The following is a 51379-nucleotide window of genomic DNA, read 5'->3' on the forward strand; positions in this document are numbered from 1 at the left end:
CCAGCAGTCTGGCAGTACCAGCAAGCCCAGGCCAGGACGAGCCCACAGAGCAGGACAAAAGCACAGCCCCTGCAGCTCCGCAAGGGCCTGATGCCCGTGCTGGTGGGGGCAAAAGGGAGGTCAGCGGGGCTGGTGCACCAGCCTCCCCAGGCAAGGGCGGTGCGCGAGGGACCCCACGATGCCCCCGGGCAGGGCAGGGCCCAAACCAGCAGCCTTTGGGCATCATCTGCCATGTGCAAGGACAGCCTCTGTGCGAGCACCCTGACAACACCTCGCAGTATCTCGCAGTGCTCTCCATCAAAACAGAGCCGCTGGAGGAGCTCGCGAGGAGCAGCCTGGCGCGCACCGGGCACACCTTGGCCCAGCTGCGAGAAGCCTGTTTCCAGAGGAAGAAGCTGAGCCTGCAGGAGAGCGAGGGCGAGGAGGCCAAGGGGAAACATTTCTCCCTGACAGCGTCAGGATCCCTCAACGTCAAACGCAAGGAGGTGAGTGCCAAGGATGGGCTGGGCCAGGTGGTAACCCTGCCTGCACTGGGGCCAGCCGCTGCGCCCCACTGCAGCAGCCTGACTGTCCCAGTGGGAGCAGGGCCCCGGGAGGCCTTTCGTGGTGGGAAAAGCAGCGCCCTTCACAAATGTGCCTCTCTCCTTTTAGCTGCTCACCAGAAATTCTTTCTATAACTTGTGGAAACCAGAGCTAACGCGAGTGGAGCTCCTGAAGGATGCCAGGTGCAAGTGGGAGGTGCTGGAGCGGCTGTATGCCCATGCCCCCAGGAGGGAGCGGGAGGTGGGAGCCAGGAAGAGAGTGCTGGGAGCAGCGCAGGAAGAGCAAGGGGACTGGAGCACTGAGGAAGAGGAGGAGGACACTGATGAAGAGCTTCTGCAAAGGGAGGAGCTGGAGGAAAACACGTCCTTGCGCGAGATCTGGGTCAGACCTAGCCTCAGGAGCCTCTTAGACAAGGAAACGTGCCCCCAGAAGGTGCCTTGCTCGCCCAGCGTCAAGGCCGGAGACACTGCCAGGGAGGCAGCCGGTGACATGGAGAACATGCCTCTGGAGCCAGCAGTGCTTGGAGGAGCCGAAGCAGGGGCATGTGCTTTGGGGGATGGCTTTCAGGAGGCAGGGGACAGCGTGTCTCTGGCGCCATCAGAGAGACCAGAAACAAAGCCAGAGGCCTGGCCTGCAGCCGGAGACCCTCAGGAGGCAGAGGAAAAAGTGCCTGCCTCTGCAGCAGAAGCTGTGCCAGAGGCCCGTCTCTTGGCTGGAGGCCCTTGCGAGGAGCGCATCAGCCTGCCTCTCAAAGCACCACTGCCCGAGGGAAGAAAAGCAGTGGCTTCTGCCTTGTGTGGAGGCCCTCCTCCCCAGGTGAGCAAGGAGCACATCATTGGTCTCCACCATCAAAGGGGTCTGCTGTGTGAGCTGTGTCTGGGGTGTGCAGGGTGGGGGCAGAGAGCTGCCCCGTCCTGTGGGACCCCCCTGCCCATGGTGCCAAGCTGTCACCCTCAGGCCTTTGCCCTCTGCGATATCTGCCATGGGGGAGCTGCCTGGTGCTCTCCGTTTCCAAGTGCCCAAGGCCCAGGGCTGAGGTCCCCTCCAACGCCTGCACTGCGTTCAGCCCTGGGGCCTGGATGCAGAGCGAGGAGGGAAGGGGTGACCCCAGCAGCAGCCCCCTCCCACACCCAGCGAGCCAGCCCCCTTCTGCCACCCACCTGGCCACCTCTGTTCCCCCCTGCCTGTCGCAGCCCCCAGCCCAGCCCTGCTGCTATGGCCCCACAACAAGCCTTGTCCCGTCTCTGTGGCACCTGCAGGTCCCTTCCCTTGGGACTCACAGCTGTTGGCAGCATCCCACAACCCCAAACCCTTTCCCCTGTCCATCCTGGCGCACCAGTGTCCTGAGCATCACCAGCTGATGGCACGTGGTGTGTGGGCTTGCTCTCCCCATGCAGGTTGCGTCTGAGCCCAAAGAGGAGGAGTAGTCCTCCTCTTCCTTCAGGCACACGCCAGAGGTGGACCCAGGTATGTATCCAAGTCAAGAGCCCTTCTGGGCACGGCGGGCCCGTCCCAGGACAGCGAGCGGCACCGGGGCCGGCAGCAGTAAGCGCTCGGGGGCTGGCCGTGCCGAGGCCATGACCACTCGGGAAAGGCCTTGGTGGTGGCGACAGGCAGGTCCTGCACCCGCGCAGCCCCTCGCCCACGCCTCTCCTTCCCCCACAGGCATCACCACCCTCCCGGATGCCGCAGCGCCCAGGCGACAGCCCTCGCTGCTCAGGACGGTGCTTTGGGCTCTGCGCAGAGCTTTCTGCTGCAGCTGTGCCACGGGGCAGCGAGAGGACCGGCACCAGGAGGCCAGTGCCAGGCAGGTGCCCTGAGATGGGGGCTGGCACAGAGCAAAGAGGCAGAGCGGCGGAGACTGTCCCGGCTGCTACAGAAATGCTGCCCCATCGTGTCCTGTAGCACCCCTGTGCCCACACCAACCGTAGTCAGTGACAGCCATTTTCTTCTTCAAATAAAACCCTCGGGAGCTTTTTTTTCCCCCTTTGTTACTTGTTGTCAGGCAAATCTCCATAGCAAGACTAGTGCAGGCAATGCCACTGAAGCCAGGCAGGTCTGGAGAGAAAGCCGTTGAAGCAGTCACAGAGTCAGAGAGCAGCTGGGGTGGGAAGGGGCTTCTGGAGGTCTCGGCTCCAAGGTCCTGCTGCAGCTGGAGGCGGCCAGCGGGGGTTTCCCAGGGCCTGGCAGGGTCGAGCTCTGACTGTCCCTGTTGCACCACCCTCAGGCTTCACAGGCTCTTGGCCCTCTCTCAGGGGAATTTTCCCTGCTGCCACTTGTGTCGTGGCCCCTCGTCCTGTCCCCAGGCACCTCGGGAAGGGTCTGGCTCCGTCCTCTCCCCACCCTCCCCTTCGGCAGCTGCAGGCAGCAGCGAGATCCCCCTGCGCCTTCTCTTGTCCCGCCTGAACAGACCCAGCGCCCTTGGTCTCTCCTCAGACGTCCTGTGCTCCAGCTCCCGACCAGCTTGGGGGTGTCCGCTGGGCTTGTGCCAGTGTGTCCATGTCTGTCTGGGAGTGGGGAGCCCTAACTGGACCCTGTGCCCAGACGTGGTCTCTCCCGTGCTGACCCCAGGGCAGGAATGCCTTCCCTCGCCCTGCTGGCTGCACTCTGCCAACACAGCCGGGGTTTTCAGCTGTCACAGCCACACACAGGTGAAGTCTCATTGGAGCTGAGCACAGCTGTGGCACAGGGGCCATCAGCACACACAGTCAGCCCAGTTGCTTTGGCAAGCAGAGCCCAGGACCAGGCCACAGAGCCTGACAAAACCTCACACCCTATCACTGACACTGCAGACGAGGGCATCTCGTGCAAAGCAGATCCCAGCATGATGTTGCCAGGGATGAAACCCACCCCAAGAGGCACGTGCCCAAGGCAGCAGCACTTGCTGAGGAGCTCTCCAGGCGCCAGGGAGCAGGACCTGCTAGTGACCGCCCCGCAGCAGTGCCCGGCATCCCTGGGGGCCCTAGTGCTGCTGGCGGGGCCGTTGCCCAGCTGCCCTGGGCATGGGGGCCGGGCTGGGGCCCCAGGCAGGGAAGAGCTCAGGACAGCCATGTTTGAGCATCGTCCCCCACATTGGAAGCCAGCCTCTGCAGATAAACCCCAGTCTCGTCTCAGAGCATCTGGGAGTCCCCTCGGGAAATGCAGAGTCTCTGGAGGAGCTCAGCAACAGCTGGATGGTCCGCACAGGGCTGAGCTTCCTCCAGCTCCCAAAAGCCCCTTTTCTGGGGAAGGGGGCAGCCCAAGAGAGAGCAGGCTGAGGGACGTGAGAGCAAGAGGAAACATTTCTCTCTTGCCACAACTGGGTGACCCACTGCCAAACCAAAGGAGGTGAGGGTGACGGACGGTGTGGGGCAGGGTGGGTGAGGAAAGGGTGGCATCTCCCAGCACTGGTTTCAGGGGCCCCTTTTCCTTTTGACCTCCTCTGTGCCTGGGGCCAGCTGCTCCGCCACGCTGGGACAGCCCCAATGTCACACATGTCCCAGTGCCCAGCACCCACTGCTGCAGGGTCCCCAGGAGGCGTTTCCCAGTCAGGTTGCGTGGTTCCCCAGCACCCGACTCCTGGGGCTGCTGAATCCTCCCAGCCCAGCTCTGCTCAGCACTGCCCAGCTCCTGGGACAATGGGTCCCATTGCAGAGACTGGGGCAACACCTCGAATGGGGACAGGCCAGCTTGGGAGGGTTGGTGAAAGTCGACTACAGAAACACTTGCGGTAGCTGAGCCCAGAGCAGGGAGACACTGAAATACCGTGGGAGCATGTCAGCTGCCCAAAACCAATGGCCCCAAACACGGCACGCAGCTGCTGGGGATTCCCATGGTGGACATGGACCCCAAAGGACATGCAAAGCCACAGGCACCTGCTTCAGTATGGGCACAAGCACCTTGGCAAATGGTCATTCTCACACCCAGGCCATCATTGCATTCCCCATGTTGTTTTGGGCCTGAGTCTGCCTGGAAATGGGGATAATGCAGGAGTGCCAAGAGGAAAAGGGACAATGTCGACAATGTTGACTGCTAAAGCCCGCACACATGCTTGCAAGTCTTCTTGGTGCCCGGTGGCCATCCTAGGCCCCAGGGAGAGGCAGAGCAGTGGTACTGGCAGCCTGTGTGGCCAACGTGAGGCCTGGACTCCTGCCCCAGCACCCAACTCACTGACTACTGCCCTCCCTCCTGTGGCACCAGGCTGGAGGCAGGTGGCCCCAGCCAGCTCTGAAAAAAACCCTCCCTTCACACCTCTCCCTCTCACATGTCAGGTCTTCAGCAGAAACTCATTCCCTGACTTGCAGAAACTTGATATCACACGCCTGGAGCTCTTTGAGGACATGAACACCAAAGAGCACCTGCTGGAGCAGCTGATGGCCCATGTTCTCAAGAGGGAGCCAAAGCAGGGAGCAGGAAGGAGAGTCTGAGAAGGGATGCACAGCGAGGAACTGGACGAGACCAATGAGGAAGCACAGGAGGAAGAAGTTTTAAAAGTGGAGACCTCCTGCATTTATTGGAGCCAACAAGAGGTTGTCGCAAGCAAGGAGGAAGAGTTGGGAGCTGCTGCCAAGACCCCCCTGCCCCGCTCGCCCCCCAGCACTGCCAGAGCAGCTGCCAGAGAGGCAGCCAGTGACCCCAGCAGCATGCCTCTCGCCCCACCAGCAACCCTGGGAGCCAGCCCAGAGGCTTCTGCCTTGGCTGGAGGCCCTTGGCACAGGTGACCTGGGAGTGAGCAGTCAGCACTGACCACTAAACAGAGCCGGATGCATAAGCCTGGGGTTGTGCGCAGTGGGTGTGGAGAGCTGACCCCTCCCACAGGCCACCAACCCCACTGGCCTGCTGTGCCAAGCTGTCACCCTCAGCCCTTTGTCCCCTGCATTGTCTCCCATGGGGGAGATGCCCAGGCCTCTCCCTTTCAGCCTGCCTGAGGTGATCATACCCTGTGCACAAGGCCTGATGGCCCCTCCACCCCCTGCCCTGGCATCTGCCCTGCGCATGGGTGCAGAGTGAGGAGGGAAGGGGCAGCCCCACACAAGACACATCACACCACCAGCCAGCTGGCCATGCACCCAGCTGGCTCCATTTACCTGTCATGGCCTCCAGCCCAGCCCTGCTGCAATGGCCACACAATGAATGTTGTCCCATTGGGGTGCCAGCTGCAGGTCCCCTCCCCTGGATGCAGGTGCCAGACAGGGGCCCTGAGGTTGGGGCTGCACCTCTAGGTGCACAGCACAAAGAGGGAGAGCAAGAGAGATGCAAGTGATCATGCTGAAGGCATTCAGCTCACATCAGAGTCCATCATGCCTCCTGCTCTGAATAAAAGTTGCTGAAACTTTTCCCCCCAGCAATCCTTGTTGTTCCTCAGGTGAATCGTGATGGAAATCCTAATGTTTACAAAATGGCAATGAAGGCAGGCAGAGCAGGATAGAAAACCAGTCCCCTCTTTCATAGGCTCACAGGGTGGCTTAGGTGGGAAGGGACTTCTGGTCTTTTCTGGTCCCACCTCCTGCTCAGAGTGGAGCTGATTAGCTCAGGTGTCTCTGGGCCTTCTCATGGTGTCAAGGTTTGACTGTCTCCAAGGAGGGATTCCCCCACAACACAGGGTGCCTGTTCCACAGTAATAATGGCTGGGAAGTTGTGTCTTCTCTTGGGTGGGAATTTCTCTTGCTGCAGCTGGTGCTGCTGCCTCTTGTTTTCTCCCTGGGCACCTCTGGGAAGAGGCTGGCTCCATCCCAACAGCCTCCCTTTAGGCAGCTGCAGACAGCACTAAGAGCCCTCTGCACCTTCTCTTCTCCTGGCTGAACTGACTCGTGCCCTTGGCCTCTCCTCGTGTGTCCTTTGCTCCAGCCCTGACCTGTTTGGGGGCCTCCACTGGACTGGCTCCAGTGTGTCCCTGTGTGGTACTGGGGATCCCCAGAATGGGCCCAGTGCCCAACAGAGGGCAGCAACCTTCGCTGCATATGGCTTCACAGGAGACAGAAGGGCTGGCCTTTTATCTCCAGTTCCCCCACAACCCTCCTATGTGATGCTTTTCCATGTAGACTGGGAACCTCTCACAAAATCATCAATAAACCATTTAAAGTATAGTAGCCAAGATCTAAACATAAGCTCGCAGTTAGGGCACCTTATTCTCGTGCCCAAGTTATCTGCGCAGTCTCGCAGCAGGCAGAAGTGGCAATAATGCAGGTATGGAGATGTTGGTGCAATGTCTGATAAAGCTCACAAAAGTTCCTCAACATAAATACCTTCCCTCCATCTTTAATACAAGAGTAATGTTCATCGTGTAAAAGGAGAAAATTGGTCTTGGGTTATTGGCAATAGTTACTTGGATTAAAAATCCCCCAGCCTTTTTTTTTTTCCCCTTGGACATGATGGAGATGTGTATAGTAATGTGTAACAGCTCCTCAGACAACGGAGTTTTGCTCAGCACCACTGTCCTGTTTGTGGACCACCAACAAAACAGTGGTCCTTGCCCTTGCTCTTTAGATTGACTAAACAGTGCTACTTTCTGTGGATGGTTCTAAAATGGAGGCTAGATCATATGGCCCTGCCTGTCCAACCCCAGCCCCTTTTACAATAGAGGCTGGCAGATAATAAGTCTGATCAAAAATTAAAAAAAAAACAAAAAAACAATCTGCCTTTGACTCTGGGGGATCACTGACCCAAACACTTATAAAATCTCTGTGTTCATTTGGCTTAGATTAATAGTGAGGAAATAGAAAAATATGTGCCAAAGGTGGTCCTTCATGCTGCAATCCCAAAGGCTAAGCCTGTAGTCTCCTCTGGGTCCTCTGAGGGTCACAAGGTCATGGAGAAGCGAGTCCTCAACATCAAGATCAAGTAGCTGCAGCACCTCCAAGGCCTGCACTGTTAAAGGACGCTGAATCCAATGGATTTTTCAGTCCAGGGGATTCCTGCTTCCTGGTTCTCTGGAAGGGAGAGTGCTGCGGTTCTCTCTTCCCTCGTCCTGCCAGCAGCGAGGCTGGGCATGTACTTCCAAGAGGCATACACACACTCTGCACGGACACGGTCGACCACCAAAACATCAGCTCAGGCAGGGGCACAGTACCTTTACAGGCACCACACAGACACGAGCAGCGCTCATAAACACGAACGATACAAACGGCCTTGTCCTGTCCTTGCTCACCAGCTAATCAGGCTCAAAGCTTGCAGGAGACCTCACATGCATCCTCGCCCAGGTGTCTCTGGTAGCTGGCTGCCTTGACGTCTGCAAGCCTTCCACACGTGCATACATGCTCACACAGAAAGTAGCTAGGAACAGGATTTAATATGATGATAGGATAGACCGCAGTGACCAGGCACACAGCTTGGCCAGACAAGTGTACTTGCCAGTGGCTTGCTTGCACATGACTGGCCCCTTTTATTCCTTCTCCTTCCGTTTTCCCATGCTTTTGCATCCATGATCCAGCTTGATCCCTCCCCTTCTCCAGCTTTATTTGCTTTGAAATAAACAGCCCATCTCTAAATATATATTTTTTCTCATTGGTCCCAGATTAACCACATGTATACTCCAATTTAAGCTTTCTGATAACTGTTAGCTAGGTAACCTCTGGATCATATGGTGCTTCTGATACCTTTGCCTCAGTACTGCTGGGGTTGCAGGTCTACTTCCCAAAGGATCCCTAATACAATTATGTGTGAAGCTCCTCCTTTCCTCACAGAACTCTCCCTTAAGCACTGCTGAAATCCAGCCATCCCTCACAGTGCTGTCTGCTACTCGGCAGAGTCTCATTCTGTTACCTGCAATGTCCAGTGATTTCTCATGCTCACTAGTTTCTCACGTCCTGTTCAGTCAGCTCAACCTCAAGCCAGAGCCTAGTCATCTGCCTGCATACCCTAACCCCATGTTGCCGGTGGAGCTGTGAGCCTGGGTAGGAAGGTCCAGGGCCACCACATCCTTCACTGTGGTGCAGAAGGACCCAGCCCAGAGCAGCCCAGACAACCGAGCTGCCCAAGAGCACCCAAGTGCTCTGCTGGGCTGAGCTTTGGTCACCTGACATGCCATAGCTTCCCTGGGGTCCCATCTGAGGAGATGGGCTGTAGAGATGCACTGGACCTGGTTTTCCTATAAAGAATTCACTCTTGTAGAATTCCCTTTGGAAATGGGACTCGCACACACAAAATTTTAAAAAGCTGCTAAAGGCAATTCTGAAAGGCCCTAACAAAATGAAATGCTGATCAGATAAAACTATAAAAGGAGTAATGCATTCCTTTGTGGAATGCAAAAAAAAAAGAGAAAAGCCATCTCTGTGTGTTGATTATTTCTCTAAAATATGTTTCCCTTTATCCATACTGCATGCTTCTGCCCTTTACTTTGCTGTGTAAAGACATGGATGGAGACAGAAGTGTAAAATAAGGAGGGGAATATATAATTTCACAGATGGACAGCTAGAAAATAGTGTGGTAGGGGCACACATAGTTTATTTGAAATAATTCTTGATCATGAAAAAGAAGAGAGAAAATCCCTAATTATCCAAGAAGAAATATCCTTTTTCTTTTTCCTTCTGAAGAATACATCCTAGAGTCATCAGTGGAGATAAAACAGGGTTTTAAACAGTGGACATGCTCACTGTGTTACAAACATATGAATTTTTAAGAAATCTCTCTGCAAAGTGAATCAACAAAGCTATCATCTGCATGCTATCACTGGCAAATCAGTGAGGCTGTCTTCATCACAGTAATGAAAGTGAGGAATGTTTCATGGATTTGAATCCAATGCATTTGAGCCTGTTGCAATATGCAAGCTTAATTTTCGTGCTTGGCATCTTCTGTTATGCAGGGAGAGAAGGTGTTTTGAGCTTTTCTCAACTGCTCTTGGACACTGTCCCCAGAGTTTTCAGCTACATTTCCTGAGATCACTTATGAAAACTTCCTTGTGCCAGCATGCACTGGCAGTCTGTGTCCTAGTCCTAAGAAGTGCATGTGTTCAACATTTTATTAATGTCTTTTTGATTCTGTCTATAATAACCCCCTGTAACCAAGACTCACAATTCACATTCCTTCCTTTCAGCACTACAATCCCAGGAGAAAATAAATCTCCTGAGGCACCTGTATTTAGTAGCTGTGATGTGTGTGTGCGATGTAATATATGGCAAATAATTAGAATTGCTCTCCTGAGAAGCATCATGACTGGGAGAAAAGTCAAACCTTTGCACGGCCAATGGCTTCGTTCAGGGCCAGCTTCACAGTCTGGTTTCTGAGACTGTAGATGAAGGGGTTTAAGAATGGGTACAGGACAGTGTTCAGCAAAGCCACAGTTGTGTTGGTCTCCAAGGTAACATCTTCGGAGGGCCGTGCATAGAGAACAATGCAACTTCCATACGCAATGGCTAAGTTGGTGAGATGGGAAGAACATGTAGCAAAAGCTTTCTTCCTCCCGGATGCTGCTGGCATGTGCAGAATACAGTGGAAGATGCACATGTAGGACACCAGGACTAAACATAAGGACCCCAACACAGCAAACGATATGAAAATGGAGTCTACTTTCCAAAGCAGGCTGGCATCAGAGCAGGACAGTTTGAATAAGGGGGAGTTGTCAAAAAAAAAGTGGTGGATCTTGTTGGGGCCACAGAAAGTCAGCTCTGAGAGCAGGACCAGGTGGTAGCTGAAGAGTGTGAAGCCTGTGACCCAAGCAGCAACAACCAGGTGGGTGCAGAGCTGCCGCTTCATGACAGCAGCATAATGCAAAGGTTGGCAGATGGCAACGTAGCGGTCAAAGGACATGACAACAAGGAGAACCAACTCTGTAAAACCCAGGGCAAAATAGAAATAGGATTGGGCAAAGCAGCTGCTTAATGAGATTGTTCTCTTACCAGAGCTCAGAACCACCAACAATTTGATAGTTGTGGAAGATGTAAACCAGATTTCCAGGAATGCCAGATTGCTGATGAAAAAGTACATGGGGGTTTGCAGGCGGTGATCCACACACACGAGGAAAATGATCATTGTGTTCCCCATCACTGTTGTCAGGTATATGAGTTGGAGGAGCCGGGAGAGGAACAGCTGTAGTCTTTGATCAAGCCCTGAGAAACCCTCGAGGATGAACTCAGCAACTACAGTTTCATTTCCTGGTCCCATGCCCAATTTCAGTCCATCCTGCTGGCAGGGGAGCATGAAGAAGCAAGTGGGAGAATTTCACAGCCCTTCCTTCTTTGCATCCTTGCTTGCTTCCTATGTAACACAGACAGAGATATTCCCCTCAGCCATTCATCGCACCCTGATTTCTCTGTTTCACATTTCAGTTAGTTAGAGTCCTCAGAGATTTTATTGTCTTCTTTCTACCTTTTCCAACCACTCACAAAGGATTCTTTCTCAAGCGCACAGTATTTTAAAGAGGTTATGAACTATTTCATGCCATACCTGGGAAATTCCTAGTTCACTTCGACCTATTGCAAATATCCATCACATCTCTGTTTCAAAAGCCAAACTAATGTTCCCAGCAAAAATCCTTGCCATATTTTCTGCAGATGCCAGACCATCCATTTAGATATGCATTTGGAAAGTTATTCCTTCTGTTTTTCAGTACTTGCCTTTTTTGACTCTGAACATCTGGGAGGATGTTGATTTCAAAGCAAGCCAACACCCAGTATCTCTTTTGCAATCCCCTGATTTCTTCCACAGTTTCTTCCTCTCTGTTTCTCCAGAAAAGGAGTTCAGTTATTGGAAATGTCTGCATCAGACAGTCTCATCTGACATCATTGTGCACTGAAATAGCATTATTGCCAAACCGTTGCCAATTTCCATTTTTATTAAATGTCCTGACCTAAACGCCTTGCTTTACCCTTGGTGAAGGGAGGGAGTCTTCTCATCTTAAAGAACTTAAAGGCTGTCCTTTGGATTATTTGAAATAGGAAGGGTCTGGAACAAATAAAGTACTAAGCAGGGTTATAATTTAGATGCCTCAAAGTTGGACACTTCTGTTTGAGCAAGTTAGCTGACTCCCATCCTGTCAGTGCAGAGAGAAGAGTGTCTGGAGGAGACTGGTAACACTTCTTTCATCTGCCAATTATAGTCTGGGAGGACCCAGCCCCTAGAGCTCTCTGTCTTCATTGACTCTACAGGGAGGCAAGGGAAAACGAGTGCAGACTCCAGCTGCTCACAGACACCTCCCATGAAGTAGATGAAAGTCAGTAGTCGGCCTCAAATCTCTTAATTAACTTAGTAGGTCATTTCTTGTTTAATCCAAAAACATATCTAACAGAGGGAAGTTCAAGGAAAACATAGGCTATAAATACTGACATTTTTCCCTCCACTTTTGCATTTGGTTTTAGACATATAAAGAAATGGACCAGGTGACACCAACAATAGAGTGCCTCAAAAATGCAAGGGCAGAGAGAAGGCGATGATGCATTTGAAGCAGTGAAACAGAGGTTCTCCACAGACTCTGTTCTCCCCACAGACCCCATTTCAGAACAGGTAGTTCTTATACAGGGAGTAAAATGGGAAGCTCAGTAGTGGGCAATACTCCATGACTGCATTGGCATTTTAACTTGGGGCTCAGGTTAGTCGAGATCCCAAATGCCCTGTCTTGCTCTCTGCCTCTAGTCTGGCACAGGGGAACCTCTGGCCTGGCTTCCTCTGGAAGATTTGCTGAAATCAAACCTCTGGCTGTAATTATCTGAGCAAAAGCTCAAGGCCAGTCACCTCCAGCAATATCACTGGAGCCTCAGTGAATCAGAGGTGACAGTCCCAGCTTCCCATTTTCTGGGGAAGTTCTAACACTGTCTTCTTCGGCTGTGTCTTCTTAGTCTGCTAGATGGCACCTCAAATCATTCCTCTCCTGAATGTGCTTTCTTGGAGGAACCTGCAAAGCTGCTGATAGCTTACAGCAAAGCAGCTTCTCTGCTCCCCATGGAGGTAACCCTCTGTTGAACCCCTTTCTCAGGCTTTGGTTCAAAGGATTTGCTGTATTCAGGCCCCACATAGCCAAAACTGGAGCTACCATATGTGATAGTGACTATGGCAGCGTGAGACATGGCAGGTGAAGAAGGCTTCGTGTGGCCTTCCCAGAGGGTATTCTTGGGCTAGTGCATCTAGTGCAGGCATAAGACACAGCGGTCTGTGTGAAGGAGCTCAGCCACACAGTGGAGGAGGGAACAAAGCTCGTGTTTCAGGATAGCTGGTGCCCATGCAGGCTGCTCTCATCAAAGGGATGAGACACAGAAGAAAGAATCTCTTTCCTGGGGACAGAGGGTACCTTGGTATAGAAGATGGTGTGGCTGAGCATGGATAGAGGTGCTAGCAGTCTGGGTAAAGAGGGGCACGGAGCACAAGCAGGGGTTCATAAAGATGTGATAGGTTGCAAACGGCCTTGCAGCAACTGAAAGACATCAGAACAAGGAGGCTGACCCCAGCTGTGCCCAGGAAGATGGGGAGGAAGGTCTGGGAGTGGCAAGCAGCTGTGGGACGGTCTTAATCTCCAAGAGGAGGCTGGCAAACATTTTAGAGGCAAAGGGAACCCAATATCTAAGAAGGAGAAGCTGCTGGGGAAGAGACACACTAGGGCTGTGTCTGAGCCAAATGATGGATATCATGATCATATTCCCCGTGGCAGTGCGCAGATCAATCACGCGCAGCAGTGTGAAGAAGAGGATTTGCATTTCATGAGTGACTGAAAAGACCTTCAGGAAGAATTTCCTCACTATGGTATGGTTGGAAAGATCCATTTCAGAACCTGGTCAGTTGAAGGTGTGACAAGAGTAACTGATGTCATGTGTGGTGAAATTCATCTTGTCACCTTCATCAACTTTCCCTTCCCTTTTCCTAGTCCTACTAGTCCTTTCTTGAGGTGGGAGATCTGCACAAGGGATTCTGATTCTCTCTTTGTTTATATCACATGCCATGAAATAAAATGTTGATTCATCCCACCTATCTTTACACACAGTAAACACCTCTCCTGCCTCACTTGCTTGCAGAGGTAGTCTGGGCTGCTAGCTAAGAACTGGTAGTTGTGGCAAAAGCTATGGAAATCGAGTTGCATGTATGAAATTCAAGTTTCTCTTAGAGTTATAATTGTGGCATGGGTGGGTAACAGGCTATCAGGCCTGTGCCAGTGTGCACATTCAGAGCACTCAAGTCATTAATCCTCTGGGTGGTCCAGGAACTCCTCCAGCTAGTAATCTGCACAGATGAGATGATGGACAGGTTTGAGAGTGGGGATGGACTTGAAACTCAGAGGTCGACTGAACTCCTAGCACCTTCCAAACTAAGTGTTGGACTGACTGGTGCAGGGCCTCTCCAAGTGGATATTTCCAACAGTTCGAGAGATTTCCAGAGGCAGATCCTGCTGTGCCTGGACCAATCCCTGTGCTTAACTGTGGTGATCACCACCACAGGAGGGGTATGTGCCTGTTTCAGAGATCCCTGCAGCAGCTCCAGCTGCACAACTGCTTAAATTGTAATTATTTAGGACCCTTGAAGACTGACAGCAGAAACTGCTCCTGCAAATGTGGATATGGACATGTAGAACAGTCTTTTGCGCATTATTAGGAGAGTTAGGAGATGCTTTGGCATGTGGCTGAAGGTGATCAGTAGCAATGGATCATGCATATGCTGGAGAGGTCACGCAGGACCACAGGCCAGCTGGATTATCGAAATTCCCCAGAAGAACAGTTCAGGGAGACTTACCTGATCCAGTGGAAGCCAGTGTTGGAAGGACCCTGCTGAAGGAGACTGCCGCCACCACCTGGACAGTGACCAACCCTCATGTTCAAGAGATTTGATGCCCCCTGTGAGTGTCACCCTATGCCAAGACCCCATTAATTTAGGGGCTCAGGGCTTGGGGGATCTTTTTGAATAAGCACTGCGCCTGTGTTGAAGTTTGTGCAACAAGGGAAATGCATCAAGATGAAACAGCCAGCCCTCACAGGCCACAGGTAGACTGCAGAGAGATTCTGCATGCCCCCAGAAAGGAGGACACTCCCCTATTGCCTTGGATTAGCCCTTGCAATCCTTGGTCAGTACGAAAAATAAAAAAAAAAAAAAGAGATCTACTACTGGTCTGCATGCAACAAGATTCATTTCACCTAACATTTCACCATTAAAAATTGCGTTCCTTAAATTAAGTAAACGAAGGTCTGTTAGACATCAAACTGGAAGAGGGCAGTACTCTTCTATTAGTAGCTGAAGGAGGAGCCTAGACGATTAGTTTAGACTTAGACTACTCAATTGCAGATACGGAGTTCAGATGACTGAAAGATCTCCCTTCACCTCCTTTAAAAGTTAGAAACTCGAAATGTAACCAACCTAAGCCATTGCAGCAACGCTCACAAAAACAACAAATAGCTGATTAACAACATGAATTACTGTATCTTTACAGGGTTTTTTTTCCCCTTGGAGAAAGGAAAATACAGTAAAATTGACTCCACTGAAAAAGTACAACATTTCACTAGAAATTTTGATTTTTTTGTCGCAGTCTGCTTAAAAGTTATAGCCATAACATTTTTCTCAAGAGGATAGCTAGCATCACAAGTTTCATAATTGCATATTTCTTTCATTCATTTATATATGTATATATGTATGTAAACAGATATATGTATATGTGTGTGTATATATGTATATATTTTAGGTAGCTGCAGTGCAAAACTTCTGAACCTGGTGATATTTCTGAGGAAGATTCCTTGTGAACATAAAAAGAAGCTTATCTGAGTAAAAACCTTTGCAATGTGCTGTTATTCTTTACACTAAGGAAAGAAAGAGCCTTACATCTGTAAGACAACTCATGAATGCATCTTCTCTGGCTATCTTTTTCCCCTCTCCAGAAGTGGAGGAAGGCCAGCTGCTACTGCATGGGTGATTAAGATTCAGGCACCAGTGAGATTAGAGGTTGTTATAGCCCTCTGTATTTTGTATGTTGCAGTTGTTGGGTCTCTTCTTTGCAAATAGCAGGAGAAAAAGCCCACCACATGGAAATGTCCTCCAGGCGAATACCACACGATCCGCCTTCAGACGGAGATGGTATGAGAAGACATGATGACCTTGAATAGCTCTGCTGTGTCTGGCTTCCTCCCGCAGGGTTTTTCTATCAGTGCTGAAGAGCAGATTTGGCTATTTGCTCTGCTGCTCCCTCTCCATCTGGTCATTCTGGTGGGAAACTTTTTCATTATCCTGGTAATCCTGTTGGATGCCACACTCCATAAGTCTGTGTATTTCTTCCTAGTGAGCTTGTCAGCCTTAGAGCTCATTTCTTCCTCGGTAGCTATTCCCAAGACACTAGTCAGCCTTTTATTGAGCAGCAAGTGTATTTCCCTCATGGCCTGTGCAGCACAAATGTACCTTTTCCTTTCCCTGGGAAGCACACAGTCTGCTTTATTGACGACCGTGGCTTATGACTGGTATGTAGCCATATGTCACCCCATGCGATACCCCTCCCTAATGAACAAGAGGATGTGCATCCTGTTAGCAGTAACTTCCTGGACCATTGCCATTCCTGCTCAGATACTACAGACTGCATTGCTCTTCTGCCTACCTTTCTGCAGCTCCAACAAGATCAACCATTTCTCCTGTGACCCAGCAGCACTATTGACATGGGCCTGCACTGACACATCTGTGAATGAAACTGTGATCTACACTATTGCTGCGTTCTTTGGACTGGTCCCCTTTAGTATGATCCTGGTTTCTTATTCCTCTAGTCTTATCACCATCCTCAAGATACCAACTGCCAAAGGTAGAAGAAAGGCCTTCTCTGCTTGTTCCTCCCACCTCACTGTGCTAGCATTATTTTATGTTTCTGCCTTCATCAACTATGTACAGCCCAAATCCAAAACACCTCCAGACAAACTTCTGTCCCTGTTCTATACTGTTTTCCCTGCAATGTTAAATCCTTTTCTCTACAGCCTGAGAAACAGGGTCATCCAAGCTGCCCTGGAGAACGTTTTGTGGTGCAAAACCATTCATGGGTAAATTTCTAAACTTCAAACCGTGACACTGCATTCATTTCATGTGACATGATCTGCCTAGAATCTGGGCAAGCAGGCTTGATTCAATCTGCTCCAATGTACTTGGATGTTTAAGTTTGTTGGCTGGACTCTCCTTTCCTCCCTCTGGAGAAAAACACAGTTCTTTCTTATGAACTGCTGTAATTGTCTGACTTAGGCTGAGAAAAGTCATGCTCCAAGACTGACCACATCATGTAGGATCCTGTCATAGCCATTGGAAAGAGACTGACACCTCCAGAGAACTCCTGCTGACCTCAGAGACATTTCTTCAGCTGAAGGGACATGCTCACTGGAGATGCCTATTCATCTCCATTTGGTTCTGCAGGAGCCCAAGCATCCAGACTTAGCAAACAGAGTTTTAAACATCACATGTAACTGGAAGTGACTCTTACCAACCATTCATAAAGTGCCTTATTAGCACTGTTAGCACTGCTGATGTTTTCTTTAACCATGCCGGTTTTGATACTACAGGAGCTGCTGCTGCAGCTCACCTAAAACCAGACTGAAATAAATGGAATCAAACTGAAAAATGCAAATTTATTCATGAACTGTATTCATATCAGTAGCAAATACAACCCATTGCCTTATTTAGATAAAGCAAAGAAGGTGGAGTAATCAAAGGCTTCAGGTAGGGTTCATGAGAGACCAAAAAAAAAAAAAAATACATGGCAGACCTAAGTCTAACATCATTTGTGAGCAGCAGAGTCTTTCCAGAAAAGTCTATACCAATGTAATTCAGCATGGACAAAGCTCGTCCTGGTGCTCACAGAACATGAGGTTTTACATTGCAATCCTTTTTCGAAGTACAGAACTTTCCTGATGAACTGAAGTTATACCAGTTGCACTTATGTACCCTGTGCATTGTGAAGATGGTTGTTCAGCCTTCTGTGTCTGTACACATCTGCCCCCATGCTAATTAACTTGCCTTAAGGCCTTAATAACACTTCTTCAGAATATCACATGCAATGTCAGGGATCTGTATCCCAGCCCTTCATGGAGAGCAGTTCATCCCGAAGGAAGACACAGATCTGAAGCAGGCGAGATGGATTGCCCACGAGAGGCAACAATCTCACTCTGTTGAGTACAGAGGGATTCTACATGCTTAAACTCCCCCTAACAAATCCTTGCATGGGGTCCAAGTGTTGTCCCAAAGAAGGGCTCTTTCACCCGCTGTGCAATGAGCCAAAAAACACAAAAAAGTCAAGATATTTGTTTAATTCATTTCTGCACAGGGATGGGTGCTAGCTGGTAATTCCACAAAGCTAACACACCTGATTACTACATAGCTGACACTTTTATGCAGTTCAAGCAACAGTTATCAGTACAGTTTACAACTCCATTAAGTCATCCTTGTTCCCATTGGTTCTGTTAGGTCTCATCTTCATTTAAAGTCACAGTATTCTCTTTTTCTACTACGCATGCTCTATGGGGAAGGGGCTTTGATCAGCAGGGGGCTTCCCTGCTTGTAGGTGGGTTTTTTATTATGCTAATTTGGGTAGTTCACCCGTAGTTCAAGTAGTTCTCTCCTGTTTATCAACTGTTTCTGTTCTCCTCAGGTTTATTTGGGAACTTCCTTATCTGGTTGCCTTAGAGTGTTGTCTTGCTCCTTCCTTCAGGGCCTTGTTTTGTGAACTACCTGTGAAAGATGGAATAATGCCCTAATCTCCTTTTTTCCCATACCTCCAACAAAAGCACAGGAACATGCCAGTCTGACGTGCAGGGAGTCAAGCAGAGCTTGGTAGGAAACCCACTGGAGTAAATCAAAAGCCCTGACTTAGGAGCTCAGCTGCAAGAAGAAAGCACCCAGAGGTGGAATGGGGGAAGAGGCTACCAGAAGGAAGGTAGAGGCATTGCCTGTGGGTGCAGAGATGAAGCTGGGAAAGCCAAAGTTCAGGTGAAGCTGGAGTTGGAGCTCGCAAGTGTGGTGGTTGACAATCAGAAGGTCTTTTGTAAGAACATTAGCCGCACAGGTAAGGCAGCTAAAGAAAATGTGCTCTCACTGCTCAGTGGGGCAGGGGACATAGTGACAAAGAGGAGGAAAGGGCTGAGTTGCTCATTGTTTCTTCTATCTCGCATACTACCGGAAAGATGTGCCTCCAAGCCCCCCAAGGTCCCTGAGTGTCTTAGCAGCATCTTTGGTATTGAAGCTTGACCCACGTGTGAAGAGGATGCAGTTGGGGAGCCCTTTTGCCAAGTGGGCCCACAGAAGCCCATGCACCCTGAGGTGCTGGGGGAGCTGGCTCATGCCATTGTGATGTTGCTCTTGACTGTCTTTGAAATGCCAGGGTGATCAGGGAGGTTGCTGAAATCTGGGAAAAGACAGAACTTGCACCCGTTTTCTAGAAGAGCAAGAAGGAAGGATCTGGGGAATGACAGGCTGGCCAGCTGCATCTCAGTCCCTGGGAAGCTGATGGAACAACCCCTCTGGAAACCATCTGCAAGCACATGAAGGGCAAGGTTTGGAAAAGCCATCATGGGCTGACGAAGGGAAAATGGAAATCTTGCCTGACCAACCTGATTGCCTTCTACCATAAGATGAATGACTGTGTGCACAAGGGGAAAGCAGGGGTTTTGGTGTACCTTCACTTTAGCAAGGCCTTTGACACGGTTGCCCATAGTGTACCTATAGCTGAACTGGTGAGCTCCGCCCTGGATCGATGGACCACAAGGCAGGTGGAATATTGGGTGGTCCATCAGGCCAAAATTCTGTGATCAGTGGCACAAGGTCCAACCGCTGGCCAGTTACTGGTGGCATCCCTCAGTGATCAACACATGAAGCAACATTGTTCAACTTCTTCATTAATGGCCTGGTCCATGGGATGGAGTGCACTAAGCACAGCTGTGGACACTGTGGAATTGGGCTGAGCCCCCGAGCAGCCTCCTCTAGTTCCCTCTGCACTGAGCAGGGGTTTGGTCTAGATGCCGTCCAGAGGTCTTGTCCACCCTAAGTGCTGTGATTCAGTGAATCTTTCCCTGGAGAGCTCTGTAAAGACAGGATAGTGAGAGGCAGAAGAAAGGACAGAGAGGCAGAGGGGAAATATGTCAGTTTAAATATAGCAGTTCCTCAGAAGAAAGCTGCTCCATTCAGAGTGTTGGTAGGAAAGGTATTGTGATATACATATATAAAAATATATGCACTCACATAGCGAGAGTAATTACTATTGTGCATACCGATGGTGCTGCCAATAAAAAAAGAAAGAAACATATCATTAACGCTGTTAAAAAGTGTTTGAAGTTCTAAAAATGAAGGATTTTTTTTCAGTTGTTGCATAGAGTTATTTTTTGAAGAACTTTCAAATTATGACGAGACTTTCACATTCAGGCTTTTATTCATTTGCCCACATGTAGAGCTATAGCTGCCTGAAATGCTCTGTGAAGCTGTGTTCAAATGTGGTCCAGGAACTTTGGGAACTTCTCTGGAGCATTAGCTGGTCAAGACCTCTCAGTGAGACAACTTATTTTTCTTCCCTGAGTGGAAAGGGAAGTTCAGACAGCTGGGTTAGACAGCAACATCTGCACTGACAGTGTCTGGCATCAGCTGACATCAGTCTGATCCCTGCTATTGCCTAAAATGGAGTTGCACTTCATTGACAGTGCAGGGAATGACAAGGACGTGTGTGTAGCTGTTTAGGGACTCCTTTAAGATGTCACTGTAACACAGGTATGTTGAAACTGGTGCAAAAATGGCCATCCAAAAATACGGTATTTCATCGAAGCTGGTCACCTTGCTTTACTCTGTAAGTCAAGAGATCTCGACATGTCACGGTGTGACTCCCTCAGTGCAGACAGTGGGGAGTGGCATGGACAGCCCTGGGGGCACTGGGCTCTGTGTGAGATGCAGAAATATCTTTCTTAATGGTGTAGGCCCAACTCTAAAAGAAATGTTTGGAAAATGTCAAGTAAAATGAAACAAGGAAGAATCTAAAGCAAAGAAATGTTTTATTACACTTTTCCCCTTTTAACACTCTTTGTGTCCTTATAGTCTTCCTGGATTTTTTTCTTTCCTTTTTTTTTTTTATGCTGGTCTTCTGAGGAGATTTTGTGCGTGTATTTTTTTAAAGAAAGCAATTTTCAGATTTGGGATGGGATGCAGTTGGAGGGTCACAGATGTCTGGTGGTGCTGTAGGTGCCCTGGTCACCTCTGCCCAGCCTCCATCTGCAGCCCCAAGGGGCTGTAGTCTCCTGCTGGTCCCCTGGGAGAGCTGCCAGGCCCAGGCAGGGACCTCAGAGACACTGGGGCCTCTCCAAGTGCCACTGGATGCTTGTGGTTAGACACGTGAGCTCTGCCTGGAAAGGTGGAGAACAGTTTTCAACATTTAGAAAAATATGAGCACCTTTTCATCAGCTGAAATGCTTGACCAGTTTTAATAAAAATGTCCACTGCTCTGTCTGTTATGCTGTGGATTTAATCTCACTAATCTTTCACATATTTCCCCATGTCCTGATTAAATGGATCATTTCTTAAGTCATCTTTGCATCAGACTTTCTGGGCGTATGCACTTTCCACATTTGTCCAGTCTTCCTCCTGCCCTTGCTCTTCATCCGTTCAGATACCTCTCATCTCTGCAGTTGCTGCTCTGAGCTTGTCTTTCAGGAGTCTGATTGTCTCTTTAGCCAGTGGCTTAACTGTGCTTCTGTCTAGCCTTTCCTACCTCTCTGCCTAAAACCTTTCTAGGCAGGCTATCCCTTGTGGAAAGTGGACCTCACTGCAGGCAGCTTGGACTTGAAATAGGGTTGAGGAGTGTATTTTGTTTTCTATTAAACTGTATCAGGTTTTATTTCTCTCTGATCACAATTAAGAACAACCCTTCTGTGTCTATTTGCAGCTAGTTCTCTAAGGAAAGCAGGTGGGAACTGGTGCACGTGGGCTGTAAAATTCAGCTACAGACTTGAGTGGAAAAGCATTAATTTTAACAAGAGTGATGTAGGTCCCCAGTGGCTGATGAGAGGAATGGCAGGGCTGGGGAGGTGAGGAGGAAGCTTGGCCATACATGTCTCATGTCCAAAATTCTCCTTTTCTTACGCATCAGGATTCATTAGGAGACCCTCTGGGTCAACCTCAGTTGGAGAACGTGGAAATCACTTATTCTTTAAGCTGAAAAATTAAGAAAAAAAAATCTTTTCTTTCTTTTTTTTTTGGTGCTCATTGAAATCTTCCTCTTTTTAAATACACCTCTGAAACCTCTGCAATTAGCCACACAAGAATTAAAGAACTGAAGAAAATTGTGGGGAGTGACATGGGTTGTTAGGGCTTTGAGCATTTTAATGACCCCTCACGGGTGTAAGTGGTGCTGAGTCCATGAACCTCAGATGCTGAGAGGCGATTGAACAAACCTCTGCAGAAGTTAGAGTCAAAAGCAAATCCAAAGTTTCTTGGAGCGTTAATGGGTCCCACTGAGGGCCATTGCCAACAAAGGCTCCCCAGGGACTGCTCAGAGCAGAAAGCTGGAGGCCCTGATGGCAGGTAGGCAAAGGAAATGCACAGGTGGCTCCGATACCAAGTAAACCTTGATGTGTTTTATCGAGCAGAATGGCCAGGCACTGACACCCAACCCCTGGGTAGGGTGGTGCTTTCCCTTGTGCTCCGCTCAGGGCTCTTCGTGGGGGCCAGTATGAGCATCGGGGTGTGCAATGCCAAGTGCAGGACAACAATACAGCACCTCCTGGGCTCTCTGGGGGCAAGGAGGTTATGAGGACCTGGCGCTGTCAGGATAAGATGTCTCCTAGGCCTAAGCAGCAGAGACACCAGCCATAGCAAAGAGGACAAAGACCTCTTCTGTTGGAGGCTTTCAGCATTGGTAGTGCCCTCAGTTGTCTCCACCCCAAGCTGCCCTATGCTGTTCCACTCCTGTGCTTTTTTCCCTGCAACCTGTAGATACCTAACCCGCTTCCCCACCTTGCTCTCACCTGTGGATCTTCCCACCTTTACTGATGACTTTTTTCCCCTCACTTGCTTTTCATTCAAACACAAAGCCACAGGCTCAACACAGACTCCCTCTGGGTGTCCTGTTGAACCACAGTGCAAGTAACATTTCATTTTCCAGAATTTCAGTCTGAACCTCTCAAGCTGCATTGTTTTGTTTCTTTCCCCTTCTCTTGTTATTTCCTACTACCAAGAAAATCTCCATCACCTCTGAAACCACCCTTCAAGCAGTCACAGGCTACTGCTCTGCTGCCCTTAGCCTCCCTCCCCTTCACCAGGCTAAAGAGGCTCATGTCCCTCAGCCTCTCCATGAAGGCCTTGTGCTTCCGGTCCCTAAGCCCATCTTGGCAGACCTCTGGAACCTCTCCAGTTCCTCCCCATTCCTCCAGCACTGGGCGTACCACACTAGGACACACTCTTCCAGATGTGACCACACCAGTGCAGAGTCGAGGGAGATAATGATTGCCCTCATCTGTGTGGCCATGCTCTTCCTTAGGCATGTTAGAGTGCAACCATGCTCATGGCATGACTTTCTGCATGTGTTGCACTCATTTGGCATCATGTAGTAATGTACAGCTATGGTAGGCTGAGGATGGCCAATTCTGGACAAGTAGTCCTTCATAATTAAACTTTGAACTTAAAACCTTTCAGGCCCACAAGGCAACTTCACACCATTAGGAGATGATCGCTCTGGGGATACCATGTTTGATGCTAACTCACATGCAAAAACGCAGTGGTTATTGCCAGAGTTGACAGAATCGTCAAACCATTCAGGTTGGAAGGGACCTTGGAGGGTCTCTAGTCCAACCTCCCACTCACATCAGGATCAACACTGAACTCACACTGGCTTCCTCAGGGCTTTGTCCAACAGTGTCCTGAAAGCATCCAAGAACAGGGAGTCCGTAACTTCTCTGGACCTTTCTTCAAATGCTTCGCTACTCTCATTGATTTTTCTCCCTTATATCCAATTTTAGCTGCATTTGTTTTAGCTTATAACTGTTCCTTCTCATTCTCCTGCCATAAATCTCTGTTAAAAGCCTGGTTCTTTATTGTTGGCAACCTGGAGTTGAGAAACTGCTATGAGTTCCTCCCAAAGACTTCCCTTCTCCATGCTGGACAAACCCCATTCCCTCAGCACCTCCTCACAGGGCAAATGTTCCAGCCCCCAACCACCTTGGGGCCCTGCCACTGAACTCACTCGGAGTGGTCAACAGTATTCTTCTACAGGGGGCCCCAACTGGATGCAGCATTTACTTGTGCTCTAACGAGGCTGGGTAGTGGAGGATAATCACTTCCCACGATCTCCTGGCTTTGCTACAGTTCAGGCAGCCCAGGATGCTGTGGCTTCCTTTGCTGCCAGGGCATGCTGTTGCCTGATGTTGAGCTCACTGCCCACAGAGACTCCCAGGTCCTCTTCTCCAGAGCTGTTCCCCAGCCAGGCGCTCCCCAGCCCAGATCACTGCAGAGTGTTGCTCTAGCCCAGGTGCAGGACCTGATGTTTGTCCTCTTTGAATTTCATAAAGTTCCTGACAACCCATTCCTCCCACCTGCCGAGGTCCCTCTGAATGGCAGCCCGCAAGCATAGGGTTGTTCTGCCGGATTAGACGTCCCTTCAAATGAGATGAAAGTTGTGTCCTCCAGGTCACTGATGAATGTGTTAAGCAGGATAAGTGCCAAGTATAGACCCCTGCATACTCCACTTGTCACTGGCTTCCAGGTAGAGCACAACCTATTCACAAAAACCATCTGAGCCCCATCATCCAACCAGTGTTCTACCCATCTAGATGTCTACTCATTGAGACTGTAAGGTCTTTACTTGTACACAAGAATACTGGGGGAGATGGTGTCAAACACCTAGCTAGAATTGAGGTAAATAATATCCACTAATCTCCTCTCCTCCACAATTACACTTCTTTTATCATGGAAGGCAATCAGGTTGGTCAGGAAGGATTTACTTTCAGGAAATCCATGCTGACCAGTCTCTATCACCTTCTCCTCCTTAACGTGTCCAGCAATGGGATCCGAGAGCATTTGCTCCAGGGCACACTCTTCACCAAAGTGAGGCTGGACTGCCCATAGCTCCCCGGTTTGTCCTTGTGGTCTTTTTTGAGGATAGGCACAGCATATTCCTTTTTTGGCTCATTAGGACGTCCCCTTATCTCCACAACCTTCCAAAGATGCTAGAGAGCAGCCTTGCTATGACAGCAGCCAGCTCGCTCAGAGTCCTTGGATGCCACCCATCCAGCCCCTTAGACTTGTATGGATTGAGTTCTTGCAAGTCATCCCTCACTCAAACCTCATCCACTGCTGGTCACCTTTTTCCTCCGTAGTCTTAGCTTTAGGCATAATGGTCCACGAGACCTTGTTGGTGAAGACTGAATCCAAGAAGGCACTGAGTTCCTCAGACCTATCTACATCTGCTCCTACTAGATTCCCTGACCCATTCAGCAGTGAGCCCACATTTTTCTTTTACTGCAGCTGAAGCATTAGAAGCACATCTTCATGCCCTTGACATCTCCAGCAAGTGTCAATCCTAGGGGAGCTTTGTCTTTCCTAACACCATCCCTACTTTGTTGGATGATATTTCCGAATTTCTCCTTTGCAGTCTCTCCCTCCTTCCCACTTCCATATTCTGCCTTACTATACTGGAGCTCAGTCCTCAGTTCCCTCTTTAGCCAAGTCGGTCTTTCCCTATTTAGCCAAGTCAGTCTTGTGAGATGTCTACTGATTTTACTGAGTACTGTAATGGACCATCCTTGTGCTTGGTGGATGCTGTCCTTAAAGACCTGCTGGCTTTCCTGAGCTACTCCTGAGCTTACCCTCGGGCACTTTCCCAGCAGCCACTCCAAAAGGGCATGGTTTCCCTGTAGGTCCCATGGTGCATCTGCTAGAAACATGTGGCTGTACGGGATGCCCCAGGCCTCTGACATGACTCTGCTGGTCTATTATTATGCCACTGAAGCAAGGGTCTGCACTGAATTACATCAACGGTTTATACATCAAGGGATCTGCATGTTTCTCAGCTTCCTAGTGAGCGGAGTTCTAGCACTATTAGGCTTCTACTGTTCAGATGGCCAAGGAAATTCCCCACTTGGCTCCCACCTGATGCTCTAGAAGGATGCAGGTCTCACAATTGCTCCAGCAGAGCAAGCAGACACTGGCACATGCCTTGGACCACCTTTGTCTCTTCAACTGTCACCAGGTGTTTGTGGGTGGGCAACTGACTCACATGCCCTGTCTCCAGTTATTACAATGGGAGCTTAGAGAAGGAGCTCACATGCAGGCATCTCTGTTGGGCTCACTTCATCTTTGGAGAGGAGAAATCCCACCCATGTGTTTGTGGAGTTCACAGGAGGGATCTGAATCCCATTCCACCCCAGGGGCTGCTAAACCAGCATGAGATGCCTGGACTGACTCATTTGAATCAATACCTGAACCAAGGGAAAATGACTTGTCCCTGACTAGGTGTCCTGCCTAGTTAAAAGATGGGAGTAGGATCATTTAGAGTGGGACATTCCCAGCTCTCATAGATCACCCTCCTCTGATGAGACAAATTACAATGCTGGAATGGGTCTCTCTCCACTCTTTAGAGGGGGACCACAGATTATTATTCAGCTGGGCCTCTGCTTCTGAGCAGGGCTGGGCTCTTGGGACGGAGGGAGCTCCTGGCAACCTGGCAGCACTGCCAAGAAAAAGCTCTGCCCAGGAGCAGCTCCTCTGCAAAGAGCAGCAGGGCTCCAGCTACTGCCTGCTCTTCCTGACATAAGATGAGAGAAGACAGGGAGAAGTGAAAGGCAGTGTGGAGTGGGAGGACAGAGGAGAGCTCATTGTGGGGGAAATCTTCACAGCCCTTGACACGGTAAGTCTCTGGCTGAAGGGCAACACTACTGAGGTTCCTAGAGAGCTCTTCTAAACCCATCCTGTTACATTACTCTTTTTTAAAGGATTGCTCTCCTAGCTTCTCCAGTGTGGAGGAGGGAGAGATCATTCAGAGCAGGGATTGCCTGCCACACTGTCACAGGGACAGGGCATTTTGCTACCTTCTCACAAGGATGCCTGCAGGGGTGTGAAGCCAGGATGTGCACACAGGTTTGCCCAGGGCTGTAATTCAGAGCAGCGTCCCTGCACCCCAGGGTGCTGCGTACCCAGGGCAGTGACTCTGCCGCCTGTGAGGATCAGCACTCAGCCTGCCTGGAGAACTTCACTCAGCACTGCAGGGAGAAGCTCTGGATGGAAGGAGAGAGCCCTAGCAAGGCAGCTTCATTCTCCTATTGAGAGGGTGCTGTGTGGGCCGGGGCTGTTCACAGGTCTAGCTCACCCGCAGGACATCTCTGGAGGGGGCTTTCCAAAAGGAAGATGACACTCATGTAGGCTGACCTGAAAGGGAAGGCACTCTCTTGAGTCTCTGCTTTTTTTGTTGTATCTTTGGTAGGGCACAAATGGAAAAGGATATTTTGGATTTAGACAACTAAAGGAGAGTTCTGCAGTATTACTGTAAGGGATCAGTACTTTTGCAAGGATCCTCAGGAAGTTCTTTCAACCATCTTTTTGCCTGCAAGCAGCAGCAATATCACCTTTACAGTTCTCATCATTCTCATCCTACTGAGTCTCACCTGCTCGTTAGTCCTGTGAACACAGAGACACCCCTGAGCACTGCTCTTTTACTGGAAGGTCTCTGCAGGGCAGAGCCAAACACCTAGAGAGTGGGATGGGGTCTGTGAGCAGTGCCAAGGGAGAGATGTGGGGATGAAGAAAGAGCTCCTAGCGGGGACAGCTCCAGGCAGCTGAGAGATGGTCAGGGAACAATAGGAAAGTGCTCACAGAAATGCTGTGGTAGCCTGGATTCAGGTGACTTTCTCTTGGTCCTTCACTGTAGATGTCTTCCTCTGAGCAAGCCACCCTTTCCTCCTCTCTGGTCTCCCACCAACAGAGCCCTCCCTCAGCTCTGAAGCTGATGGGGTCTAGGGCATCCACTTTCTGTGCAGTCAGATTTCCAGAAAAGGAGAGCTGCCTCTCCTGCCACATGCCCATTTCCCATTACAAGGCAAAGGAGAGGAGAAGGACTACCCTGGGAGGACACGCTGTTTGGGAGGTGGCACGCAACCTCAGTAAGGTCCCCATCTGTCTCTCTCTCCTCCCTTGGCAGCAGGGTCATGTCTTTTCTCCTTGTTTCCCGGCCTCTCCTTTCTGCTCTTGTACTTGCTGTCAGGCTCTGTGGTGTGGGGATTCAGCTACAACTTCAGACACCCACCCTGAGGTCCTGCCATGGAAGTGTCTGCATAGGCGTGAGGTGCCCAAGCCCTGTTAGCCCAGTGTCTTTTTTAGAATAGCGTGTGTTTGCAGTCATCCTCTAGGTAACACAAGGGTCTGAACAGGGCAGCTGGCCACAAGACTGATGGACCCAACAGCTCTCCTGACTCTGCACTAAGCCACAGAGAGCCCATTTGCCTCTCTGGTCTTTTTAATGCTCATACTTCCACCAATCACAATGTCTGCCTGTAAAAGAACTATCACCAGATGTGACAGTGGAATCTAAAACTTTCCAGATAAAACAATTATAAACAAATGCTAAATGTCTCTGCTGTAGCCTACACTTTTTAGAATTGTGCGTGAGGATTATTTCCATTAAAGGTGGACATCCATTGTGAACATCAGCAATGTCACAAACCAGTTCCATGTACCTAGTGGTGTAGGGCAGGACAGGACTCTGCTCCTCACAGCACACTCAACTAGAACTGAAGCTGGGTAGCTGAACAAAAGTCCTTCTGAGAAGGAGAAAGGAAATGTGTCTGTATTTGGGGAGGGGGGATTTCTGTGAAAATTTGAACGTTTTTCTTAGAGAAAACTGCTCTACCTTGTCACTGTCTTTTTCTCCTCAGACAGTTGCCCTGTGCCAAAAAGGTCCAAATGTCCAACAGCAGCTCCTTCAACAAGTTCCTCCTCCTGGCATTTACAGACACAAGAGAGATGCAGCTCTTGCACTTCTCGCTCTTCCTGAGTGTCTACCTGGCTGCACTCCTGGGCAACGGCCTAATCATCATCGCCATAGTCTGTGACCACCACCTCCACACCCCCATGTACTTCTTCCTCCTCAACCTCTCCCTCCTCGACCTGGGCTCCATCTCCACCACTGTCCCCAAATCCATGGCCAATTCCCTGTGGGACACCAGGGCCATTTCCTACGCAGGATGTGCTGCCCAGGTCTTCTTCCTGTTTTTCTTATGTTCAGGAGAGTGTTTTCTTCTCACAGTCATGGCCTATGACCGCTTTGTTGCCATCTGCAGACCCCTGCACTACGGGACCCTCCTGGGCAGCAGAGCTTGTGTCAAAATGGCAGCAGCTGCCTGGGGCACTGGTTTTCTCTATGCTCTGCTGCACACTGCAAACACATTTTCCATACCACTCTGTGAAGGCAATGTTGTGGAGCAGTTCTTCTGTGAGATTCCCCAGATCCTCAAGCTCTCCTGCTCAGACTCCTACCTCAGGGAAGTTGAGGTTCTTGTGGTTAGTCTTTGTTTAGTCTTTGGGTGTTTTGTTTTCATTGTGCTGTCCTATGTGCAGATCTTCACAGTTGTGCTGAGGATCCCCTCTGAGCAGGGACGACACAAAGCCTTTTCCATGTGCCTCCCTCACCTGGCCGTAGTCTCCCTGTTTGTCAGTACAGGCATGTTTGCCTACCTGAAGCCCCCCTCCATGTCCTCCCCAGCTCTGGATCTGGTAGTGGCAGTTGTCTATGCAGTGGTACCTCCAGCAGTGAACCCCCTCATCTACAGCATGAGGAATAAGGAGCTCAAAGATGCTCTGAGGAAACTATTCAAAAACACAGTATTTCAGCATCTTTCTCAATGACTCCCAAAGTAGCTCAGGAAAAGCCAAGCCTATCTTTTTTCATATGTTTCTTCTTTTTTTGTTATACCTATGATAATTTCAATCCCACATGAATAATAATTATTCATCCTACTTCTTCTTAAGCATCTACCTGTGTTTTCTCCCCCAAGTATCTCATGTACATAGGAAAGATGGCTTACTGCATAATCAAACAAAATAAAGGAATCAGCAGAGAATCACTGGTCTCAGCTTACACCCCTGCTGGCTTCTCTGGAGCTCAGGGAGCAGCCCCAGCATGCAGAAGAGGTTCAGGGGTGAAGAGTTCAGGCAGGGCATGGAGGAGCAGCCCCTGAGGCCCTCAGGGCTGTCCCGCACTGCCTTGGCAGGCAGTTCCCCTCTGCAGCCATCAAGTCGGGGCTGCTGCTTTCCTGGAACCACATCCGTTGACAGCAGCAGGACTTGGTTCAGAATGGTGGGAACTTGGCAGGAATTCATTTGTGCACTGTCCTGTTGTGCCCTGGTACTTGTGTCAGCCCTAAGGTCTCTTGTAGCTTGGTGACAGTAGTTCTTTGTCTACAGTCATATTCCTACGACTACAGGCAGGAAGATGCAATGTGAACTACTGCATCAGAGCTGACCTCCCTACGAGCACCACTGTAAAGAAACGGGCTCTCCTCAGTGCCATGCCAAGAGGCTGGATTCCTCTTCCAAAGCTGGTGTCAAGAATACACCCAATAAATTGAACCCTAAAAGGGACTCTTCCTCTTCTGGGATTCTCACAGGTTTGAGGGGAAGAACTCAGAGTCCCAGTGTGATCTGTTAGGGACCAGGAACTGGATGGAGAGCTTGCTTCGTGGTGGCAAGTGCCCAAGCAGAAAGCAACTGGTCTCTGGCTTATCCACTTGGGACTGCCCTCAGATGCAACAGGACTGAAATCAGATGCCCGTCCTAGAGTGGAAACTGTTGCTGCCATGAGGGCAGAGGGGATCTCCCAGGATAGCTTGTGAACCTGGGTGGGCAGTGAATGGGGCCTCACAAGAGGAGAGACAGCCCAAATTGGAGTTCTCCAAAGGCCACAAGCACATCAGGCAGGATAGGCTGGAAAGGGGATCAGGAACAGGGATCACTGTCTGGCTATATCTGCTTCCAGGATTGACCAGCACAGCCAGTGCAGAGTCACCCTGCAGCCCTAAAGCCCACTTGCTCTGTAGAGCAGCACCGCCAGCCCAGGGCCCTGTGGGGAGCACAGGGGAGGAGCGCGGGGATGGCCAGCCAGGCCAGTATGGGCACACTCACCTGGGGAAAGGCTCTCTGGGCAGCAGGGACATCCAGGGGAAGGGTAGGGATGTGTGTGTGGGCAGGGAAGGAATAAAAAGAGAAACCCTTTCCTGTGTGCACCAGCTTGGGGCAGGCATCTCTATCACTGGGGCATCAGGATTTGCTTGAGGAGCTCAAGGGCAAGGATGCTGGTGCTGCCCTGGGGAGGGATTGGGGCTGCAGTGTGAGTGCCCAGGGCTCTGCAGCACCCTGCAGTGGGCAATGCCATGGGGCCACCCCCAGACTGAGCTGTTCTGCTGGGCTGGGCTGGGCAGAGGGCAGGAGAGGTGGGGAGAGCCAGGGAGAGGCTGGGCTGGGTTGGAAAGGGCCCAGGAGAGGAAAAATGCCATCAGGTGGCTACTGTGTGTGAACAGGCAGTGAGGGAGCACGCACCAGTGTGCTTGCTGGGCAAATGCAGGTCTCCTGGGAAAGACACCAGGACATGGAGGGTGCAGAAGAGAAGAGCCCAGGTTGCTCCCAGTGTTGCATGGACACACGGGGGAAGCTGCCCCAGGGCCATCATCCCAGACCAGCCCCTCACATCACCTCTTTCCAGAGCTGGCTGCTCCCCCCAGCTGTGGGGTGGTGCATGGCCAGCTCTGTCCTCCTGCAGGTCTTCATATCCCGATGGAGGGGAAAGGGGCAGCCTTGCATGGCCTCTCTTCTGCACCAGACCCTGGCAGATCCCCGATGGAGGGGAAACGGGCAGCCTTGCATGGCCTCTCTTCTGCACCAGACCCTGGCAGATCCCAGAGCACACCTGTCTGCTATCACCCACATGGGGTGCAGCCTGGGCTGGGCAGGGGCTGGATCCTCTCCTAGATCCCCCAGACTCTCCTAGGAAGCTTGGGGAACTGGGAGGCCTCAGGCAGAGCTTACCCAGGAGAGCTGAGGCAAAAAGTCATTTACTACCCCAAATCGTTTCCCTATCTGAAGTCACTGGGTCCCCTGCCCCACTGAGCAGCAGGCTCACATTTTCCTTAGCTGTTTTCCTTTCACTTTCCATGTATTGACAGGAGGCCTTCTTGTTGCCCTCCCCTTCCCTTGCTGGTTCCAGCTCCAGCTGAGCTCTGGCTTTCCTCATTCAATCTCTGCGTGGATGGAGAAGGTCTTCATGCTCTCCCCAGGCAGCTGGTGCCCTTTCCACCCTCTGTGCACGTTCACCCCGGCATCCTGAGCACTGGTGCTGCTGCCAGGCCAGAGGTGGAGGATCACCCAGAGCGGCTCCTCAAGGAGCTCCCCAGGGAAAAGTTGTCCCTCACTCAGGCCACACCTGAATGGCTCCAGTGCAGCCCTTGAGGGAGCTGGAGCTGCCTTGGGCCCCGGGGCAGTCTGGTGGCAGGAGGGTTGGACATGGGCACAGCAGCAGTGGTGCTAGGAGCAGGGGTTGAAGGAGGGAAACTGGGGTGAAGACCCCTGCCCTTGGCTGCACAACCAGGGCACTGGACGGCTGATGCCTCTGTGGCCGGCCAGGCTCCAGGTTCAAGGTGGATGCCAGCTCAAGGGCAGGAGCACCAGGATTTTCATGGCCTTCCAGTGCAGCCGTGACTGTGGTGAAGGCAAGTGGGCAGACCCATGAACATGCAACTGCAAAGGCCAGTGCTGGAAAAGGCAGTGTGGGGCTGGAGAAGGACCTCCCTCTGCTCCCCAAGGGGAAGAGAGTCCCCACTTGATGCCGGACTGTGCTTTGGTCAAGGGAAGGGGAGCAGGGGGCAGGGTGGAAGAGGCAGACGGAGCCTCTCGGGGTGCATGAGGGAGGTTTCCCAAAGCCCAGGGCTGAGCCAGGCACCTCTGGATCTTCTCCCTGACTCTCTCCCAGCTGGGCTCACTCTGCCCTGCCCTAGGAGCTCTCGTCCCCATGCCAGCCGTGCTGGAGCAGAGGCCGAGGAGCTGGAGGTGCCTCCAGCCAAGCTGTGCCAGCCCCAGGGAGATGGTCCTGAGCATGGGGCAGGCCGAGCCCCTCCTTGTGTGTCCCGTCCTGCTGGGAGGGCACCATGGGGATGGGGAACAGCCTGTGTCTGCCCTGGGGGCAGTGTGGGACATTTTGGGAGGGAGGTGAAGGCAACAGCCACCCTCCTGAAACAGCAGCTTTTCTGGTGGCTCAGGGTCTCTTCCAGCAGGATGGACCTCTGTCATCAGCACTGTCACCTGTGGGAAAGCCCTGGGCAGGTATTTCAGAGACCATTCCCCATCTTCGCTGGCACTGGTCACTGAGAAACGAGCCCTGGATGCAGCCTGCAGTCCCCAACAGATCACACTGGGACTCTGAGCTCGTCCCCTGGAGCCCACAGGGCTCACAGGCAGAGCAGCAGGCCCTTTTGTGGGGCAATCCCTTGCGGGTATTTTTTGACCACAGCTTCTGAAGAAAGGCCAGACTGGAGGCATGTCACAGAGCAGATCTCCTTTTATTCTAGGAATGTTATTCTGGAGGCCAGGTCTGGCACAAGGGTGCCCAACGCCTGGTCCTGCCTGTGCTCACAGGACACATGCACATGGAAACACAACCCTGCCACCACCAGGTTATGAGAACTGCTGGGTCATATACCCAGCACAGAGCACAGAAGGACACCATGGAAATGAAGAGAACAGCTCTAAAAAGAGAAGTTCCTGTTGCTGTGGGTGGATGTGTCTCCAGGAAAGTGGAGCCACCACGTGAAGGCTGCAGCCAGGAAATGCCTGCTGTGGCAATGGGGGGATGGTACTGTCAAGCACAGGGTCTGTCCCCACAAGCATCTGCCTGACTCCCCTCCCCTCCACTCCTCCTCCCCTTGTAATGTTGGAGAGGAGCACTGGAGAGGGAAGGGATCAGCCCATGGTGACAGCTGGCTGCCACCCTCGCAGGAGAGCGGTGTGAGACCATACCCTGACAGTGGCCAGGGGAGCTGAGGTCTCCTAATGGACATGAGACGATCTTTACTCATCTGAGCCTGACTCTGTCCCCCTGAGCTCCCTTCGTGTCAGTGCAAAAGAGACACTGCAAAGGGAAACTCCTCATTGCACTGAGGGCATCCGAGGGAGCTCAGATTAGCAGTCTCTGAGGCTCCCCCATATCTGCTGATGAAGAGGGAAGTCTGGCTTCCTGCTTCAACACGGTCTCTGGGTCACATTCAAATGAGAGATTCCTGAGGACAAGTGGCACGAACCATTTGCTTTTGTTGTTAAACAAGAATGTAATAGAGAAAAGTAAGAAAGAAATGAAGAACACATAGCCTTGATGCCAAATGCTCTGTGAATAATGAGTGGATGCACATGGGACAGTTATTGGTGCTGATATTGTACCCATTGAACCAGTTTCCTCAGAGCCTCCTTGAGCTCCTTGTTCCTCATGCTGTAGATGAGAGGGTTCACTGCTGGAGGCACCACCGAGTACAGGACAGCCACCACCAGATCCAGAGCTGGGGAGGACATGGAGGGGGGCTTCAGGTAGGCAAACATGAGAGTGCTGACAAACAGGGAGACCACAGCCAGGTGAGGGAGGCACGTGGAAAAGGCTTTGTGTCGTCCCTGCTCAGAGGGGATCCTCAGCACAACTGTGAAGATCTGCACATAGGACAGCACAATGAAAACGAAACACCCAAAGACTAAACAGGCACTAACCACAATAACTCCAACTTCCCTGAGGTAGGAGTCTGAGCAGGAGAGCTTGAGGATCTGGGGAATTTCACAGAAGAACTGCTCCACAACATTGCCTTCACAGAGTGGTAGTGAAAATGTGTTCACAGTGTGCAGGAGAGCATAGAGAAAACCAGTGCCCCAGACAGCTGCTGCCATTTTGACACAAGCTCTGCTGCCCAGGAGGGTCCCGTAGTGCAGGGGTCTGCAGATGGCAACAAAGCGGTCATAGGCCATGACTGTGAGAAGAGAATATTCTGCTGAAAAAAAGAAGAGAAGCAGAAAGACCTGGGCAGCCCATCCTGAGTAGGAAATGGCCCTGGTGTCCCACAGGGAATTGGCCATGGATTTGGGGACAGTGGTGGAGATGGAGCCCAGGTCGAGGAGGGAGAGATTGAAGAGGAAGAAGTACATGGGGGTGTGGAGGTGGTGGTCACAGGCTACAGCTGTGATGATGAGGCCGTTGCTCAAGAGGGCAGCCAGGTAGATGCTCAGGAAGAGTGAGAAGTGCAAGAGCTGCATCTCCCGCGTGTCTGCAAATGTCAGGAGAAGGAACTCGTTGAATGAGCTTCTGTTGGACATTTTCTCCCTTGGGGCGCAGGCGATTGTCCAAAGAAGAAAAGATGCTGACAGGTTAGGAGAGACCTTCCAAGGAAAAAAAAGTTATATTTTTCCTTGAAAGTAACCCTTTGTCTCTCTCTTTTTTGTGAGGACCGCTGGGTAGGTGCTTTCCTTGAGCTCTGGTTTCTGCTGGCTGCACATGCTATGAGGAGCAGAAGCCTCTACCCATGGGCTGTGGAGGAGTCAGTTCTGCTGTACAGTAGTTGGAATGTGGGATTGAGGGTAAATAGTTTTAACACTCATAATTTCTGTCGAATGAAATCCATTTGTCATGTGGAAAGGCTTTTCAGCATCTTCACTACCAGTTCTAAAGAATGAGAGATGAGGAACAGAGCTTTAGGGATTTTTTAATATTGTTTAGTGTATTTGAAATGCCCCTGTCACACCTGAGGAGTGTTCCTCAAAGGCAGAAATTCTCAGCTGTGAGTCCTGAGAGGAAAGCATTCACTGTCACTTGGTGCAGAGTGAGGACAGCTAGTCTGTCTATTAGCCTTGGTCCCAGCTGTCCTGTGCTCACACTGCTTTGAGATTGAGGATGATCACACTCACATGTTGCCCTAAAAAGAAAGCAGCCACTGCTGAGAGCAGAGGAGTCTAGTTTCAAAGTACAGATCTCCAAATTTGTCTCTCTTTCTCAGGGCACCAGAGGCAGGTCTCTGCTCTCCCCATCTAGCCAAGGACACACAGGCCTCTTTTCAGCTGCCCATCTACAGACTCCCACCACTGTTTCCATACTCTTTGCATGTCTGCAGCTCATGGGTCTCTCACATCTCACAGAGGTGCTATGAGACAGCTGTGCCCTTCTGGAGGGCAGTTCCCAGCCTGACAGGACACCTTAGGGAAACAGTCAAATGTCCTAAAGATGGGCTCTGCTTCAGAGAGAGTCTACTCATTTCCCAACCCCATGCACTGCTTTTCCTGAAGCTTCACAGGTTGGAAGAGGGCTGGGGCAACCTCACTCCCATGCAGACCCCTCTGTGGCACAGCTTGCAGCATCACTGTCTGAACTGCAGCTGAACCCACCCTAAACCCAGAGAGCCTGAGAGAAGAGCAGGGGTAGCATGGACAGGAGGGGAAACAGGGAGCAGCTCCATGATTCTGCTGCCAAGGGAGGCAGAGAGAGAGAGACAGACAGGCACTCAGGAAAGCCTTCACCTTTCCCAGCTGGGCATGCTGCCTCGCAGATGGCAACATCGCAGGGCAGTCACTCTCAGCCCCTTTGTCAGGCAGCACAAAAAGGGCCCGTGGCAGGAGAGATGCCCTTCTCCTCTACCAGAGGTCTGGCTGCAGAGGAGGCAGCTCATGCTCTGGGGTCCATGGCTGTCATGGCAGAGGCTCTGCTGAGTGGGAGAGGAGACACAGAGGGCTTGCTCAGAAGAAGGTGTCTGCATTGGAGGGACTGAACACGACTTGCCCAAATCCATCCTCCCATGATGATTCTGTTTGTTCCTCTCATTCCCTGCCCATGTCTGCTGCCTGGGGCTGTCCCTGCTGGCAGCTGTTTCTCTGTCCCAACATCTTTTCCTAGTCAGTGCCTACAGACTCCACCTCACCCTCTTGTCTAGGGGTGCTTCCATGTTTGCAGGGGCTAAGGAGTAGGTCCCATAAACCCCAATGAGGCCATAAAGGTGATGCTGGTGCTATCTGTAGGCTGAGGTGGGGTTGAAGGGTTTTGCTGAGGTTTCTCACAGACCCATTGATCTCTGAGAGTGAAAGTTTAGGAGTCCCAGTTCCTGGCCAAAGCTGAAAATGCTTTCCTTTTTTCTCCCTGACAACATTAGAAAACTGAAAGTGCAGACACCAGAAGGAAAGCTCCTTCCCTTTCAAATGCTCTTCTCTTGACCTTCCTCTGAAAAGACCCTTTGGACATGCCCTGTGCATGAGCTGGAGCCATGAGCAGCCCTGATCCATGCAGCACCCTCTCAAAGGGAGAATGAACCTGCCCTGCAGGGGGTCGATCCTCCCACCCAGAGCTTCTCCCTGCAGCACTGTGGGGAGTTCCCCGGGCAGGCTGAGTGCTGACCCTCTCAGGCAGCAGAGTCACTGCCCCGGGCACACAGCACCCTGGGGTGCAGGGACACTGCTCTGAATCACAGCCCTGGGCAGACCTCTGTGCACACCCTGGCTTCACCCCACTGCAGCATTGCTGGGAGAGGGTAGCAGCACGTCCTGTCCTTCAGATAGTGTGGCTGGGAATCCCTGCTCTGAAGCACCTTCACCTCCTCTGCCCTGGAGAAGACAGGAGAGACATCCTAAAAAGCCTATTCATCATGGGAAGGACTGCATTTAGAAGACCCCTCCAGGAACCTCAGTAGCATCGCTCCACAGCCAGAGACTTACCGTGTCAAGGGCTGTGAAGACTTCTCCCACAATGAGCTCTCCTCTGTCCTCCCACTCCACACTGCCTTTCACTTCTCTCTGTCTTCTCTCATCTTGTGTCAGCAAGAGCAGGCAGTAGCTGGAGCCCTGCTGCTCTTTGAAGAGCAGCTGCTCCTGCACAGAGCTGTATCTTAGCAACGCTGCCAGGTGGCCATGAGCTTCCTCTGTCCCAGGTGCCTGGCTCCCCTTGGGAACAGTGGCCCAGCTGAAAGTGTGACTTTATTTGTCCTTTGTACTCCCTCCTCCTGGGAAATTTTCGCCGAGGCAGACTAAAATAGTCATCTATGGTCTCTTTCTAAACAATGGAGACAGACAGATTCCAGCATTGCAATTTGCTTCATCAGAGGATGGTGATCTAAGAGAGGTGGAAATGCCCCACTCTGGAAGCTTCTATTCCCATGTCTTAACTAGGCAAGACACCTTGATGAAGACAAGAAGGGAGCTTATTTTCCCATGGTTCAGGTATTGATTCAGATGAGTCAATATGGAGATCTTATGCCACCCTTATGCCAGGTGGAGTGGGATTCAGATCACTCTCATGAACTCCACAAACACACAGGAGGTGGGACTCCTCTTGCCAAAGCTGAAGTGTGCACAACAGAGATACCTGCATGCAAGCTGCTTGCCTAAATTCCCACTGGAATCCCTGGAGATGGAGGCTGGGAGTCAGTTGCTCACACACAAACCCCTGGTGACATTGGAAGACACAGGGGTGGGCCAAGGCATGTGCCAGTGTCTGCTTGTTCGCATGGAACAATAGTGAGACCCATATCCTTCTAGAGCATCAGGTGGAGACCAGATGGGGAATTTCCTTGGCCATCTGAAATGGCCCAAGAGGTTTACTACGACTACAGCTCCACTCACTTTGAAGGTGAGACAAAAGCAGATCCCTACATTGCAAACAGCTGATGGCAATTTGGTGCAGACACTGATTTCATGACATAAAAATAGGCTATAGGCAGGCCCATGTCAGATGTGTGAGGTGTCCAGCTAAACCACACATTTCTAGCAAATACAGCATTGGACCAACAAGAAAGCCATGTCCTTTTGGAGTGGTTGCTGGGCAAGTGCCCCAGAGCCTCTCAGGTTTCCTACTTGGCCCCAAACAACTGAATCCCACTGCTGCCTGTAGGCCCAGTCCATCCTATCTGCATCCAAGTGTGCTGCATAAATGAGAGAGGCACATCACACCAAGGTCTCCACTCATGTCTCTGCACTCTCAAACTCTTCAAGCTCTTCTCACCCTGAACCTCTTCTCATCCCGAACCTCTTCTCACCCCCAGATGATATGAACAGGGACTGTGCTCATGATGTCCACAGAGTGGCTGGATCACAGGCTGTCCAGGCCCAGGGACTTCTTCAGGGGCACCTTGTCCTTGCTGCAGATCGGTTCACTTCTGTCACAGGGCACAAGGTGATGCAGAGCAAGCTCGGGCAGCAAACCATTCTCCTGCCATTCCTGCACAGCCCTGCTCTGTTTCTCCTCGGCCTTTGGTACTGTAGGGTTTGCTCTCTCAGTGGGAACCTCCTTTCACCATTACATTGCCACCTCCTATCTATGCCAGCGTGCCACTGCTCTGAAGTGGGGCCATTGCAAACATGGGGTCCTTGGCTCTTGGTAACAGCTTTCACCATGATCAGTCTGTGCTCTGTGCCACAGCTGAGCTTCTGCAGCCCAAATATATGCAAAGACATGCAGCCTAAGGTACAGATGGGAGCAGATGGAGATGTATAAGCTGTCACAGGAGTGAAACAGCAGAGTCCAAGCAGTCCAGGAGGTTTCTGGAGGGTGCCAGGGACAACTTCATAGCACAGCTGCCAGGAGGACCAAGAAGGGTGATGCTTTCCTGGATGTGGAAGTTGGAAACAAGGAGGAATCGAGCAGGGGTGGGATAGTCAGCATCAGCCTTGCCTACAGTGACCATGAAAGAGTGGAGTTTCAGATCCTGAAGGGAGCCAGGAAGAACTGTAGCACAGTACGGACCCTGGACTTCAGAGGAGTACACTTGGGCTTCTTCAGGGGGGCTGGTGGGGCAGCCCATGGGAGGCAGCTCTGAAGGGCCCAGCAGCTCAGGAAAAGCCAGCAGATCTTTAAGGACACCATCCACCAAGCACAAGAATGGCTCATACTCTTACTCAGTACAACTAGCAGGCATCTCAGGGGACCAGCTTGGCTAAACAGGGAGCTGGCACCTGAGTTGCAGGGCAATAAGGCAGCCTATGGGAAGGGGAAGGAGGGAGAGGCCACAAAGGAGGCATTTAGAAATATTGTCTGGTGACATAGGCATGGCGTAAAGGGAAGCCAAAGCTTTCCTAGGATAAGACACTTAGAGGGGATGTTCAAGGGCATGCACATGAGCTGCTACTGCTCCAGCAAGAATAAAAAGGGAAAGGTGTGATCACTGCTGAATGGGGCAAGGAGTCTAGCAACAGCAGAGGCAGATAGGTCTGAGAGACTCCACACCTTGTTAGCTTCACTTTTCCCAAACAAGGGCTCCCAGCCTGCTGTGCTTCAACTCAGGACTCTTGAGGAGAAAAGCAACCAAGAGTGGAGGAGGACTGGTGAGGGATTACTTGTGAGAACTCAAACTATACAAGTCAGTGGGGTTGGGCAGCTGCACACAAGCATGCTGGGAGGGCTGACTGCTGTCACAGCAAAGCCACTCGCTATCATCTTTGGAAGGGAGTGGAGACTGGGTGAGTTCCCAGTTTCTGAAGAAAGGCCAACATTAGATCCATCTTCAAAAAAGGCTAAAAGGACAACCTGGGGAGCTGCAGGCAGTTCAGCCTCACTTTGGTGAGCAGCACGTCCTGGAGTGAATCCTCTCAGGTCACATTTCTGGGCACATGAGGCAGAAGAAGGGGATAGGGAATGGTCAGTATGGATTTACTCAATGTAAATGGTGCCTCACTAACCTGAATGCCTTCTATGATTAAAAAACTGTATTTGTGGCTGGAGAAGAGTAATTGTCTTTTACGTAGACTTTAGCAAGGTGTTTGATGCTGTCTCCCACAATATTCTTGTATGCACATTAGAACATTACAGTCTAGAGGGGTGGACAACCAGGTAGGTAGAAAGATGATGAGGCTCAGAGGGCAGTGGTGAATGGGTAGTACTCTTCCTGGAGGCCAGGCAGAAGTGCAGCACCATTGATCTCCCCAGGAACCTCTCCTGTTTATCATTATTAGTGACACAGAGGAGGCAACACTCATCATGCTTGTAGATGACCCCAAACTCAAGGCAGGTGGGACCAGCCATATGCTTGAGGGCTGCCCTTCAGAGTAACCTAAGACAGGCAGGAGGAAGAGGCTGTCAGGAATCTCCCAATATTCACCAAGGGCAAATGCCAGGTCTTGTGCCTGGGATAAACCAACACCCTGCAGTGTTACAGGCTGGGGCATAAGTGCCTGGGGAGCAGCTCTGTGGAACAAGACCTCAGGGTCCTGCAGACAGGAGACAAAATATGAGCCAGCAGCATTCCCTGGCAGCAAAGAAGGCCAAAAACCTCCTGGGCTGTATGACCAGGAGCCCAGCCAGGAGGTCGAAGGAGATGATGATCCCCCTCTAGTCAGTATTCATTACACCCAGTACAGAATTGCAAGAAAGAGAAAGAGGTTGGTAACTGGGAATGAGCGTGGCAAAGGACTCTCAAGGTAGATGGGGAGCTGAAGCACTTGCTCTGTGAGGAAAGGGGGCTTGTTCAGCCTGGAGAAGAGATGGCTTTGGAGGGATCTCAGAGCAGCCTTCCAATGGCTACAAAGAGGAGGAAGATGGAGGCAGGCTCTTCACTGTAGTGCATGGTAGGAGGCCAAGAGACAACGAGCATAAGTTGAAAGAAGAGTCATTCATGCAGGAGATAAGGAAAAGTTTTTCCACTAAGCAGATGGACAAACATTGGAAGTGGCTGCCCAGAGAGGCTGTGTAGTTTCCTGCCTTGGAGGTTTCCAGGACCAGACTGGATCACGGCCAGAGTAACCTGGTCTAACCCCAGGGCTGACCCTGCTGTGAGCAAGGAGATTGGGCTAGAGACCTCCTCAGGTCCCTTCCATCTTGAAGGAGTCTATGACTCTTCCCCCTCTGGAGCTTCACTTGTTGATGTCAGGGAAAGCATGCAGGTTCCCCATGACGTGGAAGCAGGTCAGCTTTCTTGTCCTTCTCCAGTCACAGTTGTTCCGATGCAGGGCTTCTTGGCAGGAACTCCCAAAGCAGCCCTGATCAATCCTTTGCTTCACTTTTGATTTCCTTTTATTTTTTCTTTTCCCCTTTTTAAGTTCGTCTCTTTCACCATCCTGATCCCCTCCCATACAGTTAGCCCACCCATGCTTATTCCCCCACATAATTTCCCCATTGGTGCTACTGCACCAATTTTTCTTTTCCCTTGGCACAGAAGAGCTTCAGTCCAAAAGGACCTTGAGAAATTTGGGTGATTCAGCTATGTCATGAAGATTTACCAGGAGAAGCATCAAGTCCTGCACCTAGTGGAGAACAACCTCGTCCATGAGGAGAGGCAGAGGAATTTGGGCCTCTTTATCCTGCTGAAGTGGAGGCTAAGGGCAGTAGAGTAGGACCCTGTGACTGCTTGAAAGGTGGATTCAGAGATGGTAGGGCTTCTCTGGGTAGTGGCAAACAGCAGGAGAAGGGGGAAGAGCCACACAGAGCAGCTTGAGAGGTTCAGACATGACATTAGGAAATGGAAACGTCACTCAAAGGGTAGTGCTGTGCTGTGGAGCTACAGGTCACCCAGAAGGGAGCCTGGGATCAGCCCCTGACTTTGTGTTTCAAGGAAAAGCCTGTGAGGACAGGGAGACGTCAGGAGAGGTAAGTTGATTCCAAGTGAAAGCAAGGTGGGGAAGCAGGTTGGGTGTCTACAGTCTGCAGGGGAACAGGCACAGGCATGAGACAGCATAGGACAGCCTGTGGTGGAGACAAGCCAAGGGCACTGCCAAGGCTGAAAGCCTCCAACTGAGGTCTTTGTCCTCCTGCCTATGACTGTTGTCTCTGGCACCAAGGCCTGTGACAAGAGGCCATTTCATTATAGCATAGTGCCTTTGCTGCTTCCTTGTCCCCCAGGGAGCCCAGGAGGTGCCCTGTCCTTGTCCTGCACTCAGTGGTGCACACCCCCCACCCTCACACTGCCCCAGCAAGAGCCCTGAGCAAAGCATGAGGGAGAAGATGACCCTAACCAGGGGCTGGCGGTCAGCGCCTGGCCATTCTGCTTGATAAAACACACCAAGGGTTACTGGGCATCAGAGCCACCCACACAGTTCCTTTGCCTACCTGCAATCAGGGCCTCCAACTTGCTGCTCTAATCAGCCCCTGGGGAAGGTTTGCAAGTAATGGCCCTCAGTGGGACCTATTAACACGCCAAGAAAATTCAGAGTTTACTTCTGACTTCAGCTTCTTGAGAGGTTTCTTCAGTCTCCTCTCCATAGCTGAGGTTCATGGACTCAGCACCAAATATACCCGAGAGGGTCATTAACATGCAAAAGCCCTAAGGAGCCATGTCTCTTGCCATCATTTTCTTCAGCTCTCCAGTTCTTCTGTGGCTAACTGGAGAAGTTTCAGGAGTGCATTTAGAAGAGGAAGATTTCAATGAGCACCTGAAAAAGAAAGATGTCGGCTTCTTAAGCTTCCTTTATTCTTCAGAATATGCGATATGCACATTCTCCCATTCAGACTGACCCAGAGTGTCTCCTAACCGAGTCTGGACATGTAGGAAAAGCAGTATCCTTGATGAGAGACATGTAGGGACAACCTTCCTCCTCACCTCCCCAACCCTGCTATTTCTCCCTTCAGCCACTGGGCACTTAACATCACTCCTGTTAAAATCTAACTCTTTTGCTACTCAAGTCTGTACCTTAATTGCAAACAAAATAAAAGATGTTACAATTTAATACAAAGTAAATACATTCCACAACTGTATGTGAAGTCCAAGCTGCCTCCACTGAGGTCCACTTTCCACAGGGAATAACCTTCCTTGAAATGACTGATAGATAGGAAAGGATAGCTAGAAAGACAGCTAAGGAGCTGGCTGGAGAGACAATCAGACTCCTGAAAGATGAGGCAAGCTTCAGACTCCCTGGAGCTCAGAGCACCTACTAGACAGTTGCGAGATATCTGAATGGATGAGGAGCAAGGGGTGGAGGAAGACTGGAAAACAAGGGAAAGTGCACATGCCCAGATAGTCTGATGCAAAGGAAACTTTGGACATGACCAACTTAATCAGGACATGTGAAAGCATGTGAGAGATGACTGAGATTACCTCCACAGCATAATAGGCAGAGCAGTGGTAACCCAAGCTGAGGGGCCTCTCAGTATTTCTTCGCCTGAGATTCATCCCCTTCCTCCAAATTCCCATGATACTTTCCTGATGGGAAAACATTGACATTTGCATTAAAATTAGTCAATCATTTTAGCTGATCAGAGTGTGTTTGTATTTTTTTACTGTTGAAAACAGTTCTTCACCTTTCCAGGCAGAGCTCACGTGTCTACCCACAAGCCTCCAGTGGCACTTGGAGAGGTCCCAGTGTCTCTGAGGTCCCTGCCTGGGCCTGGCAGCTCTCCCAGGAGGGAACCTGCAGGAGACCGGAGCCCCTCGAAGCTGCAGAGGGGACCAGGGCAACTACAGCAGCACTAGACATCCATGACCCTGTGACTGCATCACACCCCGGTTCGGAAAAACACTTTCTGGAAAAAAAAAAAGTATATTAAAAAAGACAAAAAAGCCAAGAAGGATGATAAGAACACAAAGCAGTTCAAGAGCTGAAGAGTGTAACAAAACATTTCTTCACTTTAAAGCATTCCTCCAAGAAACCCTTTCTGAAAGACGACCTCTTTAATCCAAACACTCTAAGCTGCATGGTTATATGTATTTCACAAGAGAGCTGGGATATCTTACATCTTTGGTTAAACATCAACTCATGAGACAGGCAAACCCAAATCAAATAAGGGATGGAATTCAAGGAGAATAACAAAAATCAAACCAAAAAAAGGACAAAGCATTCTTTAGACATTCAACTTTATTTCACTACTTGTGACATTTCCCAGCACCTCTCAATTATATTCAATGTGAGCAAATACACCTCTCATTTCTTTTCCTTCTTGGAGAGCCCATATTCCAAACTGGACAAGATGGCACTTCTGAGTGCTTGGTTTTTTGCTCTCCAACTCTTCATTGCATAAAGGAGTTACCATCAATCAGAAACACATTTTTTTTGGCTTCATACACTCTCCTTCTAAAAGTAGTACAGCCTTACATTAACTGAGGTTCAGTACCCCATAGCAGTCACAGTCTAAACTTTGCCCTCTTTCATCTCTTCTCATCAAAAAGGGTGCACTCAATTGTATAAAGTGCATTTAGGAGTACTTTGGAAAAGACCTTGTTCTTTCTCTCTGTTTCTGTTCTAGGTGAAAAATCAGAAATGGTGAATGAATAGTGGGCTGCTTTGCAGCTTGTGGACTAGATCTGAAGCACACAGTCACTGAGGTAGATTAATACATACAACATGAGGAGCTGAAAGTCACTAAATAAAACACTGCTTGTTCAGCACACATCAAGTGAACTACAACTCACATCTCACTGCCTAGTAAAAGCCAGCGCTTCTTGGCCAGGATAAGTCTATTACTGACAAGGTAAGTCAATGGACAGACATGTAAAGATGTAACGACACCTTTTAAGCTGGAGTTGAGAAAATAAGTGCAGGCAGTCACAGTGTCCCACTGGCATAAGTAATACGACCTCGTCACAGTCTTTGTGTCCTTCAGGTGCTTCTGGGTCTTCCTCTATGAGGAAAACCTAGAAAATACAGCAAGCAAGAGACTAACTACCTCCAGGGAGAAACACTGGCTGCTATTTGGGGAGGGCAGTGTTTCATTCTTGGTGTCAGAAGAAGCCAAAAAAGCCAGACCGAAACTCAACACATTTCTGATCTCTGATCAAAATAATCTCGGTTTTTAGGCAAGCTAATACTTGTTCTCTGTTTTCTTCATTAGTTCTAGCCAATGATTTTCTATGCGTGTTTTCCAACCAGTAAACAGGAATGAATGCACAAGAGAAAAGCAAACTGCATTTTTATCAGTAGGCACAATAACTTCCATAGGTTGGTAGATGAATTTTATGGCAAGCCTGAGTCCCACGCTTCCCTGTGCAGCACCTATCACCACCACCAGAGACAAGATTTTCATTCGTGTGCATGCTGGCCCACAGGTGCTGCAAAGCATGAGCCTTCCACCTCCATGGCAGGAGTTCCAGTAGAAGCTGCTCTCAGTGCAAGGCCTTGCTCTCTCCCTGCACAAGGGCAAAGCCATCTCGTTGACTTGCACTTAGGCTGCATCCGCTAATTTCTCAGAGAGTTACTGTCCCCACCACTGGGAAAAGAAGAAAACAGCTTAACCACTGCTTTGCACACTACACACAAAAATCTGGGTGCCAGCTGCTTTGTGAAAGAAGGCATCAGAGGCATAATTCAAATGAGAGTTCCTCACCTGAAGGTCATCACACTGTTACTCTCACATGGCACATTTAACCACAGCTGCTGCTGAGGGATTGTTCCCACCATCATCCTTCTGCAGAAGGCAGGCAGGTGATTCTGAACACAGAAACATGCCACTACATAGGAAGTCCTAGGAGAAAGAGGCAGAAACATGCTTCAGTAGCCAGCTGCCAGTTCTTCCAGGTGACAAAGCTCATCTGAAGAACACTCAACACCTGCCCCTTGCGGGGGGCAGCATGGCTTTGCCCACCCCACTCCTAAATGCATGCAAGACAGGACAACCCAGCAAAACCACATTTCCTTCACTCACAACATCTTGCAAGCCCCTTAGTACAAGCTGCATCTGGAAACAACCAGTGTTTTCACAGCTCCAAGGGTTAAACACATTCCCCCCCAGAAGACACAAAGACCAGATACATGGCAAAGCCACTGGCTCCAGTCCCTTGCTCCAGGGGAATTGCACAGCTCCTGCTGGGAAGCAGCTACCAGAAATCCAGACAGACAATCCAGCTCAGCCCTGGGAACTGCCAGCCCTGCTCCTAATGCACCAAACATGGAGAAGCTCCACAGCCCCAGCTGGTTTGTATCTAAGAGCAAGGCAAGAACACCTAGTCCTGTGTTCAAGGGAGAAAACCTGAGCAATCCTTCTTGTGGGTCAAAGCAGAAAAGCAGTGGCGGAGCAGTTACTTGCAACAATGGTTCACAAGGCTTGCTGCCTTTCTGTCCCATCACATCAGAGCATTTGATGGTCTTCTTTCTGATATCTAGGACCTGGTATTACATGGCAATTGCTAAAAGAGACACAGCAATGGGCTTGGGCTGCAATCAGAAACAGCCCCAAATGGACTCTCCTTGCTTGCTTGTACGCCTCCTCCAGTTCTAAAGACAGTCCAGTTGGACTCACCACCAGTGCCCACTGCATTCTCCAGTGAATGGGCACCAGGATGTGGTCCTGCTGGGGGACAGAGACACTCCTCCGATCCATCTTCTCACTGCTGTGTAGCCCCCCAGATAATTAGCTTCGGATAGAAGAAAGTACAGAAAGCTGGATTGCCTTGCTTCTTTTCTCTTGACACCATGAGATTCATGTAGGAATTTGTGATCTGTATGATTAAGAGTGAGTCTGAGATGAAAAGTACAACATTGGTTTACCAAATGAAAACATACAGCAACACTTCTCTGCTGGAGCAGGCAGCTGCCTCAGAGAACTCCAGCCACAGCTTCTGTTCACAGACTTTTGTGCATGGTTACCTCTACAGAGTTTGCTAGGAAGACTTTTCATCCGCCCCAACTGATCTGGACTTGAGCATGATTAATGTTGGGAAGCAGCGTTGTACAAGAAGTGCAGGTGCTTTCCGAAATACTGTGCCCTTCAAGGCTGAAAATCAGAACCCAAACACAGACACTTCGGAGATCTGCTGTTGGGGGCGGGGGGCAGCAAAGAACTTGGAAAAGAAAACTCACATACATGCTCAAGGGGTATTTCTCCATATACACTGCATGAGAACACCATTGCGCTGCAGCAAGTTCTACCTCAGCCTTCAGCCAGCCAAGCTTCCTTTAGTGTGTGGATGTCCTCATGGGGGACACTGAGGCTGACAGCACTGCTCATGATCTCCTCTAGCTTGCACACTTGGTTTGGAAGCTCTGCCATCATAAACATGCAAACAAACAAAAAACAATTACACACACACCAAACGGTTCCAAAGGGATTATTCAAGAGTCTTGTCTAAACCCTACATTAAGTAAAGGGCATCTAAGGGGGCACAAGGAAGTTATTATCTCCCAGTACTGCAAACGTCCAGACACTACAAAGGTCACCCCTAGGAGAACATAGTTCCCTCTACAGCTAAGAAAGTCAGTGGCAAACTAAGGCACTCTCATACACTTCTAACACATATTTTCCCTTGGACAAACACCTTACAAAGCCACTTCAGCCAAGAACTAGCCATCAGGGTGTTCTCGTTCCTGATTTTTCTTTCTTTCTTTCTTTCTTTCTTTCCAGAGGGAAAGCTGGTTTCATTCTATAGCTTCCAACAGAAGCTATATTCACATAAATGCTCTGGCTGATTTAGACTTCCTCGAGCAAATGATTTTAGACTTCAGCTGAAATGCTCTCGCTGCTGCCCATGGGTAGAGGCACACAACCAGGGAACAACACCTGGAGTCCAGGTCACTCTGCTGATGTGGGAACCTCAACCGCTAGCAGGAGAAGCAGTGTATCCTGTCACAGTCACTCAGCACAGATAATATCACGCCTAGGGATCACCCTCGTGACACCTCCTCAGGCCCCTGGCTGCACAAACGGTCACAAAGAGAAAAGAACAGATGAAAAACCACACAACTTCAGTAACAATGACTTAGGAGAAGAACCAGAGTTCTCCAAGGTATGTGACACCCAAGAACAATAAGGCATATTCATTCTCTGAATAACAGGCAACAGCTGATTTCTCCTCCTTGCTTGTGTCTAGCCAGGCTCTACCACACAGGGCTCAATGCTGAGGGAAAAACAGGTAGAACAGAATTTGGCAGCCACAAGATTAAGCCTTCCCTCCTCAAAGCAAGGAACATAATAAAGATTATAATCCTATATACATACATATATGTATTATATATACATGTATATACCCACCCACACACATATTTGTATATAATATTTATATCTGTGTACATCTATATATTATTCATAAACATAATAAAGCCATCTAAGGCCTGAAGCAAACACACAAATCACTACCTTCTGTAAGCTCCAGAAAATGAAAATGTCCCACGTAGGACACAAAATAAAAGACAGAACAGCAACTCACAGGCACCCACTTAAATAACATCCTGCTAATGTAATGCTTGGAAACTAGGTCTCACAACCAACTCTCAGCTGCACACTTCCTCACCAGGCAGAAGGCAACAGTCAGGGGACATAGTTTGTCAGCTGATACAAAGAGGGAGTCTGGCAAATACTCCTGCTTCAGGAACAGAAACTGAAGGTGGTTTCTAAGGTTTTTTCCTAGTCTTTTCGAAAGCAAACAGAAAACACTGGAAGGATTCTTCAGTCTTTCTTCAACAAAATCCCTTCTTCTCAACTCTTATCCTCCCACACCAACCTGGTACCATCACTACTGGACCATCTCCCCTTTTGTGTCAGGTACACCCAAACTTCCTACAACAGAAATGATATCCTTCACAGAACACACGATGTTTGCTCGCAATATATGACCAAAATCAAGCACAAAATATTGGGGGGGGGGGGGAGGAAAGATGGCAAATGCAAATCTATTCCTATAAAAAAGCATTCTCATTCAGTACTTGCTCATATTTCAGAAGGTAAAACTCAAGAAGGCAAAACATTTCTGTGTCCTCCAGGTCAACTTTTAGCACAACGTTAGTTTCAGTGGAGCTGTCTTCAGGCACAACTTGCCAGCAGCAGCCTTCCAGCAGACACAAAGTACAACTCAACCTTCCCAGTGTGACCTTCAGGGATAACTACCGCTTAAATACCTGGCTACAGTAACAACACCCGCTCTTGAACAGAAGCTCATCCTGCTCCAGGTTTAGGAGAGCACTCACCATCTGCGAGAGTGCTGTCCTGTCCTTTCTCAAACCCTTCGGGGTCAGATGTAGTTTGACCACACAGGAGGAGCCATTTTCTCTACATAATTCAGTAATGAACAAGGAAAGCTCGGATTTGCTAAAGCAGCCAGAGGCAGGGAGCACGGATGGACACAGGGGAGAAGCAAGGAAAAATGCAGCTATGCTTAGATGCCTCCATCTCCAACAGCAACACCCACCTCGATGAGAGGGTGACGCTCTGCCTTTACAACTGGGGTTTCGCCAAGGGCCTGGGAGAAAGCAATAAGGACAGTGGTGTCGAGGAATACTGGAAACACCCGGGAAACCCGGGCCCTGACCCGTGAGTCCCCTGACAACGCTCCCCCCGCCAGGCCGCGCTCCCGGCCTGCTCCTCGGCCCGGCGAGGACAGCGCCCGCTCGGGGCCGCCCCTTCCCTTTCCCCCTCACACCCGCCGCAAGAACGGCAGCTCCCACACGAGGTGTCTCGCTCCACACACACTTCCCTCCGCCGAGGCCCTGCTCTGTCCCCAGCCCTCTGTCCCCGGCCCCGCACACGGCAGCTCCTCAGCCTCCAGCACCGGCAGCTGCAGCACCCCCAGCCCCGCCCCCCACACCGCAAGTGACGCCTCCAGCCCCAAAGTCCCGTCCACCCCGCGCTCCCCCATTGGCTCCTGGGAGGTGGGGCGGGGCCTCCTGGGGTGGGGCTGGCCGGTGAGGCGGGGGTGGCAGTGCGCATGCGGGGGAGGTGGGGCGGGGCCTGAGGGGCGGGGCCGGGTCGGAGCATGCGCGCTGGCGTGGAGGCGGGGCGGAGGGGTGGGGGCGGGGCGGGGCGGGCGGTGTCCTGCTGCACCGCAGGACGGTGTGGGAATAAGGAGAATAGCCCTGAAAAGACAAAGTCCTCCTGGTGATGCCGGATGTGTCCGCAGGAAAGCTGCAGCCCCTACGCGAAGGCTGCAGTGAGGACATGCCTGCTGTGGCAGCGGGGGTGGTTCGGGGGAGCACCGCGTCTGTCCCCACAAGCTGCGTCCGGACTCTCCTCCCCTCCGCTCCTGCTCTGCTCTGAGTGTTGGAGCACCGCAGAGGGAAGGGACCAGCCCGTGGTGACCGCTGGCTGCCACCCTCGCAGGAAAGGGGTGTGAGATCACACCCTGACTGTGGCCAGGGGAGCTGAGCTCTGCTAATGGACATGGGACCCATGGTCTCACCCGTCTGTACCCACCCGAGCCTAACTCTGCCCCGAACACAGTGGGGGATCATTCATAGTTTTAAGGATTTTGTTTGTTTTCTTTTAGATTCCCCTGTCATCCCTGGGGAGGACTCTTGGTGACAGAGATCCTCAGCACTGCAACTGCACTTGGCAGTGATAAGCAGTGAAGAGCTGTGATTCCTGAGGGGCAAAAGGATTCACTGTGTCTTTGGTGCAGAGGGAGGAGAGCTGGCCTGCCCATCCCTCTTCTTCCCAGCTGCCCTGTGCCTCCAAGGTGGAGGACACTTGCACTCATGTTACCCTAAAAGGAAACAACACTGCTGAGAGCAGAGGAATCTAGTCTTAAAGTGTAGATCTCCAAGCTCAGCAGCCCTTCTCAGAGCACCTGAGGGGGGTCTCAGCCCTCCCCTTCTAGCCAGGAACACATCAGGCTCATTCCAGCTGTCCCCCAGCCCCACATCCAGCTGCCCAGTAGCATTTTCGTGGCCTTAGCACCTAGGTGGCTTCTCCATGGGGCACTGAGATGACACCCAGATGCAAGGGGAGAGCTGTGCCCTTCTGGAGGGCAGCTTGCAGCCCAGCCCGACACCCCAGGGAAATAGTCCAATGTCCTAAAGACAGGGTGTGCTGAAGAGAGAGTTGGCTCATTCCCAGCCCCTGAAATGCATTGCCCAGAGCCCCACAGTCTAGAGGGGGACTTGGGCACCTCCATGTCAAGGACATGTCTGCATGGCAGGACCCGCAGGGCTGGTGTCTGAATTGCATCTGAACCTCCCCCTACCCAGAGAGTCCAAGGGGAAGGGCAAGAGCAGCACGGACAGGTGGGAAAGACAGAGCAACACTATGATATTTGTGCCAAGGGAGGCAAGGACAGGGAGAGACAAGGGGCACGCAGGGGAAAGTGGTTTGGGAGGGACAGTGGTTTCCTGCCCCAGAGACTCAGGACTCATGGAT

General features: G+C 50.6%; 3 protein-coding genes across 3 annotated transcripts; 1 reads left to right on the forward strand and 2 right to left on the reverse strand.

The window, feature by feature from the left end:
- Nucleotides 1-9684: 9684 nt before the first annotated feature.
- Nucleotides 9685-10656, reverse strand: LOC138063470 (olfactory receptor 6E1-like). The gene has a single exon (XM_068923105.1). It carries the CDS (start codon nt 10654-10656, stop codon nt 9685-9687), a length of 972 nt encoding a protein of 323 aa, XP_068779206.1.
- A 17652-nt stretch (nt 10657-28308) lies between these two features.
- On the forward strand, nt 28309-35796 carry LOC138063535 (olfactory receptor 14A16-like). The gene is made up of 2 exons (XM_068923153.1): nt 28309-29213; nt 35601-35796. The coding sequence occupies exons 1-2, from the start codon at nt 28309-28311 to the stop codon at nt 35794-35796; spliced, it is 1101 nt and encodes a 366-aa protein (XP_068779254.1).
- Nucleotides 33805-34740, reverse strand: LOC138063471 (olfactory receptor 14A16-like). Its single transcript, XM_068923106.1, has one exon. The coding sequence runs from the start codon at nt 34738-34740 to the stop codon at nt 33805-33807; it is 936 nt and encodes a 311-aa protein (XP_068779207.1).
- Nucleotides 35797-51379: the final 15583 nt, after the last annotated feature.

This window comes from Struthio camelus, chromosome 32, assembly GCF_040807025.1.
Source record: "Struthio camelus isolate bStrCam1 chromosome 32, bStrCam1.hap1, whole genome shotgun sequence".
Lineage (NCBI taxonomy): Eukaryota > Metazoa > Chordata > Aves > Struthioniformes > Struthionidae > Struthio > Struthio camelus.

Coding starts and splice junctions, on each gene's coding strand:
- LOC138063470 (XM_068923105.1), bottom strand. CDS start 10,656: ATGCTCCCCTGCCAGCAGGATGGACTGAAATTGGGCATGGGACCAGGA.
- LOC138063535 (XM_068923153.1), top strand. CDS start 28,309: ATGTCCAACAGCAGCTCCTTCAACAAGTTCCTCCTCCTGGCATTTACA. Junction 29,214..35,600: donor AAAGATGCTCTGAGGAAACT/ATTCAAAAACAC, acceptor GGCAGTTCCCAG/CCTGACAGGACACCTTAGGG.
- LOC138063471 (XM_068923106.1), bottom strand. CDS start 34,740: ATGTCCAACAGAAGCTCATTCAACGAGTTCCTTCTCCTGACATTTGCA.